This window comes from Silene latifolia, chromosome 10 (assembly GCF_048544455.1).
Source record: "Silene latifolia isolate original U9 population chromosome 10, ASM4854445v1, whole genome shotgun sequence".
Lineage (NCBI taxonomy): Eukaryota > Viridiplantae > Streptophyta > Magnoliopsida > Caryophyllales > Caryophyllaceae > Silene > Silene latifolia.
In genome coordinates, this window is record NC_133535.1 from 23889103 (window position 1) to 23961191 (window position 72089).

At 38.8% G+C, this 72089-nt stretch overlaps 2 protein-coding genes and 1 non-coding gene across 3 annotated transcripts; 2 read left to right on the forward strand and 1 right to left on the reverse strand.

Annotated features, from left to right (window-relative positions):
- Nucleotides 1-11573: 11573 nt before the first annotated feature.
- Nucleotides 11574-16376, forward strand: LOC141605373 (uncharacterized). Its single transcript, XM_074424097.1, has 5 exons — nt 11574-11874; nt 13873-14011; nt 14673-14704; nt 14911-14997; nt 15904-16376. Exons 1-5 carry the CDS (start codon nt 11644-11646, stop codon nt 16057-16059), a joined length of 645 nt encoding a protein of 214 aa, XP_074280198.1. The 5' UTR covers nt 11574-11643; the 3' UTR covers nt 16060-16376.
- Nucleotides 16377-23002: 6626 nt separating this feature from the next.
- Nucleotides 23003-23074, forward strand: TRNAK-UUU (transfer RNA lysine (anticodon UUU)). Its single transcript has one exon. It is a non-coding gene; the product is annotated as a tRNA-Lys (tRNA).
- Nucleotides 23075-25004: 1930 nt separating this feature from the next.
- LOC141605374 (PHD finger protein EHD3) lies at nt 25005-30826 on the reverse strand. Its single transcript, XM_074424098.1, has 6 exons — nt 30179-30826; nt 28406-28651; nt 27745-28050; nt 26777-26866; nt 26639-26683; nt 25005-26287 (listed from the first exon to the last, which is right to left on the reverse strand). Exons 1-6 carry the CDS (start codon nt 30344-30346, stop codon nt 25343-25345), a joined length of 1800 nt encoding a protein of 599 aa, XP_074280199.1. The 5' UTR covers nt 30347-30826; the 3' UTR covers nt 25005-25342.
- Nucleotides 30827-72089: the final 41263 nt, after the last annotated feature.

Here is a 72089-nt window from a genome sequence, read left to right on the forward strand (position 1 = left end):
GCAAACATTTTACAAGCCTCATACTCCCTTAATACCTCGAAACTCACGGTTAACACGTCGTCCTGCTCTCCTATATAATCATTAACTCACACCCTCTGGTGAGGCTATCGTACATTTCCATAATTTCCTACCTTCATGCTCCTTAACTCCGGTCAACGTTCTCTCAACTTACTTCCATCCCTCTTTCCCCCTTTTTACTTAATAATACAAATTAATAATACATCTCCTTTCTCTTTCTACCTAACTCTTTAACAGTTGCTTATTTTTCTCATAGCTCCAGAACTCTAATTCCATCAATTCATATCAATATCTTATCGTTTATCCTCTCTCATCTTGCTTCTCACTCACCCTTGTCACCATCAAGTCCAACACTAACGGTTACCCTTCGATTAGTCGTATCTCCCTTTCGTGTCTCTACAAAACCAAAAATTTACCTCATACCATTAATTTCCCAAAGAATTACACACTAGGCTCACCCCTTGATATTCCAAATTCCCAAACTCAGTCACTATCTACAAACCCACATCGCGACATAACTCCATCTAAGTTCACTACATACCCTACTTCTCTATCCCTCTACCACAACCTTTCATTACATATATCCTTAAGCAACTCAATCCAAACCGTCTCCCTCCATAAGTCCTTACACATCCCAATATGTCACAATTCGTATCCCTCATCTCAATCTTTCATTCTCAAGCTTTTTTCACTTACATCACCCTTGCCCATAAACACTGAGTTTTATATTACTTAACACACGACGATCACTCACCATATCTCACCAACATGTTACTTACCTTGATTAGCTCATCATTCCTCCGTTTCCTTTTTCCACTATCCCTCACAACCATATATAACTCATGTCCTTTATAGCCAACACCTATCCCTCATAAGCCGGCCTTCTCCCTATAATAGCATTTGGTAACTTACGTATCAAGACCGTCACATATATAAAAGAATGCTTTAAGACCCAAAACATATATGTATACATACCCTACGTATCAAAACAACTGTAAGAACATAACCACGGACTCAAAATGACCGCCCATCGAAGTACTCGATCGAGTACATAGCATACTAGGTCGAGTATAGGGTACTTGGTCGAGTAATGAGACTACTCGGCCGAGTCACGACTCCAGAAGCTAAACAGACTTATCACAGAAAGATTACTCGGCCGAATATGGAATACTCGGTCGAGTATAAAAGATACTCGGCCGAGTAGGGACTACTCGGTCGAGTATCAGCGCAGTTCTCAACACCATCCAGTTTTCGTAAAACAGTCATATCTCACTCGTTACTTGGTCAATCAGGGTGTGTGACCTATCGTTAGAATCGTAAGAAGACAAGATATCACCTCCAATTGGAATTATAGCAATATCATTTCTATAACTTAACTTATGACAGTTTTAAGACAACCCTTCCGTGATCGATCTTCATACAAATCAAATTTTCTAAACACCACAACTTGAACATAAATAAAGCAAACAATAACAACTCAATACTTCTAAAAACCAGTACATAGGTGAAGTTTCATCATATCCACACATGCATTAAACACAACATAACTTACAATAACATACTTAAGCATGCAATTCTATATACTATGCATCGCTACCCATAGTTAAGCATATTACGTCATAAATCTGAAAGCCACATAGTAAACACATAACATGCCAATACTTTTCATGCCAAAACCGTTTCAACTGATTTCACACATCAATTCCATCATGCCTTTCTACCACTTTCACAATGTCCTTCACAAATTTTCACACATTACAACTTCTACCACATGTTCCAAGCATTCAATTTCGACGCACCACACGCATGAATCAAACAAACACAAAACACAGTTCCCCCCGTGACCGGCTTGAGTTTGTGAGGGCCATAGTGCGACTCAAGGACGTCTCCCAAGTCCTTGCGGTAGCTCCAAACAACTCTCCCCGGATTCATTTTATTTAGACTCCCTAAGTTCACTGAATTGATTAGTTTTAGGTGCCAGAATCTTCGGCTCTGATACCACTTTGTAACACCCCCTCATACCAAGGTACCTTACCAAGGACTACCCTACCATGAAAGGTTGTTACCATCTCGGTTTCCCGAGGTTAGTATATCAAAGTTACCAATTCCAAACAACCATTATTAAAGTATAAAAACTTAGTGATTACATGTTTTCAAAATCAACCAAACATTAACTATGAAAGGTCTAACAACTACAGAGAATGTAAGCAAAGTCTTTTGACGGCGGAAGCTAGACTCGAGTGGTGACTCCCCATGACTGTCCCATAGCTAAACATCTCGCATTACTGTCACAATCGCTCACCATCCCCGAATGGATCACCGCAGGTTTTACAAAACAACAACCGGGGTCAGTTACCGTTCAATCAAGATAAGACAAACAAACCATGTAACCGGCTGATCATCCTCCATCCCCGGTCTCCCGATCTCACACAGTAACCAACTACACACCGAAGTGTGTAGCCCTGCCAGATTACCCATCGCAACAGGTAATCCTCGCCGCCAGTGGGTGACCGCAGCCCATCCCCACCTAGTAAAGCTCATCAACGAGCGACTAACAATCCCTGTCCCTTAATGTGCACATCCCTTCCCGTGACGGGTTCCACGGAGGGCAAACTAGGGTGTGAAGCCACTCTCGCAAGTGACTCCACCACAATCACATAACACCGCAGCATCACAGCTGTCACAACACCACAACCGTCACAACACAACCACATCACCATCGTCATCACATCACCCATACTCCGATGATCAGCAGATAACAACAATTACAACACAAGCACAGTCTTAAATCAGTTAACAGTAACTGAGTAAGGAAATCCTACCTTTTCGCAATCCGCTTACGCTGTAATCAACCATACAAATGCATAACAAATATCACGTCGTCATCTACAACAACAATCACATAATTCCAATCACTAACTGCAAAACCCAATTTCCCCCAATTCATGAATAAAGACAAACCCTAGAATTAATCATCAACAACATAGGGATAAAGACTTACTGGCGAAAGAATGAAAGATTGAATGCGATAGTTACGATGTCCACACACACAGAGGAGAGATTTGGGAGTGATTAGAGTGTCGTAGGTTTGATTAGGTTTGCAAATGACGTTTTAGAAACTGATTATCGAATATATAATCCCTAATTACTCCCGAATCAAACCGCTGAAATATTACTCGCCAGACCGGATACTCGACCGAGTATAGAGTATACTCGGCCGAGTATCCTCTACTCGGTCGAGTATTCATCATACTCGGCCGAGTATTCCTCGACAGTAGCCAAACAGACTACATAATCTACACTACTCGGTCGAGTAGGCTCTATTCGTTCGAGTACTAGCCTAAGAATTCCGTAGTATTACAGTCTTCCCTCCTTAAAAAGAATTTCATCCCCGAAGTTCCAACCTAACCTATAAAACATGGACACCTAACACTAACTCCACCAACACTCTTCCTTCCACAACATGGCTCACGATATCGTCTCAACTATAGTATAGCCTCCCAATACTAACTCCCTAATACTATTGGATAACCACAACCTAAATGTTTCCAACTCTATCTTAGTTCATAACGCTCACTAACATCCTCAATTACCAAGACAATCCACCAAACAAGATCAACCATCAAAACGGAATGTTACAGCATGACGACATAAACCGTCATCTACCAAACCTGTTCAAAGCTAACCTGCAAGTACAAACAAAGCAAACCAGTAGCAAAGGCACTCAGGCCATCATATATACAACCAAGAGGGGATATGTACACCAAACTGGGGGCTCGAGCCCCAAACTAAGTCCAATAGTCCAAAATGTACAAAATGTGCAAAATACAGCCAAAAACCAAAAACAACAAGCAAACTACTGTTGGTCGCCGCCTAGCTCAACGACTCTCGCCTCGAGAGCTGCAACCTCGGCGTCACGAACCTCGAGCTCCCTCAGCAGGCGAGCTGTCCCTCCCGAGACAGGGCTAGCTCTCACTCCAGGTCGCTCTCTCCCTGCAGACGCAACAATTGACTCATGTCAATCATTTCAAGCAATCAAACAAAAAAGAAAGTTAGAAAGTTCAAAAATGAAGTAAACGGAAGGTTCACACCTGACGTCCTCGGCCGCCAACAAGTGCCTCGATGGCAGTAGCTCGCAGCCGTTGTCTACCCTTCACAAAGCCACGAACCAGGATGGCGCAACCTGCATTTCAAAAAGAGAGATTCTTAACGATTCGACAAATTCAAGCAAATGTGTTCTTACACAAAATTATGCAAGTTAAGAGAACTCACCCTCCGAATCAGATGCTGCCACTCATCCAAGCCATCATCCTTCACAGTCACGCCAAAGCCACGCAGCTCGAAGATCGTCGTCATCCCCGTCGCATCAGTGTACTCGAGGGTCTCGGGTACTCTGGGGGCTCGATGTCCGCCACCTCGACCTCCTGCAAAGTCAAATGATTTCCATTAACCGATGATCATTCATCATGTTTTCAAAATGATCAAAAGAAGATTAAAACACTCACCACGACCGGCCAGTACGCCAACCTCCCGTAGAGGAACGCCGAGTAGTCCTCACCAAGAAGAAGGAGGGCGTCACCACCACCACCTGCCAAATCAGCCTCCCTCTCAGCCTCGAAAGGCTCCCTGAACATCGTCCGAGGAGGATCGATGGGAATCGTCAAGACGTCCCGAGAGCACTGACGAGCCAAACGCTCGCCCAAGTACCACACAGGACCCATCGACGTCCTCAGCAGCAACCGGCTCAAGCTCTTAGGTCGAAGGACCTCAGCCACGAAGGAAGGAGCGCCAGCGTAGTCCACCCAAGGCCTGGGCACCCACTAGGTGAAGCAAACGAAAGGTCATTATTATGATCAGTTCTAAAGAGTAATGAAGAAAATAAGAAGAAGGACAAACAACGAAAGGTAAAGTACTCATGCCGTCCAACTGAAGAGCGTTTACCTCCCGTCGACAGACGTCGTGAAAGGAACGGCTCCTCGTACGTCACATCACCCAATCCCTCACAGCGGGATAGGCCTTCTCCACCGGCTCCGTCCTCTTGGGCGAAAGGCTCGGAAAGTAGGAGTACAGCAACGCCTGTAAAACGAGATAATCAATAACGATCTTTCGTGATTCGATAAGAAAAGGAAATGATCTTTCATGAAATGAAATGAAGGTTCATACCTCCAACAACAGTCCAGGGCCAACAGTGGCAGGAGAAGTCCCCTTCTCCATCAACTCCGGACAAACCATGGCCCTCATAAAGCGAATGAGGACCGCAAAACCAGCAGTGACCCAGTCCCAACAGCCTAGGTCGCTCAGGTCGGAAAGAAAAGGAAGGAGCTTCATCGATAGCCTCTCTCCCTTGTCTCCGAGGTAGATTGAAGACAAGAACCACCAGAGCCACAAACGGACTATGTGCTCTGCGGTACAGAGAGGAGGAGCCATCTCTCTCCCATCAATCACCACCGACGTCAGGGTCTTTCCCGCAAAATAATCCTGGACGTAAGAACTAGGCACCAATCCGGGTACCGCAGCAGCCTTCAGCATCAAGTTCCAGCCGATCAATCTCCTAGCCTCGGCCGAGTCTACTCTCATGGCAGTCTCCGGCCACTCCACCACCTCAGTCCCACACGGCAAACCAGAAATCATGCCGTAGTCCTCCAACGTGACTCCCACCTCACCAAAAGGCATGTGAAAGGTGGAGGTCGTGTCCCAAAATCGATCCAAAAAAGCTCGGACCAGGCTAAGGTTAGCCCGAAGCTTCCTCTTCGTGATGTCCCTCCAAGCCTGCACCAAGGCACCGAACGCTCCTCGCTCCTCAGCTGACAGCCTCTCGTAGCACCCCATCACCGTCGTATAGCCCGAGAACGATCTGATGTTCCCGGCCTCCTATTTTGATTCGAAACAAAAGCTATCTTTAGCTTGAATGAAGAAGAAATGGAATAACAAATAGAAATGAAGGAAGATAAGTGAAGAGTGATGAGTTCGAGTTACCAAGCTCTTCACCGTCCTGTAGGACAGGTGACCCTCTGCAGCCCAAAGGAGGTGCATGCTGTCCCAAATCTCAACCCACGCCGGTGCTCCCCTCAGCTAGCGACCACCCGTCCAACGTTGCCCCGTCTCGGGGCCTCCTCCGCCTAAAGAACCTCCTCCTCAAGGACCTCGTCCTCAGCAGCTGTCACCGCGACGGTAAAGGCCTGCTCTAACGCCTCCTTAAGCAAACGAGAAGGGTCAAGAGTGGTTTCCACGTCCATGGGATCTCTCGTAGACGTAGAAGCCTCATCACCTGCAAAATTAAAGTAAATTTAGGCCGCGTCAAATGACGACAAGCCTTAATTAGGGGATTTTCGATTTTTCAAAGCTCCGAAATCGTTCTTTCCTCACCATCTTTGGCCATTTTCCCATAAACCCGGCCGCTCATGTGGTAATTTGGGTCGAGTCAAGCCTAAATTGAAGCCTAGTCACGGGTTCGAGTCGGAATTTCGACAGCATTTCGTTATAACGGCGATTATGCCCTAGAAAAGTGTCCTGAAAAAGCCGTCACAAATCAAAATTCCGAAATGGTAGGAAGTTTACCCATCATACAAGGATTCCAAATATCAAGTTTCGTCACAAATGGGCAATCCTAAGGCTATTTTCGAAGCGATATACGGTTTAGTTGTGAGACCGTCACAATTTCACTCAAATGCTCAAAACTCAACGAAAATTTGAAACAAATACATGGTTATGATCCTTATACTACCAATTAGCCATCTACAATGTCAATTTTACAAGGCAAAATCATTTGGGGGAAAAGCCCCAAATTTTCGACATTATTAGGGTTGAAAACCCTAATTTGTCGGTCCAATTTGATCAATTATAGAAGATTAATGCAAAAACAATACACATACCTCGATTAGTCATAGCAAATGCAAGCTTTTGATCAAATTTTGACGGGAAATGTTTGGAATTTGAGAGAGAAATGAAGGATTTTTGTTTCGAAATAATGAAACATAACCCCTGTTTCATCGGGTTTTTACTCAGGAATGACACGCCCAGGAAAAGACGCAGCAAGTGCTGCGCCTCTTCCAAGAGACGCAGCTCTTGTTGCGCCTCTTCCTCAGTTTCCCTCCATACGAATTTTCAAAAATTCGTTATACGTTCGTTATTTGTGGGCCCATCTTTGGTGCGCCTCTTCCTTGATGCCATATCACATATTTGGTCCGTTTGATATTTATTCTTCGCCCGGACCCGCATTTCCAAACCAACTGCAAACTGTCGTCATATTTTTACCAAGGCCTTGCTTGTTACAACGTGCGAGTATTCTCTGACAGGTGTTTCGACACACCTTTATTATATTTCCCCCCCAGCGAGAGTTCGCGACAGACAATCGTCCCTCTCGAGACATGGAGATAAGTTCCCGATTGTGTTCCCCCAGCGAGAGTACACGGACAGGCAATTATCCCTCTCGAGACATGGAGATCAACATCGACCCCAAGCTCTTCCAAAGTTTGTTTGAAGCCGACCCAAATTTCTCCCAGCAGTTCCTGACTATGTCCTGCTGCCTCTCCCAATATCGCGTTTTGTTTCCCCTGGAGTTTCAAGGAATTTCAGGTATGGTCACTTATTATGGCTGGCGAGCCTCCTTACGTAGTCTAATGGACTCTAAACGACCATCCCCGATAGTCGACAGACTCTAAAATGTTCCCGACAACAGGTCCTTGGTTCAGACCCCTTGAGCCGCCTCGCGTCGCCATAGTCGTCAGGTTGTAATCTTCGATTGACCTGATGGCTATACTTTGACTTTCGCCTTGTCCAAGCCTCAGTCAAAGTGGGGGCTCTGTAGATACCTCATTTCTGCACCTCCCGCAAACCACCCGGTGATGATTGGGCCGCATGTTTGGTACATGGAACGATTTATGACAGTTCGTAAGTTTATCGTCAAGTGATCGCTCAAACACTTGTGTCTACCTCTTAATTGTCATCTACGCGCCAATACGGTTGTTTTGGCAGTAATTAGAGTACATTTGGAGTCTGGACCAAAAACCGTCTTCAATTTCTAATAACCGTTTAAAATGCCGAGTCAGAATGTTCTGGAATGTTCCGGATATTTCTATTCCATATTTTCCAATTTTTTGATCTTTGGTAAAATATCTCCCGTAATATTCACACAAAATATTAAGGAAACGAGATTAATCCGCTATTCCATAATAGAAACGCGGAAATCTTTCTTCCGCAGGAGGAAACCATTGAGGAAAGGACGCAGCAAGTGTTGCGCCTCTTCCAAGAGACGCAGTGCCTGCTGCGCCTCTTCCTTAGTCCTTTTCTGCGTATTTTTTCATATCTTTTCGAGATTCACTTCCAAAGTTTCTCCGAAAACCCTACTTCCTCCGTGTGATTAGTATAAATAGAGACCTTCGGTCTCACATATTTCTCACGCGAGTGTCCGCCCTTCTCTTCTCCCTTTGCATTCTAGACCACGTTCTTACTTTTTGGCGTCTACGTGCTTGAACATTCGACCACGTAAGCTCGGATCTTTCTGAGTACCAGCCTCATTTTGCATGACCGTCCAATTTGACCAACTCCACAATTAATCAACTTTAATCAACTTTATTCGTTTTCCTCCTAGAGGGCACTTTCGTCGTACATTCGAGTCGAGCATCACTAAACATTAACTTAGTTCATCTCGTTTCGTCAAACATGTAAGTCTGAGGGTGTAAATCCCTATTTTATTATTGTTCTTTATTTTTTGTAATCACAATTGTAAGATTTATGTTGAGAATACTCTTAAAACCGATTTGTAAAACCTTGTTTTAAAACCCTTTTTACGGATTATCAGAAGACAACCGTCGAGAAAGGACGCAGCAACTGCTGCGCCTCTTCGTGAGGCTGTCGCAGTTCCTGCTTCCTTTCTTCTTCCTTCGTCTTTTGTTGTCTATTCGTTTTCGTTTTCTTTGTTTGTTCATCGTTTCATCGACACAATAATTTGAGTATAATAATTTAAAATTAATGTTTAACCTAATTAATTCATCTAATTCGATTAATTTTGTAAATAATCTTTCTAATCTTGTAATTAATTCGTTCTAATTAGTTTTGTACATGTTTTATCGTTTTTATGACTCAATCATATGTAAATAATCTATTAATCACTTCTATCCGAGTCAAATAACGTAATCGAGCATTAAATCACCAACGAACATTAACAATTTGCAATTCCGGCTTCACAGCCAGAACTGAGCCAAGGAACAGACGCACCGACTGCTGCGCCTCTTCCAAGGGACGCAGCTCTGTTGCGCCTGTTCCTGGTTGAGTTCTGTCTCTGAACTCCCATTTTTGCTTTGACCTAGTTTATTAGTTACGTATTTAATTAACTATTACTCGTATTAGCACCTAATAATCTGTTCGTTAATTTATTTATTCTTTCTTTTCTAAAATCATCTGTTTTAAATGTATTTTCGACGTAAATCAATAAATCCAATGTAATTATTGTAATTTTCATTATTGTATTTATTATTTTATTTCTTTGTTATTGCTTGTATGCCTTCACATGTAATCAACTTAAACTTCTACCTCGACATTAATTGTATGCTAAATTATGTGATAACCGACTTAGTCTAATTCTCACATGTTAGGATAAAATAATGGATGTTGCATTGCATGCATATAATCGACAATATATCGAGTATAGACAATTTCCCTAATCATTAGTAGAGGCCGTTATCGAGGCGGGCGGGATTAGGTGTTCGATAAAAAGAGCTTCCTAATACGTACCCTCACCCCTTACTCCAGATTTCTCTGAACATCCGTGTTCATTGGCATCCACGAGAGTCATTCTAGACATAGAATGCTAAGGGTAACGAGTTCTTGGTGTTCATGTCACTACTTTGTGTCTTGACATGACACGAGGTATTCGAACGGTTTCCAATTTTCCCAATAAATTGGTGGCGACTCCACAAATGCAAACAAAAGAAAAGCTTGCTTCGCTTTTCGCCCCCGTGGGCCCGCGTCCATAACTAGGATTAAGGGACGAGGAGTGCCCGTTCTGCTCTTTCAACTCGAAGACTTGTCTCCATATTTTTAAGGGATGTGGGTGGGTGGCAGGGATATGGGAAGGGGTTGGGTTGGTGGAGTTGCGGGTTGAGAGGGTGAGGGATTGGGTGGAGGGAGTGTTGAGGGAGGGAGGTGAGGAGGAGAGGATGGTGTTTATGCTTACATGTTGGGCGATTTGGGAGAGAAGAAACGCAGCTATTTTTGAGGGGAGTGGTCGGTTTTGTGAGGTGGTGATAAGGAGAGTGCAAGATATGTTGAGGGAGATACATGAAGTGCGGGGAGGGAAGAGGGGAGTAGGGTTTGCTGTGGAAAGCACGGTGAATGCGAGGGACATGGTGCTCGGGATTGGTCTGGATGGTCGAGAAGGAGGGAGTGCTGGTGGTGGGAGATGGAGAGGCCCGGAGGAGGGGGTGGTGAAAATTAATACGGATGCAGGGGTGATTGAGGGTGCAGGAACGGTTTGGGAGTGGTTGCTAGGAATCATGGTGGTACTTTTGCTTGGGATGTGACGGTGCAGGAACACATAACTCGTGACGTGAAGAGGGCGGAAGCAGAGGCTATTGTTCTTGGGATGAAGGAGGCGAGGCGTATAGGACACACGAGAATTATTGTGGAAAGCGATTGTTTATTAGTTATCAAAGACCTCCAGGACAAGAAGCAGGGAAGAGCGGACATCTTTCGTATTTATGATGATATTTTCTTTTTATGTAATAGTTTTAGTTCAGTTTTTTTCTCTTTTGTTAGACTAGAGTCGAATTGTGTGGCTCATTTGGTAGCTCATTCGAGTCCGTGGATTGTGGGGAGGCGGTTCTGGTCTGAAGAGGCCCCTCAACACATTGTCGATGCTATTTTCAATGATGTTAATGATATGATATAACCCCTACGGGGGCCCCGCAAAAAAAAATAGACAACCAACTTTTATCTCATCTACGCTACTTAAAGCATTTTAAATTTAAGACGTATATATGTCTTCACAAATAGGGATGTTAATGAGACGAGACAGCTCACGAGCCACTCGAGATCGGCTCGGTCAAAACTCGGCTCGGGCTCCTAACGAGTTATGTCGAGCAAAGGTTGGCTCGACTTGGAAAGCTCGCGAGCGGCTCGAACTTGTGATTACATAAGATATTACTCATATTCTATAAAAAAATATTTTATCATAATTATATTTTTGTATCGTACATATCAAATGTCTCACTAATTGCCAAATATATTTTAAATATAACCTTTTGAGTCTTATTATTGAAAATATCGAAAGAAAAAAAAAACAAAAAAAAAATAGAATTTTATATAAACTCGAGTTTGGCTCAAGTTCGCGTTAAAACTTAAAGCTCACAAGCTTTATAACGTGCACATTATTTTCAAGCTCGGATAAGCTCAAAATCGGCTTGAACTCGAGCTTTGATTCTTGAGTACAAAGTGAGCAAGGCCAAGCTTAGCTCGTTAACACCTCTAATCTTAAACCACAATTTAGGTTGACTCAATTATTAACATGGAAGTTGGATCTATGCTTAGCTGACCCATATACAACTGACCCGAATAACTGGTTTGCTATTAAATTAGCAAATAGAGATGGTGGTGAAGTCAGAAACGTAGGAATTAGAGAGAGAAAAGATGAAGATGACATGGAAGACAAAGAAGGATAGGACCAAACGCATTGTAGTACCTCCTTCCTCTAATCTCCCTTTTGAAACCCTTGTTTCTAATACTACTAATAATAATAACAATCATAGTACTGATAATAATTCCCATGAACTCACGAAAACCCTTTATCATTCTAACCCTTCCTCTTCTGATTCTTCACTCGCTCATGACTTTTTTGCGCAGGGTAACAAGCTTGCCGAGGTAGGTATCTTTCTTGGTTTTTAAATTTTGAAATTTCAATTGTTGTGTTTTGATATTGCCAATTATATTTATCAATTAGTATTCGTGGCGTAACCAGGATTTGTAGTAACAATGGCACCAACTTTAATTAGAATGTTTAAACTACAATTTTGAAATTTTCCGTTGTTTGGGGGGACTATCCCTAATACCCCTTAGTTCCGCCACTGATTATTATGCATTTGTCAAATGGGTTTTGGGATTTTGTATAGTCGCTCATTTCTTCCCTCTTTCATTTTCACGTGTGGTAGAGTGTTTTGTGTGGTACAAAATCATTTTCTTATTTCTTGTGTAAAATGAATGGGGAAAGAAATGAGCGACTAGGAGGGAGTATTTTGTTAATACCCCTTAGTTCCGCCACTGATGAAAACAGTGTTTACGGAGTATTATTCTTCAGGGTGCCTCGTTGGTGAATGTCGGGGTTATGCGTCAAGTGAGAATAGGATCAATTGGAGTGAGCTATAAAATTAGTTTCACATGGCATAACTTTGTTTTGGACATTCAGAAATTTGCTTTCTGAATGGAGATGTGTTTCTAAGTGTCTTGGATCCCACATTTTCTCAGAGGCAATCCTCGATAAAATGGTACCTTAAAGGAGGAAGCAGTAATGGTGATTGGTGACGGACATATATGTTTCTTGTTAATGCAACATGGGACTTTGTAAGTGTTGAAAATACAGTATAGTAGGAAACTTATGCCATGCATGTTCAGTAGCCTTGTTGTGGACTTGTGGTCATTTGGCTGGGCTTGTATTTTCCCTGACCTTCTATCAAAGTTTTCCTATGTGGGATTTGTCATGTGGCGTCGGTTTACGTCATACAATCGGAAACTATAGATACGTAATTCACTTAAACAGATCTTTTAACTATAACCTATAGCTCTTCATATCACATTCCTGGGTCTTACACTTGACACTACTATAGAACACGTTTATGACATTTAAACACCTTATTGTGAGCCAGAATAATACAGTAGATTTTTTTATAATTTTGCCTAGTCTAACACCTGAACACGCACTGGGACATTCACCTCAAATTGAGTCTAACATATTATAATTTAGAGCTCCTCTCAAACTAAACACCATATGACTTTGTGAATCTCTGTTTAATATTGCTATTTTCTAATGAAACGGCCTCGCATTTCTCTCTTCGCAATATTGATACACAGGCACACAGCATGTTCTGTAGTATCTGTACATAGTACGTACGCCTTTACTCTGTAGCTGTGAAGTTCTTGCTCAACATTGATATTTCAGGATATGGATTTATGGTCCTCTGAAGTATCACTCCCTTTGCTTGTTCCATTTCCTATAGCCACACTTAAAGTTGTAATATTTATTCAGGCTTTCAGCCTCGGCAGTTGGCAGTACACATCATAGAGTTGTCCAATTGTTATGACATGTTATGTTTTTAGTTAAAGCAAATTCACAAAATAGTCTCATTCAAAATACAGTTTCTGATGAGCAACTTAGGCTTCTCTTTAGTCCTTTTCCTATAGGCCCTCTAATTATCTCATATGTGTCTCCTTTAACCTTAATTGATCGCGTGACTACAGTTTCCTGTTTCTTTGCCTTTTTTTTTTTTTTTACTACAATATAGTCACTAAATTTTTCATTAATTGTAGTGCATAGTATGGAAAGAGGCTGCCTTAAACTTAAGTTGGTCTCCAATGAAATTTTGTATTTTACTAATATGCACAGAAATAATATGTACATCCCATTGCATATTTGTGTTGTTGATTCAAAGGAGACAACTTTTACATTTTATCTTTTTGTATACTTGAGAAATTAATGATGACAGTTGTCGTCGGTTTCCCAACAAAGTCAAATGAGCACAATATTAAACACTTGGCCTCTTCCTTAAATAGAGAACTTATGAACTCACAGTTGGGTGAATTTAGCTGTTGATTTGAGTACTTTTTGTGCTTAGAATCTTATGTTGCTTTTTTTCCCTCCTCTTCAAGGATGGTAAATACCGAGAAGCACTTGGAAAATGGGAAACTGCTATTAATTTGATGCCACAAAAGGCCGTCTTACATGAACAGAAGGCTCAAGTACTGCTTGAAATTGGAGATGCTTGGGGTGCTTTGAAGGCCGCAACTCGTGTGTTACACTCTTCTCTGTGTTGTCTTAACTTGGGGAATTTTGTGTTTCAATGTGCATGAATAGTTTTGGTGTATTAAAATTAAACTTGGGAAACTTGGTTAAGTTTAGTATCTTTCGATTATTTTATGATAAAGACTTATTTATGCTGCTTATATGGAGCCAAAGTCATGCTAGTTGCTACTCTTTATTTTTAGAATATGGTTAACTCCAAAATGCTTCTATTTTCCTAATATGCACAGAAGTCTTGCTACTCTATATTTTTGGAATATGGTTAACACAAAATGTCTCTCTAAAAGCCTTGTATTGCGGAGTGGCAAACGGACATGAGAAAGCAACTTAAGCAAGTGCCTAAATCTAACAATTCAGCCGATGCATTTTTTTAACATAATTTTCATTTACGGATAATTTAGAAACAAGCACATTTTTGTTTTCGACATAGAGGGGTATGTACATAAGAGTATATGACCCCTTTGACACTGCCATAGGCACTGCGGTAATGTTGTCTTAGATATCCAGCTAATTTCACTTCGTTGGAATTGTTCATGTGCGTGCATCTTGTTTCTACTTCTCATACGAGTCACCTTAACTTTTTTCTATTATGAAAGTTATATTTATGTTACAGCCTTGACATTTTCACTAATTTGGATTTGGCTTGCAGGAGCTACTGAATTGGATCCTGAATGGGCTGAGGTCAGTTGATCTATACTTTCTGCGGGTGTAAATCGATCCCATAGGGTTGATTTCATACTGACGGGTTTTACCGTGAATGACTTTGCTTGATTAGCTAGTTGATACTTGCAGTTGATCTATACTTTATTGTGCCGCTCCCTTTTGTTTTTTGTGTTCTTCTCCATCGGTGGTTTCTGAAACGGTTTCATTTGTGATTGGTAACTCAGGCATGGACTACCCTTGGTAGAGCACAGCTGAATTTTGGAGAGCCAGATACTGCGATTGAAAGTTTTGACAAGGCCCTAGCTATCAAGGTTCGAGTATTAACTATTACTCCCTCCATCCCGGTCATTTATTTACCATTTCTATCTTAGGGTGTGTCGTTCATTTGTTTACCTTTCTATATTTGGGGTGTTTTTTATGAGTATTTTGATCATCCATATTCGTAATGATCCACTTGTCATGCAGTAACACTAATCACAAGTGGTCCCCTCCCATTTCCTTAATAATTGTGCCAAAACTAACGGTAAACAAATGACCGGAACGGAGGGAGTAAGATTTAAGATCCAGCATTCCAGCGCTTATATTCGCATCACTACTACTTATAAGGATTTCCTGCATTTTTCTTGCTGGCCCAATTTTGGGTTAACTTTGAACATGAAAGGGCAAAATACCCTCTCAAATCTGTGTTCCAGTGTCTACACGCTTGCTTACACCAAAAAACATCGCTTTTTAGGTTATGTGACCAAAGCGTTTTAACAATGTGCATCAAATATGGTCATCTTTTACATGCATATGGTTCATTTTATGTTCACAGAAATTTTAGAAATATAAGGGTTAAACGAGCCATTATATTTGAATCTAAGAGCAAAATAAAATAAAATTTCGAAACAATCTACTATAACTTAGATTAATTGATGTTAAAGCTTTCTTTCTTTTAGATCGGAATACAGTGTAATATTATTTCAGGCATACACATGATATGTGGATCATATAACAAAAAAAAAAAGAATAAATAAAGAGGGAAAAACTAGAACTATGTACCACGGTTAACCGTAGAATCAAACTGTTTTTTGTTCCCTATTCCCTGCACTTGGCATATACTCTTGTCACTTTTTTCTTATAAAGTTGTGCCATCTACAAAAATGTGGTCAGTTCAACTTAATGGAGTTAGTTGTTAATGAGAGTAGCTGAGAAAATGAACATGTTGACGATTTCAGCCAGAAATGTCCGAGGCACGTGATGATAGACAAACTGCCGTACAGCTAGTGAAGAAGAGGAAGCTGCTTCATTCATCAGGCCTAAACCCAGATAAATCCCGATATCAAGTTGGCGACGAAGGTGAAAGCAAACTTCCAGGTTCAGAATGGAGATGAATGTACTTACAAGATGATATGCTCTCACTCTCTCAGAAATAACCAGAAGTATGAGATTATGAACTAAGCTCCCGAAATCTAAATCGATTGACAAGACTTCTGTTTGCTGGTTTGATGTGAAGACAAAGATATGCTTTTAGTAGCTAGTAACTGGGAATGTATGAGCACGGTTAAAGGCTAGAAATTTAAGCTTAGGAGTAGATTAAGATCATTACATGTAAATATTACGACTGAATTTGATTTTTAGCTATCTACACAGTGCCTTTGGTATGTAAGGACGGAGTTCAAATATATACGTGAGGGTGATTTGTTTTTCCGAATTGCGTCTTTTGTTATATTTCTGACGGAAATTTTCCATGGTATTCCTTAATTTTGTCAGATTTCTCATGGTACCCTATTTTTAAGAATTTGTTTATGATACCTTTAAGGTTCTATTTTTGTGCCCATTGTACCCCTTAATGTAACGGGCTAACGGCGGTTAGATGGCCGTTAAATTTTGATGATGTGGCAATAAATTAGTAATTAAAAATTATTAATAAATATGAAATGAAAATGAAAAGTAGGGGTATCATGGGAAATCTGTCAAAATTAAGGGGTACCACTGGAAATTTCCGTAATTTTTAATTACTAATTTATTGCTACCTCATCAAAACTTAACCTCCATTTAACGGCCGTTATATTAGGGGGTATCATAAGCAAAAAAAAGGAACCTCAATGATACCATGAGCAGATTCTTAAAAACAGGGGTACCATGAAAATCTGACAAAATTAAAGGGTGAAATTTCCGTATTTATGAAAATTGCGCTACTTATAGTTCTCACATGACGAGTATATGTTTCAGCAAGTTATATAAGCATAAAGCATATACATCCCCAATGAGACAAAAATATTACTCTACGAAGTAAGAATTAGAGAATTATGGTCTACATAAATTTTAGGGTTATTTAATGAGAATACTCTAAACTATTATGGTCATTCTCAAAATACTATGTGCTTTAAATTAACCGGGAATATAACACACTAATCCAGCTCTTCCCTTTTAATAGAATTGCTCTCATTTTAACATGTAGTAGCAGGTAATATGATAGTCGGGACCCACTTTTTTATAGGGTGGTGTTCATTCATGTACATGATTTACTTAATCATGTACATAAATGACCATTATACCCTTCTATTTTTACACTTCCATTTTAATTCATTAAATCCTCTCAAATTACCCACTCTAACTACCACCAATACAACCACCAACCAATCACCACAAAGAACCGTCCAGGCGAGTCCCCAGATCGGCCCCCTCCCTAGCGAGTCCGGTCACTTTCCGGCAAGACCCGCCAACCGGAGCACCTGACTTTCCTATGCACGTCCTTCCCTTGCACCACCGCTCCTTCTAGATTCACCACCCTCCCCCACCGTCGTCGTTCCGCCCCACCTAAGACACTGATGTCGCCTCCACCTAACCCCTCCCAAACATCACCACCATCCCGTCCCCACCACCATCCTTCATTGTAAAAGACCCTAATTGTAAAAGACAAACCCTAATTGAGATGATTTCTTGTTTAATCCAAATAAAATTAATTCACATATTGATAAACAAATGATTTATTGTCTACTATGATAATTGATATTCCTAATTGCAAATTTGGGAGAGTTTAATTTGAATGTTTGATGAAGTTTCTGGGAATGGTATAGAGAACGTTTCTTTCTTTTTTCTCTTTTTTTTTTTTCTTTCTAAGAAAAGGGTAGTGTATGGAAATATTATGAAAAAAAGTCCATGATTGAGTAAAAAGCGTACATGAATGAGCAACTACCATGTTCATCTTCTTCCCCTTGTAAATGCAATGGATACTGCAATATTTTTCAGTTTAAATTTTCTCTCTTCTCTCCTGTTTTTTAGACCTCCATTACTGCCTCTCTACCCGCTTGAAATTTATTCCATAAATTGACCTATTTCATAACTCAAATAATGGGTCTTTCTTTGATTTGTCACACTTAAGTTCGTGTTCTTATTGAAATATTATGTAAATATATGATATCCATATTTAGTTAAGCGTATATTTTGTAGCCTTAATTATAGGCTTAACCTAAGGCAAGTAGATATCTTCTCCTTGTATATATTGACATAGGTTGTATTATTCTATCATTCATTTTTATTTTTATTCAATAATAACAATCCTTAATCTTTCTTTTTCTTTGCCTGTTTACTGCTCTGTCACGTCTTTATGGCATCAGAGCAGAGTATTGATCCTGATTTTTTTTTACAAACACAATTTTTTTTCCGAGATGACAGGCGGTTCAGGCAATAAACTCGATTCAAATCAGCATGCCAACGCTGCTACAACACCCAGTGATGATGGAAAGCACGGGTTCACGCAAGCCGAAATGGCTCAGTTGCGATCACTTTTAGGTGGTAAAAGTGAAGTTAATTCATCAAAATCAGGTATGAGTAAAGATAGTCATGGCCATTGGTTACTCGATAGCAGATGCTCGCATTATATGACAGGTAGGCGAGATTTGCTTGGCGAGATTTGGCGCGGTATGAAGTCGACTGTGAGCCTTCCCGATGGGTCACAAATTGTGACAGAAGAACATGGCACCGTAACATTAAGTGACAATTTTATATTAAAAGACGTCCTTTACGTGCCAACTTTAACTTGTGATTTAATTTCTATACAACAATTAATTACAGAAAATAATTGCGTTGTGACTTTTTATAATGACCATTGTGTTATACAGGACCAATCTACGAGGATGAAGATTGGGAGGGGTGAGCAAAGTGATGGGGTCTATTATTTCAAGGGCGAGAGAAGAAACACGGCGGCACAAGCAAGCGTTGGTGCAAATTCAAGCTTGTGGCATAAGCGCCTTGGACACCCATCTAATAGTATTTTACCTCTTTTCTCAGATTTAGTTGGTTTTAATTTATCTTGGAATTCTAGCAATATTTGTGACCCGTGTTGTAGGGCCAAGCAAACTCGTTCAGTTTTTAAATTAAATAATAAGAGGAGTACGGATTTATTTGCTCTCATTCATTGTGACATTTGGGGACCGTACCACACCAAAAGTTTGTCGGGAGCACAGTATTTTCTTACCATTGTTGATGATAAAAGTCGTTCTGTTTGGGTTAAATTGATGCGTGACAAGGGAGAAGTTAATGACCTCTTGATAAATTTTTGCAAAATGACCAAGAGACAATTTAATAAAGATGTTAAGGTAGTACAAAGTGATAATGGGACGGAATTTTTGTCAAATACTATGAAAGCCTTTTATAATGAACATGGTATCCTTTTCCAAACTAGTCAAGTTGACACCCCACAACAAAATGGTAGGGTGGAACGGAAGCATAGACACATTTTAGAGAAAGCTAGAGCACTTCGTTTTCAAGGGAATTTGCCCATTGAATTTTGGGGTGAGTGTGTTTTGACCGCTGCGTATTTAATAAATAGAACACCTACTCGCATTCTTGATGGGCTCACACCTTTTGAAATTTTGTATGGAAAACGACCATGTTTTGATAATGTTCGGGTTTTTGGAAGTATTTGCTATGTCCATAATAAAGATAGGCCAAAAGATAAATTTAATGAGAGGGGTAAAAGGTGCATTTTCGTGGGATACCCTAGTAGCAAGAAAGGATGGAGAGTATATGACTTGAAGAAAAAGCAAATTTTCGAGTCGAGAGATGTTGTGTTTTATGAACATATTTTCCACTTTGCAAATGGGGAAGTCACGAAGGAATCACATGACAATCATACACCTGAAATACCTATTTTTGTTCAAAATGAGTTTGTTGAGGAAGCTTCTAATGATACCAGCAACATTCAGCACAAAATAGGAGTTGAAAATGAAAGTGCTGTTGATGTTACTGGAAGTGCGCCCAGATCAGGAACTGATGCAGATAATGCAACAGATGCGACAGTTTCTGACAGTGCAGGTGCGGGTACTGATAATAATGCAGCAGAAACGACTGACTCTAATGGCGTTACTGGTACTGTACCCGAGACAGAGGGAAGAGGTGCGCGTCAAAAATTTGAACCGTATTGGAAGAAAGATTACTACTGTAAATCCACGCGCCTAATAGACCCCACTGTCCCTGCTCATTCATCTCAATCGACGTCCCCAAAGAGAGGTACTCGTTATCTTTTGGTTAATTATGTTACTACCGATTATTTTTCTGCCAATTACAGGAGTTTTTTGGCAAAAGTGGATGCAATAAAAGAACCGCGGAATTATAATGAGGCATCCAAAGTTAAAGAATGGCAAGATGCGATGGGAAAGGAATTTGATGCTCTTGAAGCTAATGGTACATGGCAAGTAGTTGATCTCCCAAAGGGTAAGAAACCAATCGGATGTCGATGGGTTTACAAAGTAAAGCTTAAGGCAGACGGGTCCATTGAGAGATACAAAGCCAGACTCGTTGCACAAGGATACACGCAAGTTGAGGGAATCGATTACCATGAGACTTTTGCACCCGTTGCGAAGATGACGAGTGTGCGTTGCTTGCTTGCAGTAGCTGTTTCGAAGGGGTGGTCCATCACACAATTAGATGTGAATAACGCTTTTCTTCATGGAGATTTGGAGGAGGAAGTTTACATGAGGTTGCCACCGGGTTTCGAGAAAGGAAATTCCACTAAAGTTTGCATGTTGAGGAAGTCTTTGTATGGGCTCAAACAAGCATCGAGGAATTGGTTTGCCAAATTGACTAATTCATTGACAAGGTATGGGTTCATTCAATCTTTAGCGGATTATTCGTTATTTACTTACAATAAAGACGGCATTTTCATTGGATTTTTGGTTTACGTCGATGATATGATAATTGTGAGTGATAATGAAGAAGCAAGCTCGCGTCTCAAGGTTTTTCTTGATAAGAGTTTCGGTATCAAGGATCTTGGCCGACTAAAGTTCTTCCTTGGAATTGAAGTTGCAAGTAGTTCAAAGGGCCTCTTCCTTAGCCAAAGAAAATATGCTATTGAAATTATAAAAGAAGCGGGTTTGGAAGGAGCTAAGCCAGCCGACTTACCAATGCAACCAAACCATTCTTTGGCTTTGGCCGAAGGAGAGTTACTGCGTGATCCTATGATGTATCGACGTTTGGTGGGTCGTCTCATTTATTTGACAATTACTAGACCAGATTTGGTGTACGCGGTTCACATCCTAAGCCAATTTGTTCATGCTCCAAGGAGAGAGCACATGGATGCAGCTTTGAAGGCTATTCGCTACATTAAAGGAAACCCGGGTAAAGGTATAGTCATAGGCCGAGATAATGACTTATTATTGCGTGGCTATTCGGATTCTGATTATGCGAGATGTCCGTTAACGAGGAGATCATTAACAGGCTATTTTGTTACGTTGGGACATTCACCCATTTCATGGAAAGCTAAAAAGCAAACAAGCGTGGCCCCGTCAACTCGCAGGAAGGTGAATACCGAGCCATGAGAGCTGTGACAAGTGAAGTTATTTGGCTAAAGTCTTTTCTAAGCTCACTTGGTATTATACATGACACCCCCATTAAATTTTTTTGTGATAACACGGCAGCTCTTGATATTGCTAAAAATCCCGTATTTCATGATCGCACCAAGCACATTGAAATAGATTGCCATTTTGTTCGACATCACATTTTGAATAAAACCATTTCCACTGCTTACATACGGAGTAAAGATCAGCTAGCGGATATCTTTACCAAGGCGTTAGACGGAGAAGCTTTTCATTATCTATGTTCCAAGTTGGGCATTAGTTTGCCAAGTGCTCCAACTTGAGGGGGAGTATTGAAATATTATGTAAATATATGATATCCATATTTAGTTAAGCGTATATTTTGTAGCCTTAATTATAGGCTTAACCTAAGGCAAGTAGATATCTTCTCCTTGTATATATTGACATAGGTTGTATTATTCTATCATTCATTTTTATTTTTATTCAATAATAACAATCCTTAATCTTTCTTTTTCTTTGCCTGTTTACTGCTCTGTCACGTCTTTAGTTCTTCACTAAATACTCTCAATTTTTCATTCAATTTATTGGATTCTACCAAGTTTTTGAAGGGTTCAGATTTTGGTATTTCTTTAGAAACATTGGATGTTTTAGGAAATCAAATCAATGTGGAGGAAGTGTTACTCTGGGTGCTAAACGGCTGTGCAAATTTGAGTCATTTGGGTATAAAATGGAATAAATTATTGGGAAGTTTTTCACTTCATAAATGTTCTAACTTGAACTACTTGGATCTGTTTTCTAACAATTTCTCAAATGATATTCCATACTTTGGCAAATCTTGCATTAGTTTGAAACACCTAGATCTGTCTTCTAACAATTTGTTGGGAGTATTGAAGATGCATTAATTAAGTGCAACAACTTTGGGTGTCTTTGAAGTCGTCGTTTATGCTCTTATCCGGTTATAATCCGTGTTATTTTGATGATGTATAGTTAATTCTGTTGGCTTGATATGTCAGTGAGATCCATTAAAACATGTTGGGTGGGCTGTATAGTTAATTATAATAATCCTTGTATTTTTTTTCCCCGAGTTTCTGGTTCTTTGAGGCAGAGACGAGAGACGGGATCTAAACTGCAATTTTAATCAATTGGGTAGTAGGTTTAATGGTGTCTTGGAGATTGAACAAGGATCAACAATGGTGTTAAAGAGATGCAAGGTAGCTAGAGTGAAGGTAGAAGAAAGGTTAGAGGGAATAAAATTAGAAAAAAAAAAAAAAAAACATAAGGTAACCTGTCTAACAGGTAACCCTTCCACATGTTTCATTATAGGGAGATGAGTGCATTAGTTTGTTATATTCTCAGTTAATTTGAAGTATGGAGTATTTTGAGAAGTAGCATAATAGTTCAGAGTATTACCATTAAATAACCCTAAATTTTATTCAAAAAACCTTGTATTGTGAACTTTTAGTGTGGTTTTGGTTAGCATACGACAAATATAATAAAACAAGTTATCTATCAAGTTGCCGTCTTAGCTCAGTGGTAGAGCGCGTGGCTTTTAACCACGTGGTCGTGGGTTCGATCCCCACAGACGGCGTTTTTACTGATCTACTGACTTTGCTTGGGTTCGATCCCCACAGACGGCGTTTTTACTGATCTACTGACTTTGCTTCCCCCTGTATTTTTTAATTAATAGCTGATGTAATTTAAGGAGACACAATTGATAAGCAAAGGACATGAAACGAATTGAAAAAATGAAAGATGATACGATCAATAATAAATGTATAACAAGTTTGCTTTTACACCAAAAAGGCAAAAATAGACATTTAAACAAAATACCAATTAATTTTATTGACAAACAATATGGGACGAACAATTGTAAGTGAACAACGAAACATAAATCACTCTAATACGGAAAACAAAAGGAAAACAAATAGTACAAGTTACTCAGTTATTAGCTCTTAACATAAACCATTCTTATACGAAAATACTCCGTAACATTATTACGGAGTATTACACAAAGAAGCGACAGCAAAGTATCTTCCATATTATGCCTCCCCGCTTAGGAGGACTAGAATCTGCATAATTCGTATACTTATTATATCCACCCGACATATCCGAGGGAATATTAATTATTATAGCACAAGTTATTATAAAGTTATGAGTGATTTTGGAAGGTTTGTTACTCGTCTGTTTAAGAGCTCATTTTGGCTGCCTTTTTATAGTGAACGGAGTAGCTTAAGTAGAAGCATTTCATGATTAATTTCTTAGCAATTTCCAATAGTTTTCACTGTTAATCTCCGTTTTATATTAGTTGATGGACGTAATATTGTAAATGAAGAAGCTAATTTACGTCACAAAAGTCTAAGCAAGTTTAGTTTACCAGGAATTTCAATTAGCAATCCAGAATCACGTCAAGGGTTCTAACACATTAGGTGGTTGAATTCAACATTACCTCGACCATAAACACGTCCTTTATTCTCATTTACAATTACTTAAATCATTATTTGTTCTTATTCTATTATTGGTATGCAAATTCTAATCTACGACTGTCGAAAAATGTATCGACACAAAAAAGTGGTCATTTTATGGTAAATAGTGACCACTTTTATTTATTACCTATAAATGAGTAAATGACCACTTTTTAAAAGTGTTTAAAAGTGATCACTATTCATTATAAAATGATCATTTTTTTGTGAAATTACACCGTACATTTCGATAACCAGCTAAATAAAACTCTTTTTTTCCTTCTATTTTGATAGAAATGTTTTTTTGTTGATGGATAATATTGTTATTCGTGTTGTAGAGTTTTCAAAATGTAAGGAACTGTTTAGAATGTGATTAGCTCTAACAAATCAATTCTAAATCTTAGTAAGAACAATGATTACAAACAATCATTATAGACGGCCACTATCCGTCTATAGCTATAGACAGATAGTGGCCTTCTCACAAAATTAAAGTGGGAGGGTAAGTGAGGGTATCCATTTCCCGCCAACTTGCACTACCCACTTTCATTGTGAGAGGGACACTATTCGTCTATTGCTATACACAGATAATATCTTGTCTATAATAAAAATTTGTGTACTCTGAGATAGTGTCCTTCTATAATGAGAATTTGTATACTTTTAAACCGATTTGGGATAACCATCATGAATTTTCATTAGAAACCTTTTAGGCATGAGTCCGACATAGATAAAAATCATTAACGCTCGAAAGAAAGATATCATCCATTCTTTCGTACCGTACTTTTTCCTATTCAAATAATGAACGCGCTTCTTCTAACACCCAACAACATAGTCTCCATTCAACATCTCAGATTCTTCAGTTTATCAAAGCCAGGACTCAGGGAAAATATAGTATATAGACAAAAGACAATACAACACCTTTGACCAAATTCTTGACTGCTTAGTTTTGCATCAAGGACATGACAAAAATGTCAGTCTGACCTGAGAAACCGCAAAATAAAACTTACTGATCTCGTAAACAAGGCTATGAGTCTATGACCGAGGAAAATACTCTGTAGCATATATTAGCAAAAGGCCATCTTCATTGCAGAATGTTTGCATTTCTATTACTATTCCTGTTACAAGTTACTACAATAGTAATGGGGTTACATTTACCCGAAAAACATCACTGTCAAATCAGTACATCAACTTCAATCTACACTAGATCCTTAGTTCTCATCTTACCAAAAATAGCCTAGTCAGACTGTCGGCGTAACTGTTTTATAGGTCACCAGTCAGAAATATACATTCTGTCAGGCCATGCACAATTTTAGATCAAAATGACTGCAAGAGAGTAGCGTACAACAAAAAATTACAGTGCCCTGATCAATCTGCACTTCAATTCCACATACCTTGCTCCATTAACATTTATCGTCTTTTCCACTGAAACCGTCTTCACCATTAAGTGATATAGCAGCAGTTAAAAGCATATCCATTCCGCCGGATTGAGCTAAAGATTCCAAATTTGATTTATCTGAACCACCAACGGGATCCTGACTCCCTCCATCTCTCTTAACTCTTTCCACATACTCGTACAACTTTTGGACCTTGCCATCGTGATCCTCGTCTCTCTTAAGCCTTTCCACATCCTCATACAACTTTTTGACCTTGCGTATTGCTTTTATTCCAGCATCACATTTCGGGCAAAACCACTTACCCCGAGGTATAGACGCTCGTGGAGGGTTCATGCAATAAATATGGTATCCATGGTCACACCCATCACACATCACAATATCATCGTCATCCTTGTCAGTAAGGCAAACCCGGCAAAGACAAGAAGGGCAATACCAATGAGGACCATATGATTTTAACTCCTTGCTACTCAAACACTCAATGTGATAATATTTGAATTGGCAGAAACGATGTTCACAAATGAAAAACTCTTCACCGTTCTTTAAGTTATTGCCACATGATTTACATGGTAAACACTTGCTTCCTTTGAACACTTGCGGCCCGGTCTCTATAATACCGTCTGAACCCTCTTCTTCATCAAGTGTTTCGTCATATATAGGAGCAGTGTTGACTCCGCCATGAACTCTGGAATTGGCAATTAATCTATCACAGACAACACAATCTTCATGCGGAGATCCTACACCACTAGAAGTGCAAGTGGCACAAAACCAACTCTTATGGGGTATTTCTTTGATAGATGGTTCTATGCAGGAAACATGGAACATTGCTTCACATGAATCACATACAAGACAATCTCTCTCATCGGAGCTCTGTCCACATTGCTTGCAAATGCTAAAAACAGAAGTGTCTGGAGTTTCCTGCTTAATGTGAAATTTACAATCCCTTGCAGATGCCTGTGTGTAACAAATACCAGCAAGCAGTGTAAGAGACTGATAGACCAACCAATGAGCAAAACAATTTAGATGCAAGTCTTAATGGCAGACTGGCAGTAAGATCAAGATAACTTCTATTTATTAAAAAAATGACACGCTAAGACTGAAGACCACACACACACACAAACGTACGGGCGTGACACACCCACACACGCACGCATACACAGCAACATAAGAGATGTCACAAAATGTGCTTCTCAGAGACAGCCCACAGAGAACTAATCACCACTAGCCACCTAACCAATGACATGATCCTGCATGTTGTCACTTACAGCATTACCAACTTGTAAAATACGTTAATAGCCTGTTTACCTCAGGTTTTCTGCCACTTGACGTGTCAAGATCTGTGCCTCCTCCCTGATAAAAATCCATAATTAATATCCAACAAAGTAGAAACAGAAAACATTAATGGAAGATAGAAACAGTAATTAAGAAAATCCAGGCTCTCACCATTTCATGACAAAAGGCCCTAGACAGCTCTGACAGATTGTTCGAAAGAGAAACCATCTCTTTACCGATTGAATTGAGCCTTCCCCATAACTGCAGCGCCAGTCCAAAGACACGGAGTTATCACCATAAAAGCAAAATATAATCTAGCCAAATAATAAGATGACTTTTGCTCCTAGTAACTGACGGAATAACATCTATCGCTCAATGGCACTTCTCGACACAATTTTTGTTATGGGTATGTTTTCAACAAGGAAATGTTGGGTACATCTCTCCCTCATTAACCATTACCCTCACAATAGGCTATTGAGGCAATGGGGCAATGATATTGTTGTTGTCTGTTGTTGGCAGACGTCTTATTAAAGACACTTATCAACACCTGTGCTACCAGACCTGGAACAGTGTCATACCGAATTAGATTTAGGCAACGAATCAAGGCAAGGAAGAACGGTTGACATATTCAATCAATGCTCTGTTATAAACATTTTCCTGGTTAAAATTTAGTACTAATTTTATAGTTTCCATACAGAAAATTATCTTCATTATACGATTAAACACAGAGAGATTTGGAAGAACCAAAAGTATAAACAGAAAAAAACAATTGAGGACATAACATCATCAACAGAAGTAACGCTATTTTTTCCCCTTGTTACCTGAAGTCACACTCTAAGAGAAAAATTTTTTGTACTACTTGACAATCTTCCACCAAATGTGAACATGCCTACACAGCTACCTTCCATCCTTAATAATGAAGGCAAAACCCCAATCCCTAACAACAATATAGAAGGCATTGGACCAAATTCCTAGCATCGGAGTTTGTTGTTTTTAGGGAACTAAGCATTCTTCTAAAGTAGAATCAAGCTCACAAAACTACTTTGACATCAAAAGGACATCAGAAGCATAACTTGTGTCGCTAAAATCACATTCAACAAGAATATAGAATAAAATCACATTCAACAAGAATAGAGTACCTGTTGGATATCCAATGAAAACCGTGTAGGTGAACGCTCATATGTCCCATCTTTCATCCGTAGATCAATAAGATTGAAGTCTAAAAGTTTGTCAATCTTTACTCCATGAAAATTTTCAGATAACAGCTTGCATAATGAGGCAAATGTTCCCGACATCAAAAGTTTGGAAAGAGCACAATCACACCGCCTAGAAACAGTTGAGTGATTAGACTCACTAGTGGATCTATTAGAGGTTGCAGTTGAAAGTCCTCCATTTGTACACCTGTGAAGATCAAATTTGCTGGCATCATGATCATCAACATTTTCCTGCATTGTAGCAAGTAACAAAAAAATTAGAAGAGAAAACAGATAGGTATCATGGTAAATCAATGCACACTGAGTACTTGAGTTTTGTGTGTCTCTAACATTGAAAGTTGAAACCAAACAAAACACCCATACAATGATCTAAACATGCCCATAGAAAATACAAGATATGGTATAGTATTGCCTATCAGTCAGATGTGCAAATCTTGCCCCTAAAATAGCAGAAATGCTGACACCACCACATATGAAGTTTTTCACAATGCAGGACATTCTTTTATCTTTTATCTTTTTTTTTTTTTTTTTCTTTTTTTTTTCTTTTTTTTTGGGGGATCAAGGGGTGTACAGGTGAATAAAGTACCTTAGCAATCTTTGCATGGCCCGTATAAGGATTTTTAAGCGCTTCTTTGACAGAGTTCTGTATACCACCATTTCCATCTTCAGTAGGTCTCAATGATTCACATATGCTTTCCAGTACATGTTTCCATTGCTGATACGAGCAATCATCTGAAGAACCATTGAGAAGAGGATGACAACTTAACTTTTGATCACAGACTTGTTCAGAAGAGTTTTTTTGTAAACCTGCATCTACTAAGTCTTTATTCATCTGCATAAAACCAGATAGTGGAGATGTGTCGTAGTAAGAGGCATTCAGAAACCAAGTTATGATTACAGCATAAAAGAACGGAAAAAGAGAGCCAGTAATCTGCTTGTATAACTAGTGCCATCAGCAACAAAACCAGAAGCATGTTAAAATTATCCCTTTTCAAATGCCTCATTCCCTAGACCTTTCAAAAACTAATTCCGCTATCTACACCCACAGTTAGACTGCTAGTCACCAACATACACATTCCTTAAATCAGGCTGAGAAAAGAATAATTTTGTCCTACATTATAATAGGACAGATCACATCTGTGTTGCAGCATAAACTTCATAACAAGTGGCATCCAGTCAGGGGCTCAATTACTCGGACTTAGGTACAAGTGTTGGACACGAATACATATATCCAATTGTCGGATTCGACATGACTAAAAATTAGACACTGGATCCTAAAATAAGGATACAGCATACGGGTGCAGGGACACTTCTTCAAAGCAAAAACACACTTACAAATTTGAAATATTTCAATCTTTTTCAAATATAATGGGAAGAATTTTGAAAATTAAGATTTAAAATCATTATATATAATATACTAAAATGCCTTATAAATACTCTTTCAATACTTTAGGGGTGCGAGACTCACTACTTTAGCTCTCTTAGGAGAAGTGTCCGATTAATAAGTGTCGGGTACAGAATCCACACCTATATCCATGCCATGTCAAGTCGACAGAGGTACGGTCCTAAAAGCAAAGAGTCGAAGTAACCTAGGTGAGGAGATAGGGGTCGGTTGAAGACTAAAGAGGATGAGTCCGGAGTGAGACAGCAAGTCTTAGCTGCAATGAGGGGGAATCGTGTGGGCTTTGGAGAAGAAATCTCTGCAGGAGGTGTAAGCTACGTAGATCAGAGTGATCAGACCGATCTGCAAGATGGCAAAACCGAATACCAATACATATGCCTAAGTGAGCTCAAGTCTTCCCCTCGAAAGAGATTATTAAGTTCATCTACTCCTGACTTTTCAATGCATTCAATTCCACCATCAGTAAATAACGCACTCGTCAAAACAACAAATTGATTTATGCATCCTTTGTCCTTTCCTGTCATCTTTCCGATTTTATATTCATAATTTGTATTTCTTTTCTACACTAGTATCTTGCACACTCTTACCACCCCTCTTCACGTCCAGCTTCCCCTACCTTTTCGCATTACAAGTGATGAATGACTGTCAATTCTAATCGGGATATTAACCAAGTTAATCGCAATCTCAGCATATACTGATTCAATTATCAGTATAACCTTTGCCTATTAGACATTAGACATTCACCTACATCCTCTTACCCACATTAGTGCAAGAAAACCCGAATCACATCCAGAATACTCACAGGCTCACAAAAATCACAACCTAAACTACGTTCCGAGTTCATAAACCAAAAGCACTAGAAATTTTATATAGCAAACTTACACACATCAAATCAAAGTTCAAGAAAAGCGCACAAATGCAAACACAATAAAACGCAAGATAGTAAAGAAACCGAACCTTATCGTCCAAAGACGCAAAGAACGGCAATGGAGAAGACGGAATATTATCCAAATCAATGAAATTGGAAGCAGAAATAGAGGAACGTTTTCGACGCTTATAAGTACGGAGCGAAGCGCCATCACTTCCACTTGAACTTCCGTTTCCTACACCATTTTCAATCACCATATCTACCAAAAGTACTAAATTAGGGTTTACCCCCAAATTAAAAATAACAACTAAAATCGGAAATCCAGTAAGTCAGTAACCAATAGTGTAACTACTAGCAAAGTAAATCCACCAAGACAGTAACTGCGGCAGTAAATACTGAAACTTGAAGTAATTAGACGAATCTTGCAGTGAATGGAGAGTAATTAGTGGAAGTAAAATTGGAGTAGAAGATGTTGATAAGCATAGGAAGTTGAGGCGGTACAAAAATTGAGCAAGTAAGAGAGAGGATGTGTATGTGGTGGAAAGGAGGTGTGGTAATGATGGTGAGAGGGGAGATATGACGGTGGTTGGTGTGGTGGTTGCTACGGCGGAGAGAGAGAGAGAGAAGGGGGGCGGGATGTGCTTAGTTTATCTTTTGGGAGAGTTATTTTGGGGGGATGCGTTGTTTTATTTGAAATTTTTGAGTGTGTGGGGTACTATATTGTTTTGTTGTTCAACAAGGGGCTAGAGACTCATGTGGAACTTACGGACCCTTGGAGTCTTGGCTATGCAAGAAGGGCTCTCCTATGAGTAAGAGGCCTATTTTTTTGAATTTAATTTCCGTTTATTTTACTTTAGTTTAGTTTAGTATAGTTTTATTTTAGTTCAATTAAACTCATTTTTTCACAAATTAACTATTATTTCAGTTTAGGTTAGTTCAGTTCAACTCCGTTAAATTCAGTTCAGCTCAAGTTCAACTAAACTCCGTTCAGCTCTTTCCAGGCGAAAGAACAAGGCCTAAATTCGCGTTCCTTGGAATTTCGGATACTTGGACCTTACATATTCAGGGTAATCTAGTGCAACATTCGTGAAGAATAAAATATTATTTTAATTTTTTAGAAAATTAAATTTGTTTTTTAAATTTGTAAAATGAATGTCATATAAGTCTTTTTATACTAGTGAATCTCAATACAATATCTGATCTTATCATAAACAATAGCATAAGTTATAGAGGCTGTTTGGCCTAGCTTTATAAGTGCTTTTGTAACTAGAAAAATAAAAGTTGGGTCAAACACTATTTTGTAGGTTTTCTGGTGCATATCTCTTACGCATCATAATGCGGTTAACTGTGAGGTTTGAGAATGGATCGCGGTCAAAAGGTGTTGGGTCATCGGTTAGGGCGTTCATGGCTTGGAACCTCCACATTTCATTGTCGATTTCCTCGGTTACTTGATAGGTTATCCCTTTCTCCATGAAAGCGCGAAATGGGGATGCAGGAATGGTAATTGTTTTCCCGTTGAAGGGGATCCTAATTTTCTGGTGAAGGGTGGATGTGACGGCTTTGGTGGCATGGATCCGTGGACGTCCCATGAGCATGTTGAATGATGCTTCAATGTCGAACACTTGGAAGCTGACTTGTCTTTCCAGAGGTCCGGTTGCGATGATTAAGGTGGTGAGACCTGCGAATTTGCGGCGAGTACCGTCGTAGGCACGGACTCCTTGGTTGGTTGGGACAAGGTCAGCTTCCTTGATTCCCAATTTCTGAGCAGTTTTGTGAGGGATGACATTCACAACGGAACCCTCGTCTACCAGAACCATGGGCACATTCTTCTTTAAACATTGCATGGTTATGTATAGTGACAGGATGTGGTTAGCCCCGAAAGGGGGGGGGGGGGGAGGGGGATATCCTCGTCGGAGAATATTACAGGGTCGTTCAACTCGGGGACGTCTCTTGTCATGAGAGCTACCACTTCTTCAGGTGAGGAGGTGGATGGTACGGTTAATTTTCCCAGTGCTTGGAGTAAGGCTTGTCACTGCTCAAATGATGTGACTATCAGCTGCCAGATAGATATTTTGGCTTTGACCTTTTGTAACTGCTTGAGGAGGAATTTTCTGGGATTTTTGGTTGATTGTCAATGTCGGGGACGAAGTGATCGCCGGGCGTCGTGGGATTGTTTGCCTTAGGATTTGGGTTTTGGTAGGGACGCCCAGATCGGGTGAGATAATCGACTTCTTCGATTTGCTTTCCCTTTGCTATAGTGATGTAGATGTCATCTACGTCGTCTCTCTAAATGTCGTTGATTTCGGGATCTCGAGTGAAACTTGGCGGAGCGTTCCTTGGAGGGTAATTTTTGTGGGGGTGATTTTTGTGAAGGTGATTTTTGTTGGTTATGTCAGAGGGTGTGTGCCAAAATGTTGAACCATGTAGAGTATATGTTTATGTTTTGATGATGTAAAGAGTACTTTATATTATATATACTCATTGCGCGTAATTGTTCGTTTAATCTCTTCAAATTAGACTTATTATTTGCAAAGCTTAAAGGATTGTGTTGAAAGTATACAAGAACTTATTGTGATCAAGCTCTCAATCACAGATCAAGATATTGCAAGATAATGGAAGAATTATTCAAGCATTCGTGAGAAGATGAAGCTCAATTGCAGATTGGTCAAGCTTGAATAACGAAGTAGCCTACACTCAAAGATCTCCTAAGAAGATTAGAATAGCGTAGGTGATTATCTCGTAATGGTAATGTAAGAGTGGATTTCTTACGTTAGTAAAGTTATAGCTTCATAGCTATAACATTACTTATGTAAGAGCTCAATGTTATAGCCCTTCTACTATAACATTGAGATGCTAAGCTTATATAACGCACGACTTAAGAAGTTTTCAAATTGTTTTTGAAAAATGTTTTTGTCTCTTTAAATGTTTTAGCAAAAAGTATTTATTTAACAAGGAAGCCCATATTCATATTGAGTGTGGTTTTATTTTTAATCTTATAATTAGTAATTATATTGGATCAACTTATGAGTTGAGTCATATTACTAATTAGGGTTTCTAATATTGTATACTCTGAAACCCTAAATCTAACCTAATATCAAGCTAAAGTTTTCACGAAAAAACAGGGCATATGAGCCGTGTTGGTTTCGTGTAACTTGTATAAAAGTTGTTTATTGTTAAGATTTTATTTTCTAGAATTATCTTAACATATCTTTTATATTTAGCTTGACATGGATATATATGATAAAGATATTTTTGTTATGGAAAATCTTATCATATCTTAAGATTTAAGGAAAATATTGATACGTGCAATTTATATAGTCTTTTTAGCCTTTTATTGCACGCATTTCTATGCCTTTTTGTATCGTTATGTATTGCAAAATTCCCCGAATTGGCTACTTTGTTCTGTTTTGTCTAATTTGCATAAATGAACCTGAAAGTAGTGGAACCGCGCCTTATTCGTTCTGTTTAGCATGCATTATAAGGAGACGGGAGTTACTAGAGCAGAGTCATACCTTGGAGTGCGTGAAGGATGGTCATTTGAAGCTGACAAAGACGAGTTAGAGGAAGATGCAATGGAAAAACACTCGATCGAGAAGAATTGAGGGTCGATCGAGTGGTTTGGCTGACACGAGTGGTCGATCGAGTGATCCCAGGAGCTCGATCGATATGTGCCTTATTAGAGTTCCTCGATCGAGAGCTTTAATTGCTCGATCGAGTACATATGTTGGAGAAGACCTCGATCGAGTGGTCTGAATCCACTCGATCGAGAGGTTTGCTATCTTATGCGAGCTTTAGTAACCCGTGTTGATTTATTTTGTTAAGTATTTTCGCTCCCCTATATAAGGGAGTCGAGATTAGGTTAATAAACATCCTTTTGACACTTAACACTTCTCTTAATTACTTTTGCTGCTTAATCTCTCTTTGCTTTGCCTTTCGGACTGTTCTCTACGCCGGAAACTTGAGATTGTAATCATTCTTCTACTCTTAATCTTAATACTCTTTTTCCATTAATCTTTTGTTCTTTCGTTATTTACTCTTGCCCTAGTTTGTTTATGCTTGTTTGTTATCGTTTCATTATGTCTTTCATTAGCATGCTTATTTTTATTATTGTTGTCACCATTAATGAAATGAGTAGCTAATTCTTTCTATGTTAAGATTACGGAATCCATGGTAGGATTGTGACGATGTAGCGAATAGACTAGATAATTTACATGTGAGAATCTGTCCCCATAGCAATTTAACTGTAACACCAATTTAGTTGAGTGCACGCTTCTAAATTATATTAATCTGGTTAATTTTACTCCTGGATCGGAAGATTGGAATAAATAGACCTGCTATGAACAATAGACTACCCTAATGAGGACGGAAGTTAAGTTAGTAGATCTAGGATATAAAGTGGATCGGAAGGACCTTTCCCTTATCCCTCTCACAGTAGATTACCTGGGCTATTTGCAGCTGAGTCGATAGACTACCATGGTGAACCGAAATCCTGGCATACTCTCTTTATTTGATTACTCTTATCATATTTTCTCACTTTATTGCTCTCTCCTTTATTTCTCTTTCCTTAAATCTTTTGTAGCTTAGAAAATCAAATTAAAAACCCCCATATTGTGACTTAGATAGACGGACCTTAAGACAAATATCTTGCCTCCCTGTGGAGAATCGACCCTACTTATCACTAGCTTCCGTTAGTATACTTAGGTTTATTTTTGGTACACAAACGACAGTATCAAAGATAATAGAGAATAATTTATAAGTTTATCTTTTAGTTATTTTCTATTATCTCTTAAAGATTTTAAGGAAAGAAATATTAAAATATGTTTGTTTACATATTTGATATTTCGGCCTTTAGGGGTTTGAGAAAAACCGAGTGCCAGCTTCCTTCCTTGCTATAATAGTCTACTCTTTGCTACATTTCAAAGTAAGACCTTTGAGCATAAAATTGATTTTATTTTAAAAGCAAAAACCGTGTTTTACAAAGCAAAAACCGTTTTGTTATTTTGAAAAGGTCGTGCATCTTATATACTTGTGCATTCATTATTTTGTTATCGTTATAAGATAATAGTGCTTAATTGATTTCTCACTCGTTCATTAATGCGAACTTTTAGAAGAATCGTTAGTGCTTTCTTATTAGCGTAAGTTAGTCACTTGAGTATTTAACGTACTCACTTGAGTTACAACTAGGGTTATTTGTACTAGTTGGATTAGTAAATTTGTAATCCGTAGAAAGGTACTAAATTTATTAATCGAAAATAGTGGACGTGGGTTTCGATTTGTGAAACTGAACCACTTCAAAAATCCGTGTGTCTCTCTTTCTCTTTCGCTCTATTTACGCTTTGCTCAAGTTCGTTAATTAATTGATTAGTTAAAATTTAATTAATAAACTTTAAATAATTAATTACATATTTACAATCGAAAAAGTAGGCTAAAGTTTTTAATCCTCAATTCACCCCCCTCCTCCTCTTGAGTATTTCGGTTATTGATAGACTCTTTACAAAATGGACGAGGAGGTGGTCCACCTCCGAATCGGGAGCTTTGGGTACTCCGGGGGGAAGGGGGGAGGGGGGGCTCCCTTGGATATGGCATGGGTAATGGTGGGCTAAACACTTGTCGAAGAAGAGCATCTCCGAGCCGGGCTATCCTTTCTCAGAGACTAGTTGTGGTCCTCTCGGTTTGTTGGAACATGGCGAGCATAGATGCGGCGCTAAAGATGAACATACCGTTGGGAACGTCGTCCTCTAGGGTGTTGACTTCGTCTTCGATCGGTAGGATGAGGTGTGAACAATCCGGAGTTGGTTCATCATACGAAATGACACGGATTCTCAAGGAGTTGGTTTTGTTGTTTGGTTTAGCTGGCAAAGGTAAGGGTAGTTCTCCCTTCTCAATCATGTCCTGGATGGCGTGCTTAAGGTTGAAACAGGTTTCAGTATCATGGCCTTTGCCCTGATGGTATTGGAAATAGGCGTTCGGGTTCCAGAAACGGGTTTTCTTTACTTCGGGTGGGTCTGGAGTAGGCCCGATAAGTTGTAGCTTCCCCTGTTCCATTAGCCTTTTCAGTACACTAGCGTATGTTGAACCCACGTTGATGAATGTCCTTTGAGGACGCTCAGCTTTCTTTGCGGTCGGTTCCAAAAGGTTGACATTATCAATCTTGTTAGCTTGACCATAAGGGCGGGTTCTGGTTGACGTGGGCCCTTGGTAGCCTCGGCTGGTGGTCTTTGCCAAGACTCCCTTGTGCAGATCGTCCTCAATAGGGGTTCTCAGGATTTGTAAGTCTTGTAAAGTCTTGATATTTTGGTATCTCGGGAAGTTAGCATAGATAAGACGGAGGTTGTTGACAAATTTCTCGACTAGGGTCGCCTCGCATGGTTTACTCACGAGTTGGGTGCTTACCCTCCTCCAACGGGTTAGGAATTCGGTGAATCCCTTCTTGTCATTCTGGGTTAGTACTTCCAAAGTATGGGTGTTAGCCTGAATTTCGACGTTGTCGGCGTACTGCTTTGCAAATTCAACGGCAACTTCGTCCCAGGTAGCGATGCATTTTGGGTCAAGGGAGTAGTACCATTAACGAGGGATTGGTTCCAAGGAGGAAGGGAAAATCCTTGTGAAGAGTCTTGTTTAACCCCTTTGATGGACATATAATCTTTGAAGGCTCGGATATGGTTAAGTGGATCTTCAACCCCTTTGAACTTAGGAACATCAGTTAAAGTGAAGTTGTCAGGTAGTTGGTCTCCAACAGGTTCGAATCGACGGTTATTCTCGATATGAATATTATTTCCCCGGGCTAGGATTGTTCTTCCAAGAGCTTAAGCCCTTTTTCGGTTTCAGTCAAAGGTGGAGGCTTAGGTTCTCCGGTTTCGTTGCATTCCAGGGTGTCGATACGGATCTCGACACGGTCCAGGGTGACGTTGAGAGAGGTGAGAAGGCTTGCTAACTGCGCGTTGGTGAGATTTCTGTTGTTGTCGTCACTGTTGTTGGATGAAGCTAAAGACGGGGCCATGAACCGAGGAAGAAAATGCCCCACGTTACATCTCAATACAACACGGGTCAACGACTAGCCACATAAATTACAACAAGGACGAGACAAGAATTTTGGACTGATAAGATGAAGGCGACCATTATTACAATAAGCTTGGTCTAACTATTATTGAGGAATTAAAGCTAAGATTCATAGGGCTTAACACTGCTATCAAGGATCTCTACTTGCAACGAATCCTTGACAGTAGCAGATCTAGGTGAGGAATAAGCTTTGTTGAAGACGGAGGTATATCTGGATGAAGGCGTTCATCGTTTCAGGGATGCTAATTAAGTTTTGTTTCCCTCATTTGGATTTTTTGTCCAAATGAGGAATGGGTTTGTTTTGTATGGTTTGGGCTTAGTCTTGGGATTTTTTTTCTCTTTTCTTGGCTTTCGTTTTGGTCTGGACTGGACCATTAAGTCGTTGAGGCTAAATGGTTTTTTTTTTCTGTGTATGGTTACGATCTTTTCTTTTTGATATATACTTACATTTTATCAAAAAAAAAAAAAGATGAAGGCGACCGTGTATGGTGCTTCGGTGCTGACTCGATTGTTGGTGCAACAGTGTTGACCGGACATTGACTCGTGTTTGACATGTTGGCATTGAAGGGATTTGTAACGATTTTCAACATATTTGAATTACAGAATTTCCAAGATCTCATGCATCTTAAGTATTAAGATTAAATAAAATGGGTGATTAGCAAACTTACTTGGATATGGAAGAATTCCAATAATATGCTAATAATAAGAAGTATAATAAAACCTAAATCGCAGCTCCTTGAATACTAATATAATCTGTGAGACCGTCTCATAATAACGCCTCAATTAGTGTTGCGCCTCTACCGGTATCCACAAAATATGAGTATGTATGCTAGTACAAATTTAAGGGCAATTTTCTTCCGTCTTTCTCCGTTGAGGTTTTATCTTTCAGAAAAACTGATCTGTAAACATCTCCCCTTATATCTCTATATATAGGGATTTCAAGGAGAATCCTGGACTATCTAGGATTAGGAATGTTTAATAGAATCATCTTTAATTATTTTTATTACCTTTATAATTAATCTATATTAATTATAATTTTGCCCAAAACTCATCTAGCGTGTGACCTTGTAGGACCCACTAATACTACCTGAATCCTAACTCATTTAAGACTCGGACTACAAGCGGCTCCTAGCAGAACATTGTATCCTAGCAGAACATTGTAGCCACATAGAATTAATCGGTTATACAATATTCCTAACATATGGGCACACTAACTCCTTCAGTCTCCCACTTGCACTTATGTCCTATAAGGCACCATAATCTCTTTGCTTCTATCTCTTCAGATGAGAATATGGTAGGAAAAGTGTCATCTATATAAATCTCTATCTCTTTTCTCGAATCTATGAGTTGAATTGTTACAACAGACGACTGACTTTCACCTCGCCTGGGCACCGCCATGCACTTATACAATTCACACTTTTCGAGAGGCCGAAGATGATAAACTCCTTTCTCAAAGGAGGAGTAAATCCCATTTTTTCTAACTACATCAGGTCACACATTCTATGACAAGTCCAACCATCCCCTTTATAGCCACCAGTCACGGTTCACGTTTGATGATGTCAAAACTAGCACTTCACATGTACAAAATAGTCAAAGACTCAGGTCTAAAGACTACCAAATGGTGAAGAAACTTTGATGACACTAAGCGAAACCTTAACAAAGTTCTTTGACGGGCCAGTCTAATACATATTCCAAACATGTATCCATGTGCCTGGTTTGATATCTCAATATCATGACTTACGGAACGTAGTCATCAACCAACTCACATACTAATCATTATGAGGCATAAGTGTCCCTTTCACTATGCCTTGATTAAAGACTTATATAAATACATTATCTTATAGAACATAGTTCCATAACCAAGTCACGCACTTGGTGATTTGTTTAAACAATGTATACTATTTTAGGACAAACATTCAATCATACGATAATTAAATACAAAATCAACCCTTTTATCATATAAAAGATAAATATGTCATACAAAAGAAACAATCATATCGAACATAACCTCCCACTGAAATAAAGACTTCTTGCTAGTATCAATACCACTCCTTATGAATTTTCATATTATAATTGCGAAAGAGGTTTTCTACGGGACATGCAACCATTGCATCAATTATTATCTTACATATGTTTAATTTACCTTATCTGAATAAAGTAATATCAATAACACACGTTTGATTCTTAAATCAAATAAGCAACAAAGTATATAGTTGTGTATGTTTGATTTCCAAACCGCACACTCTATTTGATGCTTCATAAGCAACAAAGTACTCATTTCTGTTGCAAAATTAGTCATAGTGTCGTACTTGAAACCATTTCAGCACACAATTACTTTCATTTAAACAAAATGTGTCCAGATTACAATCAGGAACCATACTTGTCTATTTGAAATTGATATCAATGTAACCAACTTACAATGATTATTTCTCATGTTGTCCATAATAGTCATCAAGACTAGATTGGTATCCACTCGTCATACGAGTACATAAACAACATATTTTCAAGTCTTATTGAGACAACAAAATGTCGTTTCCTTAATATGTATGTCATTAACATACCAAACCATAAAAGCAAGTTATACTCCCACAACTTTTGTGTACACATAAAATTATCCTAGTCTCAAATAAATCAAAACACTTCTGAATTATTTTATTGAGATCGAATATGCCATTCTCTAGATACTCGTTTCAATTCATGAATGGATCATTAAAACTTTCTCACTTGCCTAGCGCACTCTAATTATGTGAATTTCAAGATGTGTCTGACACAACTTATTGTATATTTTCATTAAATAAAACTACAATATTCACGTATACCTGTCAAATCTCATATTATGGATGTTGACATTTGTTAGGAGATCCAAACACTATATGGCTATGGCACCATCGGGTTATCGACCAAAGTCCATACTTTGTAATGATACATGAAACCATTTTAGATTTATGGCCTCAAGCCACTTTACACTTTTGAGATGGAGCTCATTATTGCTTCCTTAAAAGTCAAACTTATGCGGGCTGTTTCATAGGTGGTACATCCATGACTCTTCATGGATTTTAGCCACCTCCATCAACATTTGATGAGAATTCCTATGAATCTTGATCTTTTCAAGAATATTCTACTCCCACTATTTCTTTAGAGACAACATTCCCATTGATAATCATTTCAAGTAACAAACTCTTCGTACTTGAATAGGACGTAGAATTAATATCTTACTTTAGGATAATCCCACAAAGTACATGTTAAATTTGAGTCTAAATTTCAGAAAACTATTTTTTTAAAAGGTTTTAAAGATCTCAAATATCAAGAAAATACTATCTAGGAACAATTTCAACTACATATCTTATATGTAATGTATTTTCACAGACTTAGATGGAAACAATTTTAAATTGTGTACCTAGATACTTTTAAATGCATAACTCCGAAAGTAACGAGATCTGCATGACACATCATAGAGAAAACCTTATCAAAATAGGGTTCTTCTTCTCTTATAAGACGTAACACTCCACAATCATTAAGAAAAGACCACCATCAAAATAAAATAGTATGATATTTTCCATTTGAGACGAATGTACATGGTTATATCTTTAGGACATTCCCAAAATACACATACTAATTTTTAGTTAGTGATGTCCTTTAAAGAAAACAATTTTTCTCTAATACTCTTATTGTGAAACTTCGATTGCATCCTTAAGACTAGTAGTGAAACAATTTCATTACTATTAAGATGATCATAAAACTTGGTTCAATCTTCCCCATCTCGATCAAATCGAATGATGTTGATCGACTTCCTAAGTTGATCTCTTACTTCAGTGTAAGGCTATTCCAAACCTTTTAAAAGAGTCAAAATTAATGTTCATTTTATGAACATATGAATAATGACAAAAATAGTAATTATCTTGAAGTATTAGTGTTTGATTCCTTAGCAACATCACTTATTTAATCCACACATATGAGAATATGTGTGAACAAACTAGTCGGTTGCCCTCTTAACTAGTTAGAGGCACGTTACAGTTCTTTCACCATTTAAAAAAATCCACTTGCCCTAGTTGATCCAAATCAACAAGGCTTAGAGTTCCATCAATATGGAACTTCTATGAGTGTTTCTTGCTTCCTACCTCATAAGACAATGTTATTGTAAGCATGTGAAACTCGGGTCATAAGACTTGAACCTTTGTATTTCATGTCATAGACGAGATTGGACAAAACTAAATTCTCGTAAAAAGAGAGTGAACAACATTTGTTCTTGATGAAATATTAATTATAAAAGAATTGATATTCTTCGAACGATAGAGGTAAGAAGAACTTTTATTCAAATCTAGTTTTGAACAATATAACATTCAAATGAATAACATCTATACATAATGCAACAACGTTTGCTCATTATGCACGTAAATTTATTACATTTTTTACCATTATCCTACTACCATAGGTCTTTACATTCATAATGTAAATATCAGTTTTGGTTTCTTGTACCTTATACTAGAATATCTATAGTAACTTTTACTTCTATAACATGCATCCTTCATTTAGAAGTCATACTTCAATAACTTTAGCAGATCTTCGAGACATTTCTAGAAACTACATTTCCGATGCTATCTGTCATTACAATAATGACGGTAATCACTAAATAATTTTCGTAGCTGGTTAGACATTGATCTTCAGATTGGACTTGACAACGATTGTCCATTCCACTATTACCAGTGTCTATGCTCATATCTCCAAGTCTCTTTACTGATGAACTCAAAGAACATTAGTTTCTGATTCTTATTGATATGAAACTCAATTGTCACTAAGTGAGAAATTAGCTTAAGTTACGTGCATCATTCATAATGACTTGAATACAACTGAAACAATTTCAGTCATCAACCTTTGATAAGAACGATATCCAATTAATCCAAATTATCAATATAATTATGTCATAACAATGACAAGTGGACTAAGTGGATCATCTCTCATATTTTTCTCACTAAGCGGAAATAAATCCATTATTTTAGATAATTGACATATATGTTATGAATAGTCATCTTTATGACTTTCGATATATAGTCTAAACTATACATCCAGCATTGAGTATGGTTTGATAAAAAAATTCTTTTGAAGACAAACTTCACTTTGCCTAATTGAGAACAATTCTCAAATAAACCAATCTATGAATTTGAACGATTCAAACTCATTTGAAAAACATGACGACAATGACAAATTACAACTATGAACATATGGAAAAATAAATCGATATATTAATAGACCGTGATTATCTTAATCTATTTAAGACACACAATTTGTACGACATTCTTACACAATTTTAAGATTCACTACACACACAACCCTATATGTGCATAGTATCATAGGATCCCTTATCATATATAACTTGAGTGAGCTTTGGCTCATTGCCCAAATTACACATATCAAGGTAGCCATCTATGCCAATTGCACCAAATGCGACTCCTAGTCGTCAGCTAACATCTTATGTGACTTGACTATTTACCCCAAAGTCCAAAACTATTTTGATAACCTTGTTAAGTGAACCAAATCTCACATGTGGGTAACTGTTACTCATCTTTTCAACTTATATAGAAGGAGTACTCTACTTTGGCAGACAATACTTCCAACGATATAGGTATTTTACAGTCATTAATTTGGAAGGGCATTACTTAATATCTTAATTGAGGGTATATTGAGTCATACATGACATGGGTCCTAAACATGGTGCTAGTTCTCTTAGGAAAATGGTATTAGGGAACATAGCCATTCTAATCAACAAATCCAGACTTCAATTAATCTTTAAACATCATATGTAAAAATGGAATATACATGCATTTGTAAGTTAGAACAAGTCAAGTTAAGAACCCATAAGCGATTTATAATCGTCTACAGTTCATAATTGTTGGTTTTTAAACATCTTATGTAAAAACATAATAACATAGGTAGATGATCGTATCATTCCGGGCATACTTACAATAATAAAGATCCAATCAAAAATCAATACAACCATTGTAACAATTAATTAATCAAATTGATTAAAACCCAAAACCAATTATGAAAAATCAAGAACCATAATTTTTAAGGTTATTTCGTGGGAATAATCCATTCTATACCCCCTCTTATCATATTAATCTATCCTCATGTTTAACTGAGAATAATCTCAACTTTGACATCATTTAACTTACATTGATCCCTTGGAAGTGATACCTGTAAAAGCGGTTAATCCTCTTCAACTCTTTCATTTTAATGAAAAACAAAAGCATCACTCAAGATCTTCATCCCCTTAATCAATCAAACTAAATTATTTTCCCCAAATTAATTTCCTCACCTCTAAATTACTTCCCCAACTATTTTCTCCCAAATTGATTTCCCAAAAATTGTTCCCAATTACTTTGCCCCAAACTATGGCAAGCTGCCTGCCAATGCCATATTAAACCACCAACACTGTTGTGCACCACTGCACCACAATCGTTCCCTCTTATCACCACCAGCATTTTGCCTTGATTGCAGAATTAGCCACCATCGTCTCTCCTAATCAACATTGGTAATTAAGACCTTCCTCCTCCCTTTAACAATTAGAAATCTATTTCATTGATATTTACCATTAAAACATCATACCCTAATCAACATTAGAACACCACTATTTTCTTCCCTTGAATAGAATATCAGAGCAAGATATTCAGTTTCAAAATCAAACCATATACAATTAGCAGACAAACAATTTGATTTTTACAAGCTAATCATCATTCATTTTTCTGATTAACTAGAATCATCTATTTGTTAAGACAACAAAACCGGCAAACTCTCTCCAATTTGCTAATTAATTAGATACTAACACAGATCTTTGATAAAATTTTTTGAAAAAGGCTCAAGTTTTAAAAACTCTAGATCCCCATTTCAATTTGGGGTAATATTAAGTTGGGATTGGCTGCGTTTGTACTTTCGTGGTGGTGTTGTTATGGTGGCCGAAGAGGTGAAGCGGTGATATGATGAAGAATAATATTTGGATGAGTTTGTCTGAGGATAATAAGAAATGATAAATTAATAGAGCATTTAAACAGGGAAAAAGAAGATGAAAAGTAGCATCACAATATTTTTCTTGGTTTGTTTGTTCTTGGTTTTCATTTTGTGGATATGGGGGAGTATTTGATGTATGTTATAATCATATGATTTGTGAAAATTTGGGATTTTTTTATGTTGTTGGTTATCAACTGTGATGGGTGTTAATTAGAATTAAGAAAAAAAAGTGAAGAAGAAGAGATAAAGAAAGATTGACAAAGAAATGAAGAATTAAGAGAGAATGAAGGATAAAGAAATAAAAGAGAATAAAGAAAGCGTAAAGAAGGAACCATGAAAAAAAATAAAAAAAAAATAAAACAATGACCTGTTGGAAAACCGGTATTAAGAGGTCAATTATGACCTGGGTTTAGTACAAGTTAAATGATGTCAAAGTTGGGATTATTCCCAGTTAACACGAGGATAGATTAATATGAGAAGAGGGAGTATATGATGGATTATTCCAATGAAATAACCCTAATTTTTAATCAAAAACAACCTGAAAGTCTATGAAGACTTCATAATCTGGCTTAAAAACGCCGACCCTACTTTGAAGTCTTTTTTTAGAATGTCGTTTACACTCGAAAAACATTATTGTAACATCAAAATCCGACACTCGAAACTGATGAACAGTAACATCCCGCGAACAGTAGCCGTGAGCAGTACTTGTGCGTGAATACTGTTTCGTGAACAATAATTTTTTTTAAAACAAAATTAAATTAAAAACTGATTAAATAATTTAATCACCTAATCAAATTAGGGTTTATTACATATCTAGTCTAATTATATCCAATCAAATTTGGAATTGTAAGACACTCTTAAAATAAGCATATAACAACAAATTACGGGCTTTGTTAAAATCAATTAAATTAGGGCTCCTTTAATCGAATCAAAGGAATACATTATAATATCAATTATTACGGTACAAGACAACATCTATTATAATACAATCCTAAATTTAATATTTAACAGCATACAACAATTGCATTAATTGAACTTATTCAATTTCAAAACTCCAATCTTTCAATCATAGAACAAACACATGGATACAACAATTATATCTTAAGGAACAACTTTTTAATCTATACTTAACAATACATATTCGCTCTGATACCACTGAGGGGATCTCTAACAATTTTCAATAGATGCGAATTACAGAATTCCCAAGATCTCATGCATGTTAAGTATTAAGATTAAATAAAAGGGGTAATTAACAAACTTACTTGGATGCGGAAGAATTCCAATAATATGCTAATAATAAGAAGTATAATAAAACCCAAATCACAGCTCCTTGGATAGTAATATAATCTGTGAGACCGTCTCATAATAACGCCCCAAGTGTTGCGCCTCTACCGTTATCCACACAATATGAGTATGTGTGCTAGTACAAATTTAAGGGCAATTTTCTTCCATCTTTCTTCCTTGAGGTTTTGTCTTTCACAAAAACTGATCTCTAAACAACTCCCCTTATATTTTCTATATATAGGGATTTCAAAGCGAATCCTAATCCTAGATTATCTAGGACTAGGAAAGTTTGATAGAATCATCTTTAATTATTTTTATTACCTTTATAATTAATCTATATTAATTATAATATTGTCGAAAACTCATCTTGTGTGTGACCCTGTAAGACCGACTAATACTACCCGAATGCTAACTCATTTAGGACTCAGACTACAAGCGGTTCCTAGCAAAACATTGTAGCAACATAGAATTAATCGGTAATATAATATTCCTGACATATGGGCAGACTAACTGATGTGAACATTATTTGCGCACATTTAGTCCCCTAATTGAGCCTATTTTGCATACTTTTATAACATTTCATTACCATTTTATCCGTCAAATCCTTCCTATTTGCTTTCCTAGTGCATTTTACATGTTTTGTAGGAAAGAAGATAATAAGGCGGAAATTCCCGTCTTTCGTGCATATTTGGAAGCTTATTGACGATATTTGATGGACTAAGTATGAAGAGGAAGCAAGAATGATGACCAAGGAAGAATAAATAAAGAGTATATGGAGGAATCTTAGGCTTAAAAGCAAAAAGAAAGGGAATAGCAGCTCAACCCGCGCGGGTCAAGTCTATCTGGAGCGGGATACTGTGAACCCGCTCGGGTCGATTTCAACCCGCTCGGGTTGAAGCTCAGGACGCTGGGATTTCGCTCGGGACGGGCGTATTCCTGGACAGGGGGATTTTCCTTGCTACGTGAACTACAAATCAGCCCGTCTTCACCCTTGGACGCCCAGATTTCTTCACATCACGAGATTTTCATTCTTCAAGCATCGATAAGAGAAGCCCTTCTCTCGGATAATCCCGGAGGCTCCTTGCTCAACTTAAAAAGTGTAATTACTAGTTTAGCCCTTAGTTAACCCTAATGCATCCTCCCTAATTTCCACTATAAATACCCCATTTGTAATAATCAAACCATCAAGTTTTATTAGATTAGAATCAAGTTTTCATTAGGTGGAATCAATCTTTCCTTAGATTAGATTAGTAGTAGATTAGAATAGATTATCATTTAATCTTTCCACAAAATATACATTAATCTTTCCTTTAATCATTGTTCAAGTTTATTATTGAGGAATTCAAGTTTATTATTGGGTAATTAGAAGATTATTGGGTTTATTGGGAGATTGACAACCTTCCATCAATCATCAAGTTCTTCTATTATTCTTGCTTTGTTATTGGAATCATTAGTAGGTATAATCTCTTAATCTCTTTTTAATTATTGCTAATTACTTTTATTTGTTCATCATGTTTCACTTTGTTAGTATGATTGACAACCTTGCTAGCATGTTCAATATGATGATAAGTGAGTAGTCTCTTAGCTAGGGTTAATGGGTGATTAGGGAAACCAACATGGGGAATGATTCATGCTTAAATTAATATGCTTTCATGTCTTATTTGCTTGCTTGTTTTGATCTCAACTCATGCACATGTTATGTTTGATGAAATGCTAAGCCTATGAATCCTTGCATTTATTATCATCTCCTATCTTTTCAATGAGACTTGTAAGACATAACCCAACTCGAGTCTCATTAGACCATGCATGTTGTTGAGTAGGGAAGATTAAGTCGACTTGTAGGTGTTGTACAATCTAATCGATTCGGCTCCGGGACCCAAACTTTCCTAGGATTGTAAGATATAACCCAACTCAATCCATCACAACAATAATTGCTTGCTTATAATTTGAGAACATGTTTGTATGATCATATCCCATGATTCCCCTATAATCCCATGACACCCTAGTGCTTTTTAATCAATTGTTTACATCTTTCCTTTTGTTGCTTGTTTATTGCCTTTATTAGCTTAGAATCATCAACCCATTATAATTGTGACAACCCCAAGCATAACCATAATTAGATTGAATAATTTGAGTAATCACCGTCCCATGGATCGACCTCGACTTACCACTAGCTAGTTGTATGTTGAGTTTTATAAATGTGTTTGATTGGATGAGCGACGACATCACCCCATCAAAATGGCGCCGTTGCCGGGGACGGTGTTGTTTATTTGAATTGTTCTTTTGTCTAGTTTTAGTTGTGCTTCTTCTTGAGGAATTTTGGTTCCTTGGGAATTTATTTCTTGTACTTGTTCTTTTTCACATGCCCAACATGTCTACATTCACTTTTTGGCAATATGAAAATGAATCATTTGATAAATATGTTGCAAGATTTGAAGATCATATGACTCATGCTTGGAATCATGGTTTTACTATTTCAAATTATGAAGCATGTTGTGTTGTTTATAATGGCATGAACCTTGAAACCCGCAACTTGGCATTTCACTTGAGTGGTGGTAGGATATGTGAGATGAGTTGTGAGGAATTTTGGGAATTTGTTGAGTTCATGACCACCCATTGTCTTAAGCAAACTATACATGACATCTTTGAGAATGCCAAGGAGGGTATGGAAGCGATAAAAATCACATTTCAAAAATTCATTGAGGAAAACTATGATGAAAATGAGATTTGTGAGGATGAGAAACCTTCCTATAACCTTGAGTCAACCCACTATGCTCACAAAATTACCCCACCTTGGGAAGATGGAGTGCTAGATGAGGAGAGTGATGATGAGGAGGAGTACATTTTTGATTGTGAAACTAATGCTTGGATGCCGTCATCCTACTCTTCTTGTGTTTTAATGAAATCAACCTCCATGGAATTTGATGTTAATGGGCAAAGTGAGAATGACATGGATGTGAACTTGAGTGAAAACTCACCCTTTGAGGATGACATATTTGAGGGAGACAATTGTGTTGAGCTTGATGAGCCTTGCTATGACAACCCCTTTGATAATGGACCTTGTTGGGATGAGGAATTTGATGAGGACATTTGGGAACCTCAATTAGACACTCTTGAAATCACCTTGGATGATAATGAGAGCACTTGCATTGAATGTGGTGATTTTGACTATTTGGAGGATGGGTTGAGCCAATTGCCAACCAACTACCCATTTCATGTTCCTTCCATCCATTTTTCTTATGATTTTTGTCATAATACTCTTGCCATGCTTGTTCGGTCTTTTACTTGGGCATTATTTCATTGCATAATCTTGTGTTGCTATGCATGCCTATTCATGTCCCACTCCCAAGAATTTGACCGACTTCTACGTGCTTTGAGTGCTAGTGATAATTTTCAATGAAATTGTTAAATGATAATTCTTGGTTTGATGGAGTTCCTCAATAACCATTAATTTGTATATATGCATTTAGTGTAGTTTTGCATTCATTTAATTGCATGAGAGATGAAAGGGAGGGATCTCATATTTTTAATTGAGTTTTTGAAGGAAATTCATAAAAATGAGAAGATGAAAAATGTCAAGAAATGAAGAAAATGGAAAAATTGGGCTTGTGAGTAAGTGTGTTATCAAGGGAAAGGTGTTGGGCCAAGATCTCAAAAAAGACGTCCATCCCGAGATAAATCCGGGCGGGTTGAAGGCCAAGAAAAGAAGAAAAATTCTCTGCCCAAGAATCCGGGCGGATTTTAAGAAAAACGCCCTTCTTTACTCTCAACCCGCGCGGGTTGAAATTATCTGGAGCGGGTTCACAGACAACCCGAGCGGGTTCATTCTGTCCCGAGCGGGTCCACCCTCTGCATGCTGCATTTTCACAGAATCACGGGCAGAACAATGCTACCCCACCCGTGTTCAGCCTTTAACCCGTGAATGCCATGTTTTCAGCTATAAAAATCACCCTTCACTCAAAGCTCACCTACCATCTTCATCTTCTACCTTCAAACTCAACCTCAACTCACAAAACTCACCCAAATAACCATAAAATCCAACCAAATCACCATCTAATTACTCTAAAAATCATTCTAAACCATTTCTACACAATAAAAACCAACTTTCCAACCTTCTATTTGCTCAAAATCACCCATTTTCATCATTTCAAAAATTGGGGCTCCAAAAATCCGTGAGCAACAATTGATTTTCGGGTTTGATTTTTGCCTTCTAGCTTCACTACATTGCTTTTAGTGTTCTAGTAAGGCATTTTCAAGGTTGTTTGGCTCTTATTTGTGAAGATTTGTGGCATTCTTGGGTAGTGATACTTGGTGGATTTCAAGGCTACAACAATGAATTTTTGGGGCAAGAGTAAGGCTACTACTTCTAAGGGATCAAAAAGAAGGAAAGGAAGCAATTCTAATGCTCCACCGGAGTACCAAATGCAAGAAGAGGAGTTAGTGCCGGAGATTGAGCAACTTGATGATTTCCCGGAGGTAGTATTCATCAAAAATGAGCATAGGAAGCGATTTTTGAAACTACTTGGTAAGGAGTTCGAACCCACTCGTTTCATTTGTCGTCAAACTTTGGATAAACTTGGTATTGAAGGACGAACCGAGTCCTTATTTAGAGAAATGGGTCTTGAGACTTTATTTAATATGCATGAGGAAACCTATCTTAGCCTCACCTTGGAATTCTTGTCTAGTCTCAAAGTATTTGAAGGAGAGACATATGGGGTGTCTTTGGAATTTAGGTTGTGTAATGAGACCCATCAAATGCATTTGGGTACCTTTGGTGAAATCTTTGGGCTTGCGATACCCGAGACCGACCTTGAAAAACCCGTGGGGTTCACGGAGTCACATTTGTGGAGAGCAATCACCGGGTTGGAATTAGAAGGTTTTAAGAGGTGTCATGCCTTTTACATTCATCACCCGGTTATTAGAATGTGGCATCAATTTATAGCGGGAACTATTCATGGTAGAAGTGACACGGGATGTGTGAGTCAACTTGACATGACTTTTCTTGAGTCATATTTGAATGTCCAAGGTTTGCCAAAGTACAACTTTAATCCCGCTCTTGAATTACTTGTCCGATTTCGAAATCTATCAAAGGGTAGGACAAAATCAAAGGGAATTGTGATGGGTGGTCTTGTGACTAGGATGGCCGATGTTTTATGTCCGGGTTTAATGATGATGGGAGATATGAGCCTCTACCCGGAGATACTTTACTTAATGAGAGGGTCATCTTTAGGCATCACAAATGGTGCAAACATAATGATTTGGGAGGTATTGATTGGTACACCAAGGGAAGCACTACATTCACCCTTCCTTGTTGGGACCTTCCTCCTATCACACCTAGGTCGAGTTACCTTGCACCCATGCCGAGCTACCTCCTCCCCATTGAGAGGATTAGGGTTCCACCACCTAGGAGACGTGAGGAGGCACCTTCTACTCCTTCCCATGCACCATCACCGTCCCAAGGTCCAAGCCTTGGATTTCCACCATTCCTTCATGGTGTTCGGCCCTCATATGCGGAGATACCTCCATACCCCCATGTCTACCGACCCTTTTCACCTTCTCCCCCTCGCCCGAGTAGCCCGCCATCGGCCATGGATATATTGATGGGTATGATAAGCAACATGGATGTTAGGATGCACCGAGGGCAAGAAGACAACTATTTGGCCCTCTATCCTCAATATTATCATATGGCACAACAAGGGTTTATTGATCCTAATGGTCCTAGGCCTTCTTGGGTGCAACCGCACCTTGTGTTCCCAAACCAAGGCTTGAATGAAGATGACCAAGGAGGAGGAGAGGAAGAAGAAGAAGAAAGTAATGAAGATGATGATAGCCTTAATGATAGAGGCTTTGATTGAGATCGTGATTGTGAGACCTTTCTTTCCCTATTTCTCATGTATAGTTTGCATTGTATTTATCCCACATGATTCATGTAGATAGTTGCATATAGACTAGAATTCATGCTTAGTTACTAATGGCCAAACCTATTCATTTCTACACTAGAAATAGTGTTTAAATCGGTTTGGGGAGGTTTGATCATAGGTGACTTAAGCATTTATCATGCATCATATAGTATAGTTTAGATTGCATTCATTTGTTATATATATCATATAGAATTGCATTTAGTTAGAGCATGCATTCATTCATATCATATTGCATTTGTACTTTATTTCAAAAATCAAAATCCAAAAACATGTATTTCCTTTTTTATTCCTACTCCTACATGTACATTGAGGACAATGTCCAAAATAAAGTGGGGGATGGGAATTTATATTCCAAAAATGCATAAAAATTGAAAATTTTTCGAAAAATCACAAAAATATGTCTTTTAATTTCATAAAAACAAAAACCATAAAAATTTGAAAAATTTGAAAAATCAAAAACAAGTTCATTTCCTTTGTAGTGTAGACTTGTATATATTGTTTTGTATATATTGTGTTCATCGTTTTTCACATTGATTGACTACGCCACATCCGAGACATGAGGATACTGAAGACCGCATGGTATGATCTTTCCAATCTCCTTTTTCCTCTTTATGTTAATGACTATGTGGCTTTATTTTGATTGATGCGGTAAAACAATGTGAACTTAGGATTGCATCTAGAATTATTTGGCATATTAGTTGGTAGAATCATATGCATTAGGATGTTTATATGTTAGTTGCATCATGGCATGTAGTTGCATGTTAGAAAAATTTTGCGAAACCGTCTACTTGGGAAGCTTGACAAGTGTATATAGGCCCTAGTAGATGCTTTTTATTCTTAAGACTTTGCTTGTTAGAATGCTTGTAAAACACCCTAGGATGTGTCATGCTAGTATCCTTTGACCCATGGTTTAAGGCCGAGTCAAGAGTACCTTGTGGTGTGATAACTCCTTGGCTACCGTTTATTCCAAGGTGACCCTTGAAACCATGCATACTTCCATCATTCATCCATGTTCTACCATATTTTTGTCATCAAAGGGAATGGGCACAAAACAAAAAGAAATCAATTTGAGTTCAATGAAATTAAAAGTGAAAGAAAGTTTGCAAAATGCATCAAATGAAAAGAGGAGCAAAAATAGACTCCTAAAGCTTCAAATACAAGGCACCCTCGTTACTAATTGGGGTGACTTTGAAAATGTTCAAAAAGAAATGCAAAAAGTTGTCAAGTATCGAAATGCCAAAAATCAAAAAGAAATGGCAAAGAAAGTGTTCTCAAAACGTTATATGCCACAAGAAATTGGGGGGAAAAACAACAAACAAAAGCAAACTCCCAAATGAAACTCAAATACTATCGATCCCTTTTCCATCTTATCCATTTTTGTGCATGGTAGAGAGGGGACGACCCTTCTTCTTGTCTAGGCAAGAGGGGGAATTCCGCGATCCTCCAGTGTTTCTAACACCATAGGGAGTCTACTCTTGACAAAAGCATTTAACGATTGAGGACAAAGGTACCCTAGCTTGACACATTTTGGAGGTGATTTATTGGTATCCTTCTAGGCTTAGTAGTTTGAACAAATTGCATCTTTGAAGGATTGTGTACCCTTGAATTGCTTCCCTTGTAGATAATTTCCGCCACTTAGATGAGGAAAGTGGCTATTCTTTTGTAGATGCATCCATTATGTGTTTTTGTGTGCTTAATGTTTGGATGTGTCGCCATTTTGGCAAGACCCACCTTGCCTTGCAAGAAGGCATCCTACCTCATGGTTGTCTTGTTGTGAGTTGAAGGGGCGGAGTGAGACCCGCTAATTGTCTCATATCGGCTATATTATTAGGTTAGTTTAAATAAAGGTCTAGTTTTTGTCACCTCTTTACTCGGGACGAGTAAAGGTTCGGTTTGGGGATATTTGATGTGAACATTATTTGCGCACATTTAGTCCCCTAATTGAGCCTATTTTGCATACTTTTATAACATTTCATTACCATTTTATCCGTCAAATCCTTCCTATTTGCTTTCCTAGTGCATTTTACATGTTTTGTAGGAAAGAAGATAATAAGGCGGAAATTCCCGTCTTTCGTGCATATTTGGAAGCTTATTGACGATATTTGATGGACTAAGTATGAAGAGGAAGCAAGAATGATGACCAAGGAAGAATAAATAAAGAGTATATGGAGGAATCTTAGGCTTAAAAGCAAAAAGAAAGGGAATAGCAGCTCAACCCGCGCGGGTCAAAACTATCTGGAGCGGGATACTGTGAACCCGCTCGGGTCGATTTCAACCCGCTCGGGTTGAAGCTCAGGACGCTGGGATTTCGCTCGGGACGGGCGTATTCCTGGACAGGGGGATTTTCCTTGCTACGTGAACTACAAATCAGCCCGTCTTCACCCTTGGACGCCCAGATTTCTTCACATCACGAGATTTTCATTCTTCAAGCATCGATAAGAGAAGCCCTTCTCTCGGATAATCCCGGAGGCTCCTTGCTCAACTTAAAAAGTGTAATTACTAGTTTAGCCCTTAGTTAACCCTAATGCATCCTCCCTAATTTCCACTATAAATACCCCATTTGTAATAATCAAACCATCAAGTTTTATTAGATTAGAATCAAGTTTTCATTAGGTGGAATCAATCTTTCCTTAGATTAGATTAGTAGTAGATTAGAATAGATTATCATTTAATCTTTCCACAAAATATACATTAATCTTTCCTTTAATCATTGTTCAAGTTTATTATTGAGGAATTCAAGTTTATTATTGGGTAATTAGAAGATTATTGGGTTTATTGGGAGATTGACAACCTTCCATCAATCATCAAGTTCTTCTATTATTCTTGCTTTGTTATTGGAATCATTAGTAGGTATAATCTCTTAATCTCTTTTTAATTATTGCTAATTACTTTTATTTGTTCATCATGTTTCACTTTGTTAGTATGATTGACAACCTTGCTAGCATGTTCAATATGATGATAAGTGAGTAGTCTCTTAGCTAGGGTTAATGGGTGATTAGGGGAAACCAACATGGGGAATGATTCATGCTTAAATTAATATGCTTTCATGTCTTATTTGCTTGCTTGTTTTGATCTCAACTCATGCACATGTTATGTTTGATGAAATGCTAAGCCTATGAATCCTTGCATTTATTATCATCTCCTATCTTTTCAATGAGACTTGTAAGACATAACCCAACTCGAGTCTCATTAGACCATGCATGTTGTTGAGTAGGGAAGATTAAGTCGACTTGTAGGTGTTGTACAATCTAATCGATTCGGCTCCGGGACCCAAACTTTCCTAGGATTGTAAGATATAACCCAACTCAATCCATCACAACAATAATTGCTTGCTTATAATTTGAGAACATGTTTGTATGATCATATCCCATGATTCCCCTATAATCCCATGACACCCTAGTGCTTTTTAATCAATTGTTTACATCTTTCCTTTTGTTGCTTGTTTATTGCCTTTATTAGCTTAGAATCATCAACCCATTATAATTGTGACAACCCCAAGCATAACCATAATTAGATTGAATAATTTGAGTAATCACCGTCCCATGGATCGACCTCGACTTACCACTAGCTAGTTGTATGTTGAGTTTTATAAATGTGTTTGATTGGATGAGCGACGACATCACCCCATCACTAACTCCTTCAAGCGTAACGCCGTTGAACGAACCTCAATGGTGAGACGACTCATAAGTAAAGACCCATAAGTACATTTGCTTTGACTCGATAGACACGAGGTTGAATTAGAATGGTGGACTGAAGTTTTCACAGATAGAAATTTTCAAAATATATTGATTTTGCGAACGGTTCTTGAAAATAGTGATTTCCAAAAATCAGTTTGTGAGGTTGAAGCAGTTGTCTTAAGTTTATTTTCAAAAACCGGTTTGAGATAAAGTTGTGAAGGCTTTGAAAACGGTGCATCATTTCCGAAGACCGGTTTTTGAAATTCAAAAGATGTATGTTTTGAAAGTCGAGGATTGAAAAGTTTGAAGTTGTTACGGTCCTGAAAACGGCGTGTCGTTCTCGAAGATGGTTTTGAAATGGTCTCGAAAACGGTGCGTCGTTCTTGGGATTTAAAATGTCCATTATGTCGGCGCAAAAGGTGCTTTTTGAAATGGTTGTGAAAAACCAGTGTTTTGAAATCGTCATTACGACGACATGAAAATGCGTTTTGAAATGGTTGTGAAAGGCCAAATTTTGAAATTTTTACTACCACGGTTTGAAAAGGTGTTTTGTTTTGCAACGGTCGGCTAAAAACCAAGGTTTGAAATGACCATTATAATGGCGTAAAAAGGTGTTTTTGCAAAATTTGAAAATGACACGGAAGGACTTATGATCACGTAGCACATAAGAACTCGCAATACCATTATTTTATGCATCATGCTGACACGAGTTTTGGTTTGATAAGAGTGGTTACACACCAAGCGATCAATCCCCGATTTTCGAGAGGGATGGCAATCCAAACAAAATGTGTAAGAAGGGCGCCTTAGCCTCATTCACATAGGAAATGAAAGCTCTTTGATGAAACAAAAGAGTGTAACGCCAACGACATTCTTGACGCAATCCGGATTCAAGACGCGGGGATGAGAAAACTCATGCCGACGAGACGAGCCAATTGGTCGATAAAAGTTAGGTTGTGGGCCCAGACAAGGAACCTCATGAGAGGCGCCAATCTGTGTACATGAGCAGATCGCACGCTCGACAACATAAAAGGATGCTTTCGACCGGATCACTTTAGATCGACCGATTTCGCCTCGTTGAAGGTGTAACACCCCCATACACCAAGGTGCCTTACCAAGACCATCCTAACACATGGAGATGCTACCATCTCGGTCGCCCGAGGTATAGTAATCAAAAGTGACCATTCCAAAATATACTTTAAGTTCAAAAGTTAAGCGTACAACTTAAAACCAAAATTGGAAATATAATACAACTGTCTAAAACAATATCCAAACTGGAATAAAAGACTGTCATAAACTGTAGCGGAAGACAAACACTGATAAAGGGATGACTCCATCCCCAACAAGATCTCGCGAGTAATCCAAGGCATACCTGCTAATCAACTGCTCACCATCCTCCAAATGCATCACCACAGTTTTCAAAACATTTAAACGGGCTCAGTTACTGAATAATCAATATAAGCAACACATCAACATCTAAGTACATAAGCGCATTCCCCCAACTCCAGTTCATCACCAATCACCTGACTACACACTAAAGTGTGACCTGCCAGATTCCCCATCACAACAGATATTCGACTCCGCTAGTGGGGACCGCAGCCTTACCACCTAAGCCCCGCTCAAAACCGTAGAGCGAATAACCCAATGAACATTAATGTGCACATCCCCTTGTGACGAGAACCACAACGGGCAAATCAAGGGCGTAGAGCCATTCCCGAAAATGACTCCACTCAGCCGAAGGCGCACCTCGCGAACCACATACAATTACAACCAAAACCCACAAGACTAATAATCATGCCAATACCAAGAAATACAATTAATCATAGAAATAATCATATGATTCAACCACCATAGCACTTAAATCAATTATACAATAACCGAGTAGGGAAAACCCTACCTTTTCGCATTCCGCTATAAGTGCAGCCAATCATAAAAATATACAAGAGTACCACAACGTCACCTACAACAATAATCAACAACTACACATCATAATTTGATTTCTACCCAAAACCCCAAAATCACCCAAATAAGGGTTAGACCAAACTTAGCATAAAGACATAAGAACAACATGAAGAACTTACCCAATTACTGACGATCGCAAAGGTGTAAAAATTCCCAAAAGTTATGAACCTTAGACTTAGATTTGATGATAATAGTGGAGATTTGGAGAGCGTCGTTTGAAGTTATAAAAAGATTTAGAGAATAAAATTTTAAAATGAAAAGACAACTGTCGAATTATTCTTTTATACCCCTCCACTATTATAATCAAACCCGCGACAAAAACCCGTATGAAACGCGGATACTCGATCGAGTATTTGACACTTGATCGAGTACCCCTTACTCGATCGAGTACACACACTCAAGAATATACTCCAGAAACCACGTACAACCTACTCGATAGAGTACCCTAAGACCAGAATACCCGAGGTATTACAGGAGGTCTCAAGACGATGCAAAAGATGTTCGGAGTCGTCACCAAGCAATTGTGGCGTGCTTGGACACCGTTCGAGATCCACTTTATACCTTGGTCAAACAAAGCATGAAGCGGTGCTTGACATAGATAGTAAAGATAAAGACTCGTCCCCCTTTAGCATTTTATTTCTAGAATGATTCTCGTTGTCATAGATAAGTTCATCCATTATCCAAAGGTTCTGAGTAATGGGTGAGGGTACGTATTGGGAAACCCTTTAATCGGACACCTAATCCCACACGCGTTAGCGGCCTCTACTGATCTATTGTGGTTGCTTAGTGGAAAAGATGATAAAACGGGTTAAATGCATGAATGCGCATCCATTAATTTAACTTAACATGTGAAAATTTACTAAGTCGGTTTGTTTATCCAAGTATATATCAAGTAATTAATATCAAGTTGTATTTAAGTTTATTTGCATGGAAGAGCAGAAATTAATCATCCATTTACCGAGTTAGGTTATGATGCTTAACACGATCCATTTATTGTTAGAATGAAAAGATAAAAGGATAAAATAGGGTGACAAAATTTGTAAAAGAGTGTTAACTTGTCAACCTGATCCGTGATACATTCAGGTTAACCGTAATCGGGATCATACTAGACAAGTGCTGAAATGAACAGTAATACCCGCCCCGTTAGAGATCCGTTGACTAGCTGTTGAGTGACCTTGAACACATGTTAGACTCTTAGAACCTTTCACACAAGCGACCTTGCGTCATAGTAGCTGTTGGGAAGTGGGAAACTCGATCTAGTGTAGTCTATTCGATCGAGTAGTCTAGTGACTCGATCGAGTAGAGGCCACTCGATCGAGTAAGTCCATACTCGATCGAGTACGACGAGTTCAGCGTAAATATATAAGTCGTGAGTTATAAACCCAAATCAGTTTTCATTTCTTTTCTCCCTAAACCTAATCGTCGATATACTTTATCTTCCACCAAGCTTCAACCTTTTGAGATCCTTTACACTTGGAGACACCATGGGGATGGAGACTTGAGTCGGGTAGCGGTCTTGTTACCGGAATGCCGAGAATAGGTAAGTCATCATCATCATACTTAGGTTTCCTTGTGGTTATGTGTGTTAGTAATATGGTTTTCTCTAATGGTTGTGATAAGTGTTGATGGAGGTTGTCTTGTCGTCATATATGCGGTGTCGCTGATAATTGGTAAAGGTAGGTTTTCTTACTCAGTACTGTTGATTGGTTATTTCGTGTGGTGTGTAACATCGTTGATTGTGTAATAGTATTATTGTGTTTGTGTGCGGGGTACGTCCTTAGCTTAGTGGAGTGGTCATCGGGAATGGCTTCATGCCCTTGATTCACCCCTTGTGGTTCTTGTCACAAGGGTGATGTGCACATTAATGGACATGGGTTATTTGCTCGATGGAGATGAGCGAGGCTTAGGTGGTAAGGTTGCGATCTCCACTGGCGGCGTGGAATATCTGTTGCGATGGATATTCTGGCAGGACTATACTTTCGGGTTTGTCAGATGATTGATGGATGATTGGAGTTGGAGATGGATGTGTTTATATTGTACAATGTGTTGTGTGTTTTCTTCAGTTACTGACCTTGTGTGGTTGTGTCTGTCTTTCTTTCTTGTTATGTGTCTGTCGTGATCCATTATGCTGAGTAGTTAGTCTTAGCAGATGTTGATATGTGAAGCTTATCTGGGTACGTTGGAGGTACGAGTCTTTCACCAAGTATCACCGTAGTTGTTTACTCATCAGCTGTATCTTTCTTTTATGCTAAGTTTAAAGTACGTAATCAATTGTAATAGTTCTTTTATTGATGTTATGATATACTTTTACTCAGGCAACCGAGATGGTAATACCCGTATCTGCTACGGAAGGTCTTGTTAAGGCTCCTTGGTAGCTGGGAGTGTTACAAAGTGGTATCAGAGCGACGATTTTGGAACATATAGCCAATAAACATAATGAACGTAGTGAGTCTAATAAAATGAACCTGGTGTATGTGTGTTGGGAGCCCCTTAAATTGCTTAATTTTGGATGAGAAGACGCCCTTATTCCAAAATCTTGGCCCTTATATGCTTAAGCCAGCCACTTCGAATGGGGATATTGAGTCGAGAATTGTGTGGCTGTGTGTGTAATATGCGATATATATGTGTATGGGTAATGTCTTGTGTGTAGGTGATATAATATGAATGCGTAATTGTTATATGGTTGTGTATGTGTAAGTATGTGGATGAGCGATAGGATGTGTTGGAAGTATATATGAGGATATGTGGTGACATTAAAAGTTGGTAGTTGGGTTATAAGTTGCTATATTTGATGGATTATATGAACATGTTGTGTTGTGTTGAAGAATTTGATATGCAAGCTAAACAAGGTAGAATATCGTTAATGTTACGAGTAGATATGCAAATTAAGATACGTAATGGCAGAATCGAATCGTATGTTGTTTGAGAGGTAATAGGTCAGAGCTATAATGTTTAACTGCGGTAATTGTGTTATATGCAAGGTAATGTTAATCGATAGCAATAGTTTAGAAATAATTAGTGACGAGTTCTAAGTTATGCCTTAGACTCTGACTGATTTGTTATTTTGCAGGAACGCCTAATCAGATTCGTAATCATTTGTTGCTTGTTTTGATTTACTTGATCGAGTACGAGGGAGTACTCGACCGAGTAGATATATAGGTCACTCGATCGAGTTGACTGGAAAACAGAATCAATGTTTATTCTGCCAATGTCACAACTCGAACGAGTAACCTAAACTCGATCGAATACCGCAGATACTCGATTGAGTAACTCGCTACAGCACACGGGTTCTTTAAAAAAAACCGAGTGTGCAAACTTATTCAAGGTAAATTTGTACTTGTTTTCTTTGATTTTAAAGCAATTTGAAGCATGTGTTGGTGTTCAATCTTCTGAAAAATTTGGGTTTAATACCCTAATTTTGTGTTGTAATTGTTTTATTTTGATAGAAACTACCTTGAATCATTGTTATTGATGTTAGGAATTACAAACTAAACCCAATTTGTGACAATAACCAACCCAGATTATTCTTGGGGTTGCCCTAAATTTTCGATTTTGTTCATCAAATTCATCTTAAAGTGTTGAAAAAGGGTAATGGATGCTAGTGGTATCATATTTGGTGCTTGATTTCGGTTACTTTAATCACAAATTTCGTCTTAAAACTCCGTCTTAAAAGTGAACAAAGCTGAAATTTGTCCCAATTTTTCCATAATAATCGACTTATTGAGCTTAGTTTTGGTGAAAGTCCAGTTCGTTTACTTCTACAACTTACTTAAACTTTATATTTTGGAATTTTAGACCATCTTTTATGGATGGCAAAAGGTAAGGAAATTGGTAAAACTCATGTTTTTGCTCTCAATTATACATGTTTTGGCAAGAAAATCCGTCTTAAGCATCATCTTCGTCGTATATAAAGCATATGAAAGTTCTACTTTGAATTTGTAAAACCTGATGTTTCGCTAAACTATGTTGAAACAGATGCCGAGAACTACTGCGACACGACAAAGTAATAGGACACGTGCCGCCGAGGTAGAGGTGGGGGAAGGAAGCCAAGGACCCGTTGTTCCGCCGGTACCTGGGTATTCGACGGTAATCTTCGCTGTCTTTAAACAGAGAGATGTTTTTGTGGACTTGTTGAGTCGCACCTTGAGACCCACAAGGCGAATAGACCCGATTGTTTTGGAGGAGTTGAAAATAGAAGTAGATATCCGACACATCTGTGAGGTGTTGGATTTGTAGGGGTTGTACCACTTCAGGAAGCATTTATATACCTTTTTACCCTTGAGTTTATGAGTTCTTTTACGTATGATGTGGCTGAGAAGATGGTGGGTTTTTGGCTGATGAACACTAGCTTCTATTTGACCCTTGACCAGTTGCCGATCACCTGAGGCTTACCCGGGCCAAGAAAGGATATCTTAGTGATGTCCCGACTCAGTGTAGCGACAGTAGCTACCTACCTTTTTTTACCGGTATATCTGTCCCGACCTCGAGTGCTATGCGGATAAATGATATTCAGCACATGACCCTAAAGAACTTCCTCTGATCTTTGACTTTTTTACTTTACGGGAGGAAGGATGTGAGTAAGCTAAACTCACCTGAGGTGATGTTGTTGATATCTTACCTGAACCCCACCGGGAAAAGAGGTTTGCTTACAGTGCCCCGGCAATAGTATTTGCCACTTTAGCCTTGATGGCTAAGTCTTCGACCCGTTACCTTAGTTGCGATGATATCGCCACTCGCCTAGCAGAGAGGTTGACTAGTTCTGAAGCGTCTTCGGCCCTCAAACCTTTGAACCCGGTTGTCCGGACATTAGATAAGGCCTACTTAATCCACCAGAAGTGGTTGCGGGTGTTAGATGATGAAGGCTTATCATGGAGATTACGGGGAGGAGATGGATGAGAGTGCCCGACCCGGACCACTTACCTGTGACCGAGACGTTGGCTGAGGCTATCCCTGGTAGTGCGGAGGTTGTCCTTCCCGATCACACGTACTTGATCATTGATGACTTTCGGAAGGAGATGCCTGAGTCGTTCGGGGGAGAGCATGCTAGGAGAGAGGACCTGGTACCTTGGGAGGGTAGAGGACCCCGGAGGGTTTGTGATATAGGGATTTGTCGTCACTTCCCTTATCAAAAACAATTTATAAAGAACCCAATTAAAAGTAGTATTTAGTCGGGTGTCGAACACAGAGATGGCGGGGGTTAGATACTTGGTTTGTTTAAGTCTTTAGTTTAGTCTAATAAATGAAGGGGGTTTGATTAAATTGTAAACTAAGATGCAAGCAAGGTATAAAATTAGACTAAATGAAATTGTAATTGATCAATATGAGAAAGACTAGAGCTTTCGGGTTCACTCTGGTCATTGGGCATGAAACAAGGCAAATACGGGGAATAGGTGGTTCAATAAGCAAGGAATTATGTCTAATGTCTTAGGACACCTAGATTCGTTAACCCACTATCGTATGATTAACTAAAACCCGTCACACACCTACACAAAGATCATGCAATAGTCTACACACCAAGATTGTTCATCCACTAGTATAGACACCAAGACAACTAAACATGTGAGAAAATACTCAAACTTTCATAGGAGCAATTATACAAACACTTCATGTGCAAGAAAGTGACAACCAATAAAACACCCAATTCCTTATAATTCTAACCCAAAATCGTACCCATTATAGACCCGAGATCCCCCTAAGCCCTAGAGGAGAACCGCTCACACATGTTTAAGGATGAAAAACTAATAATAACATGGAATAATACACACACAAACATGTTAAACATAATAAAGATAGAAACTTTGAATGAAAACATTAAGTAAAAAACATAAATGTAAACAAATGAAAATAAATGTAAATAAAAGATGAGAATTGTACCAACAAAGAGGAAATGAACAAGCTTGGATAATAATGGAAGAATGAATTTCTTCAAATCTTCAAAATACAACCCAAATAACTAAGACTAGAACTAGATCTACACTAATTTGATGAGTAATTAAAGTCTAATTAAGAAAAGATTACAACTTTGATAAGAGAAAAATTAAGAGATGAAAATAATTTCTAGGGTTCTAAAATATTGAGAGAGGAAACATAGAGAGACTAATTTTCTTTTAGTCTAATTCTAATCTAGGCTTAGGTAGTGGTAGTGTGTAATGTAAGAGAGGAGCCTTATATAGATCCTCTAATTACAAGTTTAATTAGACAATATTATAAGTTGCAGATCCTCTAATTATATAGCAATATAGATCCTCTAATTAGAGAGGAAAAATAGAGAGACTAATTCTCTTCTAGTCTAATTATATAGATCCTCTAATTATATAGCAGGTTTGAGATGCATCTTCTTCATCCTCAGAAAGTTGCAGACAATATTATTGGGGATGTTAGACTGAAATTAAAAGGGAGCATGGGGAAGGATGATTTTTGCGAGAAGGGTTTGCTCAACAGATTAATAGGAAGGCAGTGAGTGACGACTTTTTCTGTCGGTCGAAAAATCGAGGAGGAGGATGAAGGTAGATCGTTTTTGTTGATTGAAGAAGATAGGGGTGGTCTTGCCTGATCTGGATTATCTGAATTTTGATGTCTTTTTGTCTTTGGGCTGGCTTTCTCACAGCCCATTCCGGCTTTTGTAATAGGGGTTTTAGTGTGTAATGTTGTTCTTTTTGGACCCAACTCCTATTTGTATGGTGACCTTTTTTTTTATATATATTCTTACTTTTTATCAAAAAAAAAAAAGTTTAATTAGACTAATAGTAAAAATAATAATAATCTAATCCTAATAATAATTCTAATAATTCTAATAATAATAATAATAATAATAATAATAATAATAATAATAATAATAATAATAATAATAATAATAATAATAATAATAATAATAATAATAATAATAATAATAACAAACACAAACGACACAATACACATCGGCATAATACCCGTCAAAACTGAGCAAAAACAGAGCAGAGGAGTCCCTGCCGGCCCGCCGGCCGCCGGCCTGGGCACCGGTAGCGAGACCATCGAAGCAAAGGGAAGGAGTTGATGATGTGTGCGAGTTGCCGGTGTGTCGGCTGCCGGACAACCGGCATAGAGACACAGTTGATGCGAGATTGTTGAATTGCGTGTTGCGTGCCGGTAGCCCGGCTGCCGGTGGCTATGACCGGTAGCGAGAACTTCACAAAAGGAGAGAAATTGAGTGTGTGCCTGCCGGTGGGTTGAGTCGGTTGCCGGTTGGCCGGCAAAGAATACATAGGGGAGGCGCGCGAGGTAGTTTAAGGAGGGAGTTGTGGGTCGTGGTTGCTACTGTTGTGGATGCCGGTGGTGGACGAGTGTTGGGTGATGATGGTGGTTGGCTGTGGTGGTTATGGGTGGTGGCCACGGTGGTTGTGGGTGGCTGTAATGGTGGTTGGAAGATGGTGTAGAAGATGGGTTGATTTATGGTTGTTGTTTGTATGTTGATGGACGGGGGTGGAAGACGAGGTCGTGGTGGCTTCCACGGTGCTCAATGGTGGTGATGGGTGGTTGTATTGTGAAGTTGGAAGTGGGAGGATGTTATTGGTGGTGATGGGTGATTCCCACGGTGGCTGGAGGTGGCTGTTGTGGTGGTTGAAAGATGGGTGCGTGAAATGGTTGTATTTGTATGTTTGTGGATAGGGGTGGAAGAAGGGTTCGTGGTGGCTGTTGTGGTGGCAGACGGTGGTCATGGGTGGTTGGAGTGTGATGTTGGAAGTGGAGGGTGGTCAGTGGTGGTGAGTGGTGGCTGCCACGGTGGCCGGAGGTGGTAGTAAAAGCTCAGCAAAGACCGTCTGAAATTAACAGCTGCTCCTTTACTTAGTTTATTTTTCCATGACTTAGCTTATTTTCACCTCCGCCATTTCTTCTCATAATCCCGTCTTGCTCTTCCGCCTCACTTTCCCGTCTTGCCTGCACATTAAATTATAATAATAATAATAATAATAATAATAATAATAATAATAATAATAATAATAATAATAATAATAATAATAATAATAATAATAATAATAATAATAATAATAATAATAATAATAATAATAATAATAATAATAATAATAATAATAATAATAATATTATACATAAATACAATTAATTATTAATTATAAACTAATACGACTAATTATTATAAATTAGTAATTAAATGAGCTTTTTAGATATTTAAGCACACGAAATCGAGTCGGAATAAGTTATAAATGCGGGGTAAAATACGGCTAAAATGTTACTTATCAGTTTGAGAGGTTGTTTGGGAGTCATCGTCTGTTCAGCCGGGACCACCCCAGTACCAGTACTCCAGCTACCCGTGTTCCTTCAGTCCTCAGATGCAGGTGAGCGAGCTTACAAAGAGAGTGTCTAACACCTTGGTGCTCCGGAACCTCCACGAGATGGCCTATGTGCAGGGTGTGGGGAGCAACTTGGCCCAACCGGTTTGCTGGCGCGGCGTGGGGAATGATAGTGGTGTCTTTCACTCCTACGGAGTGGATCTGGCTACATGGGGATTTCCTGAGAGCTATCTTTACAGATGTCTAGCACCGGGGAGGAGACCCAGGACCGGGAGCAGCTGCTGGAGGAGAGTTTGGAGGAGGTACGTCAGGAGCTGGCACCTTAGGAGCAAAAGGAGATGATGATATGGAGGAGGATCGAGGCACTGACTTTGAGTGATCTTCCTTGTTTATGTTTGTTTGGGTGGATTTGTTATCGTTACATATGTTGGTACTTGGATTTTATCTTGGTTTGTAATTGGTCATAAGGCCGTATTTTTTTGTTGGATTTGCTAGATTTGTCGCATAGGTACAATGATGCTGGGATGAAACCCCGAAGCTTTGTACATTTTCTTGTTTGATTTCGCATTTGAGGACATTCTGCCTTGGATATACTCGATCGAGTGCCCTCAACTCAATCGAGTACCTGTGTATGAGGTTTAAAAGAGCATTCTGATCTATACATACTCGATGAAGTATGTCTCACTCGATCGAGTAACCTACCTTGTACTCGATCGTGTACAACTAACTCGATCGATCCCTCTGTTTGTTTATGCATGGAGACCCTTTTTCTTATGCCCATTGGGATTATAGGAGTAATTGTTGATGTTATATGTCATTATCATGGTTGTTGGTCATTTTCTTGTGCTTTATGTTTAGGTATGAGTGGTATCAAGACGGTATGCAATGATTTTAATTCTATATGGTTACTGATTTTCTTAAAGTATCATGCTATGCGGTTGTTAAGTTATATAATCGTTTGATCATCATTTTGTCATAATATTACATGGACGAATCACCTCTGAATTTCTATACTGTGATTAGTATTGCTAAGCGCGACAACTTTGCTTTTGTGTTATTTCCATGTTATATGTTAAACATAAAACCATGGTTAATTTGTAATGTCAAAAGAATGGTTGTGATCTTCGTTTTATCATGTTATAGTCTATTTAAAGGTGAACTTCGGGACAAAGTTCCTTTTAAGAGGGGAAGAGTAATGTCGCACGTGAAAAATGCTAAAAATGTCGTCTTTTGAATGATTTATCGGTAATTTATCTGTTATATTTGTTATTTCTGTTGCATAATTTAAATTGTTGTTCAAATAAGTTAATCAATTATTGAGTAATTAATTATTTGTAAGTAATTTAATTGTTGTGTGAATGATTTAAATGAATATTGAATAATGTAGTCGGTAATTTATGCATTGGGTGTCTAATGGTGTAACTGTGTTGAATAAGTAAGTTGATGGTGATGAATTTGTATGACGTTGTATGGTGTTAAATTTGCTTGGTAAAATGGAAGTAATAGTATGTGGATGTGTACCTTTTCAATTGTTAACATGTGGATGATGACTCAGAAGAGAGTTGTGTTTGATGGTCTTGTAACACCCCCATACTCCAAGTGCCTTACCAGGACCACCCAGGTATAAGGATGTTACCATCTCGGTTACCCGAGGCAATGATGATCAAATAAACAATAAAGAAACAACGTTTAAATAGAAATACTTTAGTGAACGGTTACAATCTAAAAACCAAAACCAAAAGTACGAATACATGTTCTCAAACTGACTGTCTACTGATTTAACTGAAATGTTTATGAAAACTACTAAGCTACAGCGGAAGACTTCTATCATCAGACCGTGGCACATCCCAGCTATCCCCGTTACTCAACTCATACCGCTCAATATCTCGCTCACCATCCCCGAATGGATCACCGCAGTTTTAGAAACAATAAACCGGGGTCAGTACTCTTTACACAATTTATATAATCAAAAGTACAACAAACAACACAGCTCAAACAGTCACACACAATCACCCACTCCAATCAACTCCGTCTCCGACTGTCCACTGGACCAGCCCTGCCAGTGGGGGACCGCAGCCATTCCCACCTAAGCCCCACTCATCATACCGAGCGATAACCCTGTCCCATTAATGTGCACATCCCCTCCCGTGGCGGGTTCCACGGAGGGCGAAACTAGGGCGTGAAGCCACTCCCGCAAGTGACTCCACTTAGCCGAGAACGCATCTCGAGAACCAGAGACAAACAATCACATCCATAAACAACAATCAATCAACAACCGTCACGAAACCAATCAACAAGCACTAATTACAGCACAACCACCACACATTATATAACTAATACTGAGTAGGGAAACCCTACCTGGAAACCACAACAATCAGACGATCTCACAGCTGATATCAAAAAGCTTCCTCTACGAATCCTCCTCCTAACATACAAACATATAATCACTACTATGCATAACATACTACAAAACCCCAATTCCCAAATTAGGGTTTAATCAAGTTTAAAGAAACATTATAAAAATGGTATATAGGTCTTACCCTTGACGCAAGGATCACAACGGTATAAAGAAAGGTGAAATCCAACCTTCTAAACTCCGGGATTTGCTAACAATGCGATTAAGGTGATGAACGTACTTTGCTTTCTCTCTTGACAGTAATTTAGGTTTTGAAAAGTGTTTAGAACAATGACGGAAAAGATTATATACCTTAATCGCATAATTAACAAAACCCAAGAAATAACTCCCCGTAAACCGGCTACTCTATCGAGTAGCTAAGGTACTCGATCGAGTACCCCCTTACTCGATCGAGTATCATAGTTACTCGATCGAGCACCCAACAGGTCAGAAACTATTTTAAAACGCAACTCACCCTTACTCGACAGAGTAAGGCCTACTCGATAGAGTACCCAGAGACTTATAAATACGGAGTATTACAGTGGTGAGCAGATATTGAGCAGGTATGAGTTGAGTACGGGGATAGCTGGGATGTGCCACGGTCTGATGATAGAAGTCTTCCGCTGTAGCTTAGTAGTTTTCATAAACATTTCAGTTAAATCAGTAGACAGTCAGTTTGAGAACATGTATTCGTACTTTTGGTTTTGGTTTTGAGATTGTAACCGTTCACTAAAGTATTTCTATTTAAACGTTGTTTCTTTATTGTTTATTTGATCATCATTGCCTCGGGTAACCGAGATGGTAACATCCTTATACCTGGGTGGTCCTGGTAAGGCACTTGGAGTATGGGGGTGTTACAAAATGGTATCAGAGCGACGATCCTGAAACCTGTAACCAATGAACCCAATGAATATAGGGAGTCAATTAAAATGAACCTGGGGTAAAGGTTGTAGGAGCTAATGCAAAGGCTTGGGAGACGTCCTAAAGTCGCGAAATCGCCCTACAATTTTGAACCGGTCACATGGGGGGATGTATGTCAAGTCGTATGTCTTGTTTGTCAGCTTGTGTGTGGATGTGATGAAGTATGTCGTAATTGTTGAATGCTTGGAGTAGAAGGTTGAGAATATGAATGAAATATTGATGAGACATATAGAACTGTGTTGGAATAAGAAGCATGTTGGATGTTTACTATGTGGCATTTTATCATATGATATAACTGTTTCGTTGATTTTATGAAAAGCTTGGTAGAATTGCATGCTTAGCTATATCACATGTTGAGTTTATAATGTTGCTTAGTATGTTGGGAGATGTGAGATAACATGCGGGTAGTTTATGCGAGTCAGCATGACTCGATCGAGTAGGGGGGTACTCGATCGAGTAGGTGTGATACTCGGTCGAGTGGGTTTAACTCGATCGAGTGGGTATTTGACGATTTTGAATCCAGAATCGTGTTTTTGGGCACTCGATCGAGTACCTCGGGCACTCGATCGAGTAGGGGGTCACTCGATCGAGTAGCCGGGCTACTCGGTCGAGTATGTTAGAGGTCGAAGGTCTGTTTTTGGGTTAAGGGGTCGAGGCACTCGATCGAGTATGTTGGGCACTCGATCGAGTAGCCTCTTACTCGATCGAGTAGGTTTGGGCACTCGATCGAGTGTGTTCTGGGCAGCCTGTTTTCGTGTTTTGAGGTTCTAGTGCGTATGTTTATGTCTACCCTTTCTTATATTGTTTCAAGATGCAGCCCAAGAGAAACGCGTACTATGCGAGAGCTGAGACCATGAACATAGATGATGTTGTTAAGATGTTGGAGCACCAAGATGCTCTCACTGAGGCTTTAAAGAAAGTGAATAAGGATAAGAAGGTTTATCACTCTAAGATCAGTCTCTATATAGCAAGGTTTAACCCAAAAGAGTACACGGGAACCGGGGAACCAAACCTTCTTGAGAACTGGCATCGTGAGATGGAGAATATTCTGGACATGGTTCATTGTCCTGATGAGATGAGAGTAGAACAAGCTGCGTTCTACCTGAGGGACGCAGCTGGCAAGTGGTGGGATACGGTGAAGGTGGGTGCTAGGGAGATGTATGTGAACCAGGGCTTACCTGCTATACCTTGGGAAGAGTTTCGGAGGGCTATGAGGAAGGAGTTTGTACTGGAACATGTGAGAAGTAAGCTGAGAGAGGAGTTTGATGGATTTAAGATGACATCTGATATGTCAGTTGCTGAGTATTACAAGCAGTTTAATGAGAAGTCTAGGTATGCTGAGGATATGGGTTTGAGTGAGAAGAACCTGGCGCTGAGGTTTGAGAGAGAGGGTTGACACCCAAGATTATGGATAAGTTTCCCGTGGGAGTCCTTACCGATGTTAAGGAAGCTTATGAGAGAGTTGGGAGAGCTGAGAGGCTGGTTGAGATGGCTCAGGAGAGAGTGAGTGAGAAAAGAAAGGCTGAGAGTGAGGGTGGCGGCGAGTCTAGTCACAAGAAAGGCAACCACAATCAAGCTAGAGGGTTTTCTTCTCGGGTTAGGGTTTAGTCTTTGTCAGCTTCCTTCGGGCGTGGCCGTGTGAGTAGCAGTGGTAGTTGGGGTATGACTTGCTTTGGCTGTGGCGGTGTGGGCCACAAGAGACATGAGTGCACGAGTATGCCTGGAACTTTCCAGGGATCGGCTCGGGGGAGCTATTCTCAGGGACCTGCTCAGAGTTATGCGAGCAATAGACCGTCTGGGTCATGGTCTAATCGGGGAAGTCAGAGCTATCAGGGTGGAGGTAACCGCAATGGCGATAATTCTTATCAGAAACCAGCTACGAACAACAACAACAATCAGGGGTCGGGTGCTAAGCTGACCACATCACCAAGATCTTGTCCGGGAGGTGGGCGGAAGACCGGTGGAAAGTCGTTCATGATGGACAAGAAAGCGGATGAGGAGGATGCACATGTTATCACTGGTACTTTTCTTGTTAACGGTATTCATACCTTTGTTTTGTTTGATTCGGGGGCTTCTCAGTCGTTTGTATCTTTGAGTCATGTTAAAAGGTTGGGTTTGAGAGTATATGAGTCTGTGAGTGAGAAAGTTTTATACCTTCGGGAGAGTCTGTATCATGTGGGAGGTTGTTTAGAGATGTGTCTATGATAGTTGGGCAGGTTGATCTACCTGTAGACTTGCTAGAGTTTCCTTTTAACGGTTTTGAGATGATAGTCGGGATGGATTGGCTGGGAAAGTATAAAGCTAAGATAGACTGTCATCAAAAGAAAGTGTCTTTGAGAGGGCCTAAGGGTGTTAGTGTGTCTTATCGTGGGTTTATGGTCAAACCCAAAGTTAAGTTGATTGCAAATTTGTTACTTTGAAGTCTTATCCGAGGAAGGGATGTCCTTTGATCTTGTGCCATGTGAGAGATGACCGGATAGAGAGTCCGACAGCGACCGACCGATCCGGTGGTGGGAGAGTTTGCGATGTTTTTCCGAGAGGAGATTCCGGTTGCCACCGAAGAGGGAGATAGATTTCACCGTTGAGTTGAAACCGGGGACGGGGCCAATCTCTAAGGCACGATCGGATGGGTCCTAAAGAGATGGAGGAGCTCAGGAAACAGTTAGATGATCTGATAGAGAAGGGATACATTAGACCTAGTGTATCGCCGTGGGGAGCACCAGTTCTTTTTGTGAAGAAGAAAGATGGGAGTTTGAGGTTGTGCATAGACTACAGAGAGCTGAACCGAGTGACAGTGAAGAACAAGTATCCTTTGCCAAGGATAGATGACCTGTTTGATCAGTTGAGTGGTGCATCAGTCTTCCCCAATATTGATTTGAGGTCGGGGTACCATCAGGTGAAGATTAGAGAGATGGACATACCAAAGACAGCTTTCACGTCGAGGTATGGCCATTATGAGTATGTAGTGATGCCGTTTGGGTTATCTAATGCACCGGCTGTGTTTATGGATTTGATGAACAGAATCTTCAGACCGTTTTAGGACAAGTTTGTGGTGGTGTTTATTGATGACATCTTAGTCTATTCCAAGACTAAGGAGGAGCATGAGGAGCATTTGAGGATTGTGTTGCAGACCTTGAGGGAGTATGAGTTATATGCTAAGCTGTCCAAGTGTGAGTTCTGGTTAGAGAGAGTTGCTTTTCTGGGGCATGTGATCTCTAAGGATGGGGTAGTCAGGATCCTAAGCAAAGATTGAGGCAGTGACAAAGTGGGAAGCACCAAAGAATGTTGCTGAGATTAGGAGTTTCTTGGGTTTAGCTGGATACTACAGACGGTTCGTGAAAGATTTCTCCAAGATAGCTAGACCTATGACAGCTTTGATGAGGAAAGAGAACAGGTTTCGTTGGGATGAGAGTTGTGAGAAGGCGTTCCAAACATTAAAGGAGCGTTTGACCACAGCTCCTATCTTAGCATTGCCTGAAGGGATTGAGAACTTTGAG

Bases quoted from the DNA above. Each gene is read 5' to 3' on its own strand.
- LOC141605373 (XM_074424097.1), top strand. From the start codon at position 11,644: ATGAAGATGACATGGAAGACAAAGAAGGATAGGACCAAACGCATTGTA. The intron at 11,875-13,872 runs GTAGGTATCTTT...CTCCTCTTCAAG, and splicing joins AGGGTAACAAGCTTGCCGAG to GATGGTAAATACCGAGAAGC. The intron at 14,998-15,903 runs GTTCGAGTATTA...TGACGATTTCAG, and splicing joins ACAAGGCCCTAGCTATCAAG to CCAGAAATGTCCGAGGCACG.
- LOC141605374 (XM_074424098.1), bottom strand. From the start codon at position 30,346: ATGGTGATTGAAAATGGTGTAGGAAACGGAAGTTCAAGTGGAAGTGAT. The intron at 28,652-30,178 runs GTTCGGTTTCTT...GGTTTTATGCAG, and splicing joins TTGCGTCTTTGGACGATAAG to ATGAATAAAGACTTAGTAGA. The intron at 26,684-26,776 runs GTGAGAGCCTGG...GATTTTTATCAG, and splicing joins GGGCCTTTTGTCATGAAATG to GGAGGAGGCACAGATCTTGA.